We start from the raw sequence: 72,089 nt of genomic DNA on the forward strand, positions 1-72,089 counted from the left end.
TAATCTGAAGATTGTTTGAAAGAAATTTTTGAAGATATCTGAGAGATATGCATCTCAAAAGAATTAGGTCTGTTGTATGTGATAAATATCCATGATTGAACTCAATTTTCATTAAACAAACACCAACGTGATCATCCATATTATAAATGAAAGTGTCTTGTTTTCAACTGTTTGATCGATACTTAAAACTTCAAATACCTGTGTTTTGTTTTAATAAAATTAAAAACGTTGCCTACGAAACTAAGTAAGAGATTTTCCAAAACGTTTGTTTATTCAACGTATATGACTTTTCCTACGGCATAATCACGTTGACACAGTAGTTCTCGCAAGATCACCGAAGTTAAGCAATGTTGAGCCTGGCTAATACCAGATGCGTGACCATTTGGGAATTATCAACGCTGTATTTGCTCTCCGCTTATCTCGCCATCGTTTCCAATCGTCCTTAACCTCCACTTGCCACTTATATTCAACCATGTCGATTCAGAGAAAGATATGGTGGGAGACTGCACAACTCTTGCCACAAAAATTTCACGCGAAGGCACCCTTACAGTGGGTATCCACACTCTGTCAAAACTAGAGCAAACCATATAATTTTCGAAAGATGAGATTAAAGCAAGGGTACCTAAAGGGGGTGATCCTTGAAACTTTATTATTCCTGATATTCTGTTATGACCTTGTTTTAGGGGTCACAAGGAAAACAGAACATGCTAATAGAGTAACAAAATTTATTGACAGTTAAAAAAAGTGAGGGTTGTTTGGTAAACCGACAAACAGCATTGCTTAGTCCACCGGATAGCAACTCCTGCCATACGGCTTTGTTTTCTGATATTTATTATGTATGGATCAGTTCATTTGTAAGTAACACAGGTAGTCTGCAATGACATATACAAACTTTCCATAGGTTTACTAATCGTCTTGTTATTGTCTGGTTGAAGAATACATAAGGAATGTTGATAGGTCTACCAATCGATTGATATGGTGTTTAAAATTGATATACTAGGACCTCTATCCAGTCATGGTCGTGGGAACAAGAACATGCTACCCCGTGAAATTAATCAACGGATCCATTGGAAATTCGGTTCAAATCGCTGAGCTCGACATAAACATTCTCAAGGTAAAGATACAACCGAGAAGGGCGGAGGTTACATCAACTGAAATACCGTGAAAAGTGACACTAAAAGTGAGATCAGGAGTCCGAAGAATCCCAATTATACGAATAACTATTTCGGTATATCACAAGTGCATTTTGTTAGATGAAAAAAATGTCGAAATCGATTGTTAGTTAATTAATTTTGTCGGCACACCTAAATTTGACGCACTTGGAAGCGAGAGATACGGGTCTGCCGAAACTACATAGTTAGTTGTCTACTCAAAATCAGTGTACATTTAGGTTTCGCGGACTTGCACAACCACACACAAATACAAACCCACATATACATATTTCTTTCTTTAAAACATTGTTTTAACTTCTGGGTCAAGTTTTCATATGATACGATGTAAAGACGTTCGTGCGAAAAATCTTGTTTCGGGCGTTTGTGAAAACGATAGGATCGCGTGGTCGAGATAAGCACTGATTTGTCGCATTTGTTCAATCCCGACTTACAAAGATCCTTTAATAAAAACATTTTATTGAACAGGATTCTACGGCAAAACCAACCTGGACATGATGAGGTGTGACTACATCGCTGATTGCTTTTATGAAATCATGCACGATTACATGAGGTACTACCACTGGAAGAACGGACGTTTCAGGGTAAGTAAAACCTTTTCTATTGTTACCAACAGGTCACTCGGCGTTGCTCGGTCGTTCGATACACTTAAATATGATATTTTAATTCATAATGATTACATATTAATTACTATAGAGACAAGATATATAAATATATATATATATATATATACATACATATATATTTGTATATATATGTATGTATATATATATACACATATAAATATATACATATAAATATATATATATATATATATTCTTCAGAATTGAGAGTATCACCAGGACCGCTGCGAGGAAGGCAGGTTCTCTCTACCGTGCTAGAAAGCTACTAACGCCCGAAAGTATCCTATACCTCTATAAGGCCACCATTCGCCCATGTATGAAGTATTGTTGTCATATTTGGGCTGGTGCATCTGCCACTTGTCACTCGCTCCCAGATAAGGTTCAAAAGAGAGTCTCCAATCTAATAGGTCCTGAACTGTCATCAAAACTTCAGCCTCTGCCCCATCGACGAATTGTTGCATCTCTCTGCCTGTTCTAAAAGTACTTTAACGGTGAATGCTCTGACGAACTGAAAGCACTTTTGCCCCACTCGACGTAAATACCCCCGACAAACCCGACAAGACGCTAAATCCCACCCCTTCACAGTAGAGACCCCTAGATGTAAGAGAGCCTTCTACTCCAGTAGTTTCTTCTCCAGAACATCTAGGCTTTGGAATTCCCTTCAATTTCCCTGCTTCCCCGACTGTACTGACATCAGATGTTCAAGTGCAACGTGAACCGACATCTTGCTGCCCAACTCCCTGCACAGTACCCCTGATGCTTATCTCCCTGATAGTACGCCCCTACCATAAAGTGCCAATTTGCTTTGTCTGGGGTGAAAATGTAATTAAAAAATCAGCTGGTCTGGAAACCTGTGATTATTGGCAGTAATATTCTATAATACTATCCCATCTAAATAAAAATTGCTCGATATACAAGAGAGAGAAAATGAATCAAATTTTAGTCATTCTGTAATTATGACGTGAATGGTTAAATTTCAAATCAAACTTCTTATTCTATGATATTTAAATACTTAAAAATAAACTTTTAATTGTGATTTTCCATGTATCACTGACTATAGCAAATAAGGTGCAAACGATTATAATTATTTGCTAATATTTTCTCCTCTGAAGAGATGGTAGGCATCGAAATCCTATAGGATGAGAAGTTATAATATTTCAAATGTATTCTTTGTCTTACATAGAATAATAAAATTATTTTGATTTGAAATTTAACCATTACACGTCATAATTTTTTTAATTTATTAAATGACTAAAATTTTATGTATATATATATATATATATATATATATATATATATATATATATATATATATACTTGCAAAAGTACCCGTCGTTGACTGGGTTCAAAAACAGCCTACAGAAAATGGACTCTGATTTATGAAAGTATGATAGGTTTTGAAAAGGAAGGGTTGTAGAAAGATAGCTTCGAATTTTAGGTATCAAAACCAAAGCAAAATATGATGAAAGTAAAAATAAAATAGATAAACCCCATAATTTATTATACCATACCTGTTCACACTGAAACACTTATCACAATATTCTGTGGATCTATATTAAAAACCCATGTTAAACTTTGTGACATATTTCCATTCTATGGAGGTCAGGCGCGAACGAACACCCCATAATTTTATTATACCATATTTCTTCAAACTGAAACATAATTATCAAAGTATACTTACGCAGATAGAGATGAAAAGTATTCATTAAAGTGTGTGCCTATTTTCATTCTATAAAGGCCAGGCGCGAACGCAGACCCCACAATCTTATTATACCATCCCTATTTAAGTTAAAAAATACTTATCAAAATAGTATTATGAACATCCGTGTCAAAAACACTTGTAAACGTCTTTTTTTAAATTTTTATATTTTTTATTTCCATACTTTGTGGACCAGGAGCGTACGCAGACTCCACAATTTTAATGAATCATTATTACGCCCGATCAAACATATCCATTTCTGTGTCTCGATACATCTTCTATCATTATATGTGATCAGTTTTCTATAATAGTCAACCATATAGGAGCGTATTCGTGACCAGACACACACAAACGTTTCGCGGAGTTTCAAAGAATGCCACTCTAGATATTGTTCTCATCAGAAGACAGTAAGAAATTGGCATATTATTATTGTACCTATTCACAATGCCTCCCCACGGGCAGAGTTATACACCAGGGTCGTTGTAGACATTTTCTGGTTGATACATTAGATGAAACAATGATTTATTTGCCGTTTGCTTGCTATACTTATAATTTTTAATCAGCTAATCTTCTGCCACAGCTAAGCATTTTAAATTTGGCCCTCTCCCCTTTAAATGTTAGCATCCGCTGATCTGTTTTTTTTTCAATACGCATTGATATATTCTTGTTGTCTGGGTTGCTTCTGTTTTCTAGATTGACACCTAAAAGTCGGGCAACTCTAATTTTAACTGACCCAACTTTCACTTATATAAATGACTAATTCAGACATTGAATTAGTCATTTATCATCTAGTCTACGATGGATGCGGATGTTTGTTGGTTTTCTTTTCATTTGCTTATTTTCCTTGATTGAATATTGACTTTTGCTTCTATGCGAACGCAGCACGTCTTACAAGAGTAATTTCTCTTATGAACGTTAAGCTGCATTTTACTATACCTTTCCAACTGGATTCGTTCGAACTTGGACTTTAAATCCATTTTTGATTTTTTGACAAAAATCATAGTTACGTCGCCCGGGGGGTCAAAAGGGCTTGAAATGGCAAAAAATAGCACTATCTCAGACATAGAACCTTTTCCGACCGTTAGATTTTGCTGAAAATTACCCAAAAGCAAAATCACATGATATACATCTGGAAAGGTAATAGTTGACCCCGTGAAAATTCTGGTGCTTGAGTCCTAGGGTCTCTTAAGGGTGGAAAACACAGCTTTCCGGGTTATTTTTATTTTTCTCTTAAAATTTAAGGCATAAGTTGGGGGTCCATATGGTTTGTTTATTTGCTCGTTTGTTTTAAAGTTATTTTTTCCGATGGCTCGTGTAAATGATTAACATATATTTTTATCGATTCTTAACTGCCAGTCGTCACAAGCGTACGTTTATGTTTTTGAAAATATCTGCACTGATTACATAGCTTTTACGATAATTGTCCTCCCTAACTAAAATCAACATTTACAAATTTATAAAAAAATCAGAATCAGACTCGGTAAGTGTATCAGATTCGAGAATTAAAAACGGAATCGCTAATTGTAAAGCATCTTAAAAATGTCTCTTTAATTAGAACGAGAATAAGCCGGCTGTAGCCTGCATGCGGTCAGAAGAAAGAGAAACGCGTGGTAGATTAGATGACGTGTGAGAGAGCTAAAGAGTTTTTGGTTGTGTCGAAACGAGTGAGAAACGGGAATAAACTGTAAAAAATATGCCGACCCGGATTTTTATTTATATTTTTAAATATGCTTAAAGTAATAATTACTTTACACTTGACTGACGATTATCAAGGCCTACATGTGACTTAAGGATAAGGGTTAATGAGCTTAAGCTGTTCATTGGGAAAATCATGTAGAATTTACTGGACAAGGTGACGGTTTGATGGGTATTAATGTTTTTCTCTTTTAGTTCAACAGTGGCAGCAACAGTGGAATGAGCAGTCCGACCAAGGGGGCCCCGATCAACGGCAGCGGGGTCAAGGGCAGCGGTGAAATGATGAATGCAAACTTCGATGTGAGTAATTCATGATTTTTTTCTGTCGCATTTTCTTTGTTGACTCACACACACACACACACACACACACACACATACAGAATTACACACAAACTAATATAGTGGAGCAAGAAACTGCAAAACTCAACAAAATGTGTCGAAGCAATGTTCGCTTGTAATGACTACTATTCCGTAAAAAAAACTTGCAAAGGCAAATTTGAAAATTACTCACAATATATAAACATATATACATATATATATATATATATGTGTGTGTGTGTGTGTGTGTGTGTGTGTGTGTGTGTGTGTGTGTGTGTGTGTGTGTGTGTGTGTCGCTTATTTCGGCTTGGTTTCCAGTCATCTTATATATATATATATATATATATATATATATATATATATATATATATTCTTGGCCTGAAAACGTAATCTCCCCAATAATCGGTGATTACAGAAACGTGTACGCACATATGTAGTCAGCAATGTTTGTATAAATAAATTAAATATACCTGGTCTGTTAACTAATTGAGAAGTTTTTGGTAAACCCGTGTTGTTTCAGTGGATGTACTTTAGGAAACTATACTCTACTGGCATAATAAATATATATATATATATATATATATATATATATATATATACAGCATTATTTCCAGTCGTCCTGAACCTTCATTTGCCATTGGTATTCAATAATATGATTGGAGATTGCGCAACTCTTGCAACACACACACAAAAATTCACACGAATGCACCCTCATAGTGGGTATCCATGATTTGTGAAGAATAAAGGAAGCCTTTATATATATATATATATATATATATATATATATATATATATATATATTTCATTTACTCACATAAATTAATATACGAAAGTATAAATTTTAGTATTCACTTTAATTGTGCTCAATACGTAGGTAGAGCTAGTTATAGTAAGTTATAAAATATATATGACGATTAAGCTACACTTTTAGCTCGCGTTTCATCCACTCTAGGATCTTCAAGCTTATTCGCGAATTTTGTGGTTGTCTGTCGTTTTTATATACGCACCATCTATTGAGAGTAAGCCAATCAGCTTGCTAGTATCTACCGCACCCTTCCTATCAGCCAATGAAGATGCACTTACCAGGAAAATGCCTATTTGACCTCTGGTTGACCTTTTCCTTTGTGTGTGTGCTCTATTTAGCCTGGATATCTTGTTTCTTGACCTATTTTAAATTTAGGTTAGTTTTTTTATATTAGTTTATATATATATGTATATATAAAGATATATATATATATGTATATATATACATACATACATATATGTGTGATAGTTTATGTATATTCATGTTTATTTAATTTATTTATTTGTTTATTTTCTATTGTTTTTGTTAGTTTTAAATTATTTTGTATCGCTATCCTAGAGTAAATTTTATTCTGTGAACACAATTGTTCGCTATTTCTCTTCTACAGTTTTATGAAGGCATAATCTACCTGGACCGTCTAGGTTTCTACATGTGGTAGCTTGTCTTATTTTCCATTCGACTACCGACGAGTGTCCGCTTTCCTTGAGTTCCCAGTATTTATTTGTTAGCGTTCTTTTTATACGGTGTTTTCTTTTTATTGTTTAATGTATTTTTGTGGTCATAATATCGAGTTTTGAAATCTAAGGAAGTCATACCAACGTAATATTTTTTTGCTATTCGGGTTTTCTTTCGCAAATATAGTGGCCATGTGCGGTTTCTACAGTTGCATTTATCTTGTTCGTTATTAGTATTTTTATTTTTGTTTCTAGTATGGTTGTTGTTGTCCGAGATTAGTTTATTATTATTATTATTATTATTATTATTATTATTATTATTATTATTATTATTATTATTATTATTATTATTATTTCTGCTAGTGTTAGTTTTATTTTTGTCATGGTGTCTACTTTTTTATTGTTTATTTTGCTGTTGTTTACATTGTTTTTATTTAATATTTTGTTATTAGGTGTTTTAATTATCATCTCTAAGTTTTCGCCGTAGCTGTAGGATTACTTTAAGGTATTTTTATTGAACATTTTGTGTAAGGGGCTGGTTGCGAGAAAGTGTATTTCAATAAGATCTAGAAATCTCTAGCCAAGTTTTGTTTTTATCATTTGATTGTATGGCGCCGTATACCAGATTATATTTCTTTTTCTTCTATTTTTAATTTTATTATAGTTATTGGTATTTTGTTGCTTATATTTTTGTATCCACTATTTTTAGGGCTGTTTTATAAATATTTGTTGACCTGTTTCATGCATTTTCATCGCTTGAGTTATTGTTTAGTCTACTTACGATCGAGTTAGGAATCTGTTTTATAATTGATGGTGGATTATTGGACTTAGGATTTACGTATATTGAAGTAGCGTTATCTTTTAAGTAGGGTCCATATGTGTTTTTATCTAAATTTAACGTGACGTCCAGGAAGTTGGTTATTTTTATGTTAGCTGATATGTCTATTTTAGGCTTAATTTTTTCATTTCCTTGTGTATGATTTTCTTAAAGTTATCTCCCTTGACTTTGATGGAGTCTTTTTTTATAGCTAGTCCATCATCTCTATGTAGGCCGATATCCGTAGTATATGCTTGTGAGGGTATATAGAATGAATAATTCCACGATCTGATGCCTCTGCAGAATCCTGGGCACCCATCGATAAATCAAGGGAATTTTTCATTTTAGTTTTTATCCATTTGTTATTGTTATTTATTAGAACTGATTTTCTACATTTTTTAGAGATGTTGATTTCTTCCGAGGATATATCAGTTTATGCCTCAGCAAATTCTAGGGCAATGTTAAAAGTTCTTCAAATATCGGGGGATAGAAGCCTATGATGTCGAACTGTATAAACCTATAATTACCTTTGCTTTCTATATTTTTAAACCAGGTGATTGCATCGGCAGTATTTGGCCACTGGTTTAATTCTAGGTCTTTTTTTATTTGTTTGTTTACTCTAGAAAGTATTGCTTTGCTAATTCTACCTATTTCTGGTTTAGTTGGGTTTATCAAACGGGTGCTGGGATTATTATTGAAGTCACATTTGTGGTCTTTAAGCAGAATGTATGCCTATAAGTTACATTGCAGAAGTTACAGTATAATGTTAACAGACATCTTGTTGCTCAACTTCCAACGTAGTATCCCTGCAACTTATGTCCCTGATAGTAGCCCTTACATCAAAGTGGCACTTTTCTTAGTTATGGGTGAAAATGGAATAAAAAAAACTGCATCCAGACTAATTAACCTTACTGAGTTTTCCTCCCATGTATTTTCCCAATAGTCTATACTATTTCTTAATGTCTTTGATATTTAGAGAAACAGTGACTCTTTTTTTTCTTAATTTATTTGTATAATAATTAAGATCAAGTAATATGTTAAAGGCTTTTGAGCTATTTTTGGTTGGTTGATTGGTAGTTTTAGTTTTACGGCATATCAACTCTTTTCAGGTTATTTAATTCCTAATCCAATTATTTTGAAGAAATTTGTTTTAATAGAATATATTTTTCACGTCGGTTTCTATTTAACCAATAGTTTGGACCCTAACAAGTACTACCCCTCCGGGTCAGAGTGGACATGGGAGCAATGGCAATTAAAGGTTGCCTCCACACTCCCCAAAGCCCGCAAACTGGGGTTTCACCATCGGATATAGTTTAATGTCATATCCGAGACCGAGCTATTTTTTTAATATTTCGTGAAATATCTCTTCCTCAAATTGAGTAATAACGTACGCCCTACAGATATTTATTCCGGATTGAAATTGAAGTAGCAATTGTGGTCTCTTTGTCTTTAGACTACTTGGATTATTTGGACTATTCTCAAAAATTTCGACCGGGTTAGAAATACCTTGATGAACTCGAGTATCTCCAGGTCACACTCGTTAATCCTTTATTTAATTCACTGGGGTAGCATACTCCTGTTTCGTCATTCATGATTAGATAAAAGTATTTTGTAATTCGCAATTGTATTGCTAGTACCGCTTGCTTTGAATATATATTTTTTAACCTCAGAAGAGTATTAATTCGTACTGTTTTTTTACTTAGTATTTTATCCGTTGCGTCACGTATACATTAGTAGAATCCTTTTTAGGGGCTTATCCTTGTTTTTAACTGTAAATGGTACATCTGTAATGTTATTATTACTTTTTTTATAACATGTCATCCCAAACAAGGCACATATACGATATATGCAAATGAAAACTCGGTCGAATTTGAGCATATGTCGCCTTTTTGTGTCCTATCTGTCGGGTTTCGAGTTTTGAGCGTCACACACATCACCTTTGTCACAAAAACTAAATGGACGAACAGACATGCTTATAATCGGAGATATTTTTAAAAGTGTAATAAAATCCATTTTGTGTTTTATCCGCATCTCTGGTAGACATAATCTAATCGCATGTTATTAATTCCACGTTAAATAAATTTGTTTTGATTTCTCCAGTCCTCTAGCATATGAAAATACATAAGACATAAATTCAAACTTATTTTAGCATCTCTTTTCTTTTGCAGACATACATGCAGTGGAGGTACCTAAACACTTGTGGAAGGGTCCTTCCTTTTCTAGAGAAGACCCTGAATACACGTTGTGGTGGAAACCAATTCTTCATGGGAGAACAGGTCAGTCAAACATTTTGATACCCTATCATCACTGGATCAATCGATAGACATCTGTTAGATATTTGACACGTGACCCTCGTAAAAAAAGACATTCGATGGATTGCACACGCGCAAATTAATTCCATTTGAGGAATGCGAAGATTTCAACCATTGTCTATTGGAATGCATTATTTAACCAGAAATATACGTGAAAGGCTTAGAACAATAGACAATGGGAAATATTAAAAAATTACAGGGTAAGACAATGTTTACATAAAACAATAAAACATAAATCGAACAGTCGATCACAAAGCGAGGGCAAGCTGACATATTTTGTTCATTGCCAGACATCCGCACCATACCTTGCCACGCGCCTTCACTGATGTCAACACCCATCAAAACTAAATCGAAAACTGTTTTCAGTGTAAAATAAACAAAATATTTTCATAGATCAGCTGTGTTGTGCTTAGTTCGCTGCCAAGTGTATATATCGTAGACTAGTGACAAAAGTCGATTTGGCAATTTTATAGACTGGAAAACCACATTGAACGACCGGCCGCTGCGAATATATGCCATATCACCTTTACTGTTATAAGCAGAAATAGAGGAAAATAGCTTTAAAATAGTAGGGTTCTCCCTTCTTGGCAGAGAGAATAAACTAAAATTGCGAACTCACATTATTTACGAATAGAGTTCCTGTAAAGTATAATTTGTTTTGTATTGCAAATAGTTCCATGCTCATACGAACCGTGCTTGCTAAATACCATATCAAATTTAGATTGATAATAATCAACTCCAAAAATGAACTTATTTTCAAGTAAAAAAATTAAATCAACTTCAAAATAAGAAATAACCGATTTCAAACTTAAAATTAATTTAATACAAATAAATTAAATATAATTTTTTTTCTTCACTTTTAAGGAATACAAAATTATATAACCGTTCCAAAGTGATTTATTTAAAATTTACTATCATACAAGTTAATTGGAGCTGTTGCTTCTACAGATTATTTTGTAGAGTTTATATATATATATATATATATATATATATACATACACACACATATATATATATATATATATATATATATATATATATATATATATATATATATATATTAGGACAGCCCCTTCAAGAAGCTTATTTTTTATCGTTGAGCACTTTCAGTTGAATTTAGCTCTGATACATAGATCATCGTATAAGGATTAGACGACGGTTCTGATGTAAAGATCATTTAAAATTTAAATGTTAAAATCAACTTTATTTCTCGCGGTTAATGATAGCCGAGTGGATACGGTCTTTGCTAATCAGGCCAGATCCGGCTCGTGTTGCCGGGGTCGAATCTATCTACTGGCGTTAATCGTAACACCCTGCACTGAAGACTCCCGAAAGGATGAAGCACTAGTCTCTGTAATTATTTAATTATGATAGTAAAAAATAATTATATATATATATATCCTTTTGTAGAGTGTATATATATATCACTACTTAATTTACTCACATAAAATTAATATATGAAAGTATAGATTTATGCGTAAACTTTAAGTATTTACTTCAAAAGTGCTCAATACGTAGGTAGAGCTAGTTAGTAATTTATAAAATATATATGGCGATTAAGCTACACTGAATATTCGGCGTTTCATTCACTCTAGGACTCCTCAGGCTTAGCTTAAGCTTATACATATATATATATATATATATATATATATATATATATATATATATATATATATATATATGTGTGTATATATATATATATATAATGAAAACGACCAGTCAATTTCTTTGTTCATATGGTAAGTTCATTAAAATTAGATTTATCACTTTACTAAAAAAATATCTACATTTGAAGTTGATTTATTTTTCTCTTGAAAATAGGTCCAATTTTTAGTTTAATATTATCATTTTGAACTTGAAATATTGTAGAAAAAATTACATCATTCTTACAAACATACAACTGTTATGGCCCGACAAATTTAACCCAGTTTAGTGGGTTCATCGCTACAGTTACTGATGATGTGTTCTGTTTTGTCTGGAAATTTCTCAAAGACAGTAGCTTGTTTTTGCTGGTAACCACCTGTAGAGTGTGTTGATTGTCCTTTCTAACGTTTTATTTTCTTTGCTTTAGGGACAACTAGGTTTTCTCTTCGAGATCCGTTCTATGGAAGAGCTTTGTCGGGTTTCGGATAGATTCATTTAAATAGTCGTTTCATTTGCAATTAATGTATTGCTCAATATGTTAACTATAAACATAAAAGGCAAATGCGGCGCGTGAACTTTTGTATGTCCAAGAAAGTCTTTTTTCGCCGGGCTTCCGGAGGGATAGTTACTATCGCTTAGAAGGTTTTATACACCCCTAGGTAATAATACCTACGATTTGTGAATGCGCATCGCGTCTTGATTTATTTAATTCGACTTTTACAAAATTATACTTATTTCGGCTTCTCACGTGTTGATTCAGTTTTTTCGTATAAAACCGAAACTGATGTGAAACTGATGAGCAGTTCTCGGCGATGGACGTTTGGTCAATGTCGGTTTTCACCGTCATATCAGACAACTGCTTTCATTTGGACACTCCTCTAATAAAGGGGGAGCTGGTTTCCCCCAACATGTTGGAGAAACAAACCCAGACAAATTTGGGTAAAAAAACAAACCCAAAAGAACTACCCACAGTAAAAATTAAGTGCGGAATTAAATTCGCCATGCACCTGCCATTTGTGTGTTTATAAACGTTAAGTGCGTTTCATTACATAATTGCGGACTACGCTGTAGCTCAAAATGACGCAGAAACAGAAGAGTTTTTAGAAGATTTATTTTAATTTTAAAACATCTTGTATCGAATGTTGTATTTACTTGATTTAAAAATAAAATGACTTTTGAATACGGGTCTCTTTTATTTCAAGATTTTAAGTAATCCAACATGGCTTCAGGATAGTTAATCTTTAACTAAATAATTGGCTATTATTTTCATTTTAAATGTTTACAATTAGACATTGAATTTGTACAGTATTTTCGTACGTCCATGCTGATCTTTTTTATTCACTTCCATGACAAATTTGTTTTTACTTCGTAAAATTTGTGTAAAAGGTTAGAAGAACAACAACAGTAAATATATTTGCGTATACCTTCTAGCTAGTCAAAAGTTTGGAATTTTGTTCATCTTCAAAAGATTATCATCAATCATGACCAACAGAAACATAAAAATAACCAGCAAATTCAGAATACTCCGAACGTGTGTATGATCTGTTCTATTATACGGTCGGGGGTGCTGTACAATCTCCAACAGCACGAGGAAAAGATTAGATGCAACTGAAACTTGATTCTTGAAGAGAATTTTAAAGATATAATGGAGAAAAAAGAAATAAAAACAGGAGTCATTAGAAATAGTAAACACAGAAAAGTTTCTAATAAGAATTGTATGAAAATGTATGAAGATTCATATGGTTATGTTTACAAAAAAATGAGAAAAAAAAACAGATTAGTTTAACAGGAAAGATCGTGGGTAGAAGAAGCAGAGGTCGACAACGAGAAACATCGACAGTCTGAATATCTGAGCAACAATAAAAATGATGAGCAACATTGAATTCATTAATCCCTGAAGAGATAAAGTTTGATGGAGAGCCGTAGCTGTCAATGCCTCCAACAGGTAGGACATTACCTGATGATTTGTTTTGAAAAAATTCGAAAACTCTTATATTCGTCCACAGTTTCCCCAGAACAAAAACGATGAGAGACAAACTTATCTAATGCAACAAAATGATTCGGCGTAAAAGCGACGACGAGAACTTGTTTCATCTGCTTGAAATCCTCTCTCGAATCACGGCTTAATCATCGGTATATTGACAGAGTCGCGCCTCTCAGTCTAAGTGATAAAAAACGCGCGACGCTGTTTACACCGCGCACTCCAGAAACCACTCTAACTATTGCAACCAGTGTGTGATCGTGCGAAACGCCATAAAATTCAGGAATCAGCCGAATATCAAACTCTTTGCCTATTGTTATTATTATTATTATTATTATTATTACTATTATTATTATTATGTTATTATATTTATATATTATTATTATCATCACCATTATTATTATTATTATTATTATTATTAATGTTATTATTATTATTATTATTATTATTATTATTATTATTATTATTATTATTATTATTATTGGAATCCAAGCAATTGGAACATAATCGTCCGGATTTGGTCGTCATTGACCAAGTTTCAAAAAACTGGCAGATTTTAGACTCTTCAGTACACTGGAGAAGGAATATGAGAGAGAAGGAGAACGAGAAGTGCAGTAATTATGCTCCATTTGTCTTGGAGATAAGGCGTATACACGGGGTTAATCCCGGTCGTAGTTGGTACACTAGGAGTTGCATCAAGTCCTCTGGAATTGCCATTTGAAAAAAAAAAACTACTAATCCCCGATGTTTCAGGCGACCTTCAGACCTCTGCTATTGTAGGCACCACCAGCATCCTTAGAAAACCCCTTGATCTTCGAAGCTCCTTGTTGGGAGCCGAGATTAAGAGAAATCGTCTGGAAAAGAATCCCATCCCTTTCCAGAGAGACGTTGACATACGAAATCAGAATTATTATTATTATTATTATTATTATTATTATTATTATTATTATTATTATTATTATTATTATTATTATTATATACTATTCTATTAAATATATATTATATTGTATTTAACAATAAAGAGTGACATCGCCACTACAAGATTAGTGATCTTGTCTTCTCTTCTACACTCACTCACGATAAACACCCGTTTTGTTGAAACCAATATCAGTAATTCCCCGCTCTTTATCCGTTCCTAAACCTAAACGTAGATTCCATGAACAAAGCTTCTTTCTTAGAACTGCACGCCTGTAAAACTCTCTTCTGTTTACCTGCTTTCTATCTGATTACAATATGGCCGTCTGCAAGTCCAATGTAACCAAGTTCTCGATGGGCCATTCCCCTTACACTTTTGAGCACTGTACACTCTTTAACCCTTATCCTCGAGTGGCCTCTGGGTCTTGATAAGTGCGATTCACAAGATTCAAAAGTCACAAGTGTTTTTATAATATTGGTACTTACGCAATAGTTGATTTTCAGTATTTTTGGTTTGTATATGCGCTGCAATGTCTGCGATAACAATTTTAAATATTGTTCTTTTTCATCTTTTTAACAGATGATGTGGTGTGATATGATGTGTTACTGCTGCCTGGAAGGTCCTTACGTGGAGAACCAGTCCATGTTCAGCAAGTACCCGAAGTTGATTGCCCTCAGAAACCGTGTGGCCGCCCACCCGAAGATCGCCGCTTACCTGAAGGGACGCTGCGACACCAAATGGTAAAAAAAACGTACGAAAACAAAGAATCAGAAAATCCAACGACCCCGAAATATGATAAACAATGTTTGATTAATGAATGAATTACATATTTGTAACATGTACTGATTATTAAATAAAAAAAACACTAAATAAAATATCTGAAGCAACATCTTTTTGTCTACATTGGTGTGGCAATATTTGCTCTGATACGCAACTCTAAGTGATAAATCTATCCATATGTCTCTATATAAGTGATTGGTTTGGTTGTTTTTGTTTTACGGCATATCAACCCATTTTCAGGTTATTTAATGCCGAATCCAGTCATTTTGAAGAAAAAATTTTAATAGAATACGTTTGGAGTTTTTTTTTTTTTTTGCTTGTTTTTTTTTTTCAAGTCGGTTTCTATTTAACCCATAGTTGGGACCCTAACAGGTACTACCACCGCGGGTCAGAATGAACCTGGAAGCAATGGCAATTAAGGGATCGCTCCATATTCCCTAAAGCCCAAAAGCTGGGGCCTCAACATCGGATATAGTTAAAGGTCATACCTAGAACCTCTATATAAGTGAAAATGTGTGTGAGGGTACTTCTCAACCTATATGCCCAACGGATTTTTTGATCAACAGACTGGAAATTTGATATATAGGGTGATCAGACATGTAGAAAACTTTTTAGCCAGTTTTCGTCCGGAAAATGGGGCGTTAACGGGTTAAAATTTAAATATTTGTATGTAGGAGTCATCGGATTTTCATCTGTTTGCTAACTGTTTCACGAATGCGCATGCGCCAAGAGCTCACATTCCAGATTCCTTATGTTAAGAATAAACCGTTTATAAACATCACTGTAAACCATGTGTCACGCTTGTCTAATGGTTATCGTACTTGACTCATTGAGTTTATGTTTTGGTTTCGATCTCAACTCGAGTGTTTTTATTTTTATTTTACTTCCAACACGCTTGAGATAAAAGCATAATACGCGCATGCACAAGTCTCACCTCTCACCCCCACGTTTTATTACTTGATTTTTCTTAAAATGAATTTAACGATATGTTTAATACCCACGGTATTTCTTTTCATAATAAAAAAAAAAATAATTCTGCATTAATTAAAATAATATATTCATGCGTATTTTACGACCGGGCAACACCAGATTGCTTGCTAGTATATCTATAAAAGTGATAATGTACGCCTAAAGATACTTCTAAACCTATATGTAACGAAGCCGGGCGACACCGGATAACCTTGCTTCCTAGGTTGAGGGTGAGTGGGATGGAGCTGGGCGAGAGGTCTCAGTCCCATCTCGTGAGAAACCAACAAATTGTCATCGGTTGACAAGTAAATTATTTGGAGTTCAAAAGGGCCAGATTAAAGATAAGCCAGATGTCGGGTTGGCGAGGTAAACGCAAGGAGGTCTGGGAAGGGTCGACGAGTAAAGTCGACGATCCGAGTGTAAATGATAACATGATTCACTTAAACCAACAAGTTGGAGGTGATGAGAGAGAGAAAGAACAAACCCGAAAACAATTGAAATAGTCATTCTAATTTTAAGGGAACAAATTGGTTAATTGCCTAGAGAGATAACTAATTCTCGGAATTGAATCGAGAGGGGGTCGGTTGGGAAGGAGAGAGAGAGAGAGAGAAAGAATTATGATTACCCATCGAATAGAGAGATTGGGTCGACTGCAGAAGGAAGGGGAGGATGACGTTTAATAAAACTACTGCGGAGATAGACAAAAGAAGAGAATCGGACAGTCTGTCGAACAGAGGAGTCGGGAAGCCACGCGTTCCGCCAGCCTCTTCTAATTGAGACGAAGAGAACTAACAAGACCGCCACTTAGAGTTTTTGTTTAAATACACTGTGGGGGTTGCATTCCAAGCCTGACGAAAGTATAAGGGACGAGCCGAGCCTTGATGTATACCGAATCACTAAATGAACAGCCTAAACTATCCTCATCGTTGTTGATTGTTTCCATTTATACTTGTGAAGACTGCCCTTCGATTTCAGCATAACCAACTTGACTTTCCAGCCGTCGCAGACAGAGAGAGAGACGGCCACCGACGAGAAGACGATCACGACAGAAATTACCAAGAATTCCCGATTGGGCGTTACAACACTAGACGGCCAGATACCAACGTCCAATTCGGAGAGACTCAGTAGAGAGAGGGAGAGAGACGGATGCTTGTGCGGGGTCCGAGGCTCGAAGGAGCGAAAATATAGCCAACCGTCCTTAGGGTTAGTGCGCGTCGTTTTTCACCGTGCGCGCGCGACCCCTGCGAGGGAGAAAGGGTTATATATATATACTTAACGAATTTTCTTATCTACAGACTTGAAAGTTAGTATATAGGGTATTCAGAAATGTGAAAAAACATTGTAATCCATTTTTATCGGGAAAATGAGGGCTGCTAGTCCATTATTCCAGGCAGTAGGGCTCCGTGCCCAACATTTTTATAAACGGTAAACTACACAGACTGACGACCTAGATTGATTGGGTGCTGTACTAACGTTAGTTAATCTATATAATCTATTATCTCACCTGGAATTGGCTAGGAGTCGTATTTCTTTGAACTTAGTTTGAAATTTTGAATACATTACAATCAATCAGAATTTTACTTTTGAAACATCTGTTCTCATCGAATAATGAAAATTAATGCTGGTTAGTTGTTTTTGTTTTACAGCATATCAACCCTTTTCAGGTTATTTAATGCCGAATCCAGTGATTCTGAAGAAAAACATTTTAATGCAATATAGTTGGGGGGTTTTTCTAAGTCAGTTTCTATTCAACCAATAGTTGGGACCCTAACAGGTACTACCACTCCGGGTCAGAGTGAACCTGGGAGAAATAGCAATTAAGGAGTGCCTCCACACTCCCCAAAGCCCGCAAGCTGGAGCCTCACCATCGGATATAGTTTAAGATCATATCCAGGACCTCTTTATATTTGACTTCACCAAATTCGGCAAATATTTGATACTCCAACGACCCAATCAAAATCAAAATCTAATATTTGCTACTTTAATATCCAAATCCAAATTCAATGGTGCAGTTCCAACGTCCAACTCCGACTCAAATACTTTATACTTCAACATTTGTATTAAATCCAATATTCGCTACTCCAAGATCAATATTTTTGTCCAATACTTTCTACTCCAACACCCAACTCAAATGAAACACTTGCCAATCAAAAGTCAAACTCCAAACCCAATATTTACTCCTCTAACGGCCAACTCTAACTCCAATACGTGTTACTCCAACATCTAAATCCAATACTTGCTACTGTAACATCCAACTCTAATTCCAACACTCCCAAATCCAATCTTTGCTACTCAAACGTCCAACTTCAACTCAAATACGTTCTACTCCAAGTTCCAAATCAAATATTTTATCCAAATCCAAATCCAATATTTTATACTCAAACGTCCAACTCCTACTCCAATACTTGCTACTCCAACGTTCAAATTTAATCCAATACTTGCTAATCCAACATCAAACTCAAAAATAAACAAGTCTCTGAAAACCCTGATATTTTTTATTAGCCCCCAAAATCATTTCATTTGCATAACAGTTGACAAACTCATTAAAAAAGTATTAACTGCCATTTTTTTGTTCATCTTTTGTCTGCGTTGGACTTTGCAATTTGCAAAAAACAGGTTTGTAGTAATTTTTAATCGCAGTGACCAATTATGATTGGAGGTTGCCGTTAATTTAAATTACCATTGTTGTCCAAATTGGTCTTATCCATTCATTAACAACTAATCTGACTGGAGCTTCTCAATAGGCTAAAATTTAGGTCAGCAATTAAAAAAATATTTTAAGAAAATAAACGCCATATTGGCAACCTATTACATCGAAGTAAAAACAAAAGTGTATAGCCATTTTTAAATGAATTTTCACCCCAGACAAGGCACGGTGCCATTTTGATGTAGGGCTACTATCAGGGACATGATTGTGGAGAAACTATCTCGGGAGTTGAGCAGCAATATGCATTTTTACATTACACTTGAACTTCTGCATGTCAATACAGATAGGGAAGCAGGAACTCGGCAGGGAATTCCAAACCTAGCAATTCTGGGAAAGAAACTGTTAGAGTAGAAGGTTTTCGGTACATGGTTAGGGTTAGGGTTAGGGTTAGTAGGAGTAGTATTTGTTGCTTGTCGTTTTTATTGGGGATATTTACCTCGAGGGGGTACAAGGGCTTGTAGTTCGTTGGAGTATATACCATTAACTGTAAAACAGAGAGACGGATGCAACATTTCGAAGACTAGCTGACAGTTCGAGACCTATTAGGTGGACGACTCTCTTTTAAACCCTGTCCAGGTGTGAAAGCTCAGTAATAGATAGTGGGGAATGCCCTTTTCTCTACCCTGCAACCTCTCTCCCACAGAAGAGACGTTGCTAGCCTATCTTTGTTTTATCGTTATTTCCATGGAAGGTGCTCGTCTGAACTCCAATCTCTGGCCCCCCCTCGCCAATCTTTCACGAAAAACACCCGTCTATCTGAATCCACTGTGAAAAATTTCCCCCACTCTATATCTGTTCCTAAATCAAAACGCGGATTCCATGAACAAAGCTTCTTTCTTAGAACTGCACGTCTGTTGAACTCTGTTCCGTCTGCCTGCTTCCCTCCGGACTGCAACTTGGATGTCTTCAAGTCCAATGTTAAGAAATTCCTAATGAACCGCCCCCTTAATTAACCACTTCATCAAATCTCCACACTAACGTAATGTACTTGCAATAACCCTTATCCCTGAGTGGCTTCCGGGCCTTGATAAGTGGTGATCACTGTGTAAAAAAAAAAGATGCACCAACCAAAATGTGATAATAATCCTCCATACATAGGCGAGTGGTGGCCTTGTTGAGGTAGAGGATATTTGCAGACGTAAGTAACCTTCTAGAACAGTAGAGAGAGCCCCTTTTTTTCGCTGAGGCTACTATTTCGGATCAGTTACTACAGGGTATGTTCATGTTTGATTTACTTCTGCAGATAAGCACAATAATGGAGGCAAGAAAGAGGGAGGGAATTACAAACTTTACCAGTCCAAGAAAAGAAACTATTAGAGTGAAAAGTCATCTTTGGGCCTCAATAGTTAAGGGGAGGGATTTTGCTTCTTGTCCAGTTAGCAAATTCCATGAAATTACTCGAGATGCAACATTGCGGTTATAAGACAGAGGTTGTGGCATGGTTGATAATAGTGAAGAAACTATTAGCTTTAAGACAAAACCGACTTTTTACCGACGCTGATTTACGTAAACAACTTTTTTAAAATCTGATGAAACTTAAGCATCGTTTTACACAGGATAAAAAACGAAGGCAAACAATAGTAAATATTCACAGGCAACCCGGCACTGCCCGGTCGTAACATACGGTTCAATATGATGTTGTTCGAATGTTTAGAGGTGTGTGTTGAGCAAAAATAAAAAAAAAAACGTGGTAGTAGATAGTCAGGATCGAACCTGTACCGCAAAGGAGGGAAATAATGTAAAAAAAAAACGCCTGACGTCTTTCCTCTTGCGTTCATCGCTAAACCAGTTTAAATTAAGGCTAGTCAATCGAAAAGAAAAGATGACTTTCGAAAATATCGATGTAAAACCTGACCCCCTCCTTATAGAAATGTGCCCAGTTGAGAGCGAAGGAATTAATGTTTTTAGCCAATTTTTCGATATCTATCGAATGTTTTAGGCAGATATACAAATATACATACATACATACATACATGCATACATACATTTAAACAGAGAGGTGAGATTTATATTATAGATTATATTGGGCCCAATATATAGTGGTCGTAGATATGACCTTAAACTATGTCGGATGGTGATGCCCCAGCTTGTGGGCTTTGGGGAGTGTGGAGCCACCCTTTACTTGCCATTGCTCCCAGATCTACGCTGACCCTAGTGGTAGTACCTGTTAGGCTCCTAACTATTGGTTGAATAGAAACCGACTTGAAAAAAAAAACAGCTATACGGTGACCCTACTAGTAGTACCTGTTAGGGTTCAATAGAAACCGACTTAAAAAGCAACAAATATATTATATAAAAAAATTCTTCAAAATCACTGGATTCGGCATTAACCTGAAAAGGGCTGATATGTTGTAAAATAAAAACAAACAAACAAACCAATATATAGCAATGATTTAAAACGAAATGACTCGTGCACCTGAATCGAAACAAAACGTTTTACGCACGATTTACTTTTTTTTCCTTTTACGTTAATGACTGCTCAAATTCGATATGTTGCAGCGTAATTTGCAATTGTATTTCGAGTGCCGCCAGCAAGAGATTTGAACTTTCAACTTCAAAGAGTGTGTAGCAACTGAAATTTATTAAGTAGTTTTTCAACTATGCCACGGGTAGCCATGCGAATGAGACACATACAATAACTTAAAATGATCTAAGGCGAAGTGTATTTTTATGTCCGTCTGTGTCACCCATTTCAATTAAATTAAGTTTAAGAAGTAAAAAACTCGATAATATAACATTAGTCCCTCTCTCCAGAATAAATCCTCTCTAAATAAAGCCTTGAATAATCCTCTGCAGACGTCACCCTGTATAATCTGTCTGCATTAAAAGCAGGAAAAACAGTGAGGATGAGAAGTAGGAAAAGCGGTCATTAATAAGAGGAAAAATTAATTTACATTTTTATATCTAGAACGGACAAGTAAGTCCCCCGCAGACTATTAAAAATAACGTTTGAAAAGATTGAATGAATTAAACACGAAAGGCGCGAAAAAGTAGAGAGCGCATAAAGAACATTTTATAATTTACAATCGTCGTATTAGTCAATACCTCGTCCTTGTCATTCGACAGTTAGTACATTTTCATGTTTTCAAAAAATTAAGTTAACACACACACGCACACACATATATATATACACACACAGACACACACACACACACACACACACATATATATATATACATATATATATACTTGAAAGTACTTCTTTTAAACTCCTCGGCCTAACGTTTACAGGGAATATGAACTGGAGTAGATACATTGAGAGCATTGCCAAGGCCGCTGCAAGGAAGGTTGGCTCCCTCTACCGTGCTAGAAAACTACTCACGCCTGACAGTATCCTGTACTTCTATAAGGCCACGATTCGCCCATGTATGGAGTACTGTTGTCACATCTGGGCTGGTGCATCTGCTGCTTGTCTCTAGCTCCTGGACAGGGTTCAAAAGAGAGTCGCCAACCTGATAGGTCCTGAACTGCCATCTAGGCTTCAGGCTCTGTCCTATCGACGAGATTTGCATCCCTCTGCCAGTTCTACAAATACTTTAATGGTGAATGCTCTGACGAACTGAAAACACTTGTACCTCCTCGACGTAACTACTCCCGACAAACCCGGCAAGCTACTAAGTCTCATCCCTTTACAGTGGATATCCCTAGGTGCAAGAAGGCTTTTTACACCAATAGCTTTTTCCCCAGAACTGCAGGTCTTTGGAACTCCCTTCCGGGATTTTGCTTTCCAAACTGTACTGATATGTAGAAGTTCAAGTGTAATGTGAACAAACATCTTTCTACTCATCTCCCTGTATAACGCCCCTGCTAATTAAGTCCCTGATAGTAGCCCCCTGCTTTAAAGTGGCATTGTGCCTTGTTTGGGGTAAAAATTGAATAATATATATATATATATATATATATATATATATATATATATATATATATATATATATATATAATAGAAAACGCGAGCATGAAAAGTAATATGGTTTAGATTTAAACATGGAAAAGTAAAAGTACTAGTTGTTAAAACTGAGAAAGGAAAGCCGATATTTTAGGAAAAATATAATTCATTTATAATTTTTTATAGGTTTTGCAGAGTAAAGAACTTTTTTAATTCGATTTTTATGTAATCGATTTTTATTTAACAATGCAATATTTTAAATTCTAAACTTACATTTTTTTTACAAAATTTCTGGGTTTTTTTTTCTTCTTTTTCAGTTTTAACAACTAATCTTTTTACTTTTCTGTTTAAATCTTAACCATATTACTTTTAATGTTCGCATTTTTCTATGTAATCCATAACTTTTCCATGCTTAGCTTTGTAAATAAAATTTTCACTCCCTGTTTCACCTGTTACTTGTGTAATATTAGCAACAGTACAGCTTAGGAACAAATCAGGAAAGCGGTAAATTATTAGCGAAAGAATTATTATATCCTATTACGGCATCATTTCCGCCTTTCCCAGTCGATTTCAGGTAGAATAACACATTTGGATTCTATGGTAAAAGCAGCCAATAAAAATCAACCGTCTTTCCGTTCCTTACAGATTCTGAGAATTTTTTAACACAGTAATTTTATTATAACTTTTGTTTTATTGACTAAAAATTGATTTTTTTCTCAAAATACATCTGAACAGATGACCTTTAATTTGTAAAAATTGCTTGAAATTTAGTCGCAAAATGAGTTCTAAATAAATAGTTTTAAATAAGTAAAATTCACATTTAACACGGAAGTGTTCGAATTATGCACACACACATACACAAACACACACACACATATATATATATATATATATATATTATAATTCGAACACTTCCATGTTAAGTGTGAATGTATTTATATATATACGTGTGTGTGTGATTTCTATGAATTAATATACGAAAGTATCATTTTATGTTTAACTTTTCAGTATTTACTTATATATATATATATATACAACTATATATATAACTATATATATAACTATATGTATATATATATATATATATATATATATATATATATATATATATATATATATATATACTAGATTACTCGTGACCCACTCGGTCAGTATGTTATATAAACTATGGAATTCATGTATGAGTGTGACACTTGTGACGTAAAGAAAATAGTTTTTTTTGACATAACAGAAACTTTTCTATGAAAATATATTAAAATGAAAAATCACGGACGGGTCATTAAAACAGGAAAAATCCTCCCTATTCGTGTAACGTTACCTATTTTTCCGACTAATCGCTCAAAAATCAAAAATTAAACATGATTCTTCTACGAATCGAACGCCGACGAAAGTCCTTTAGCAGCAAAAACGCATATGAACCTTCCGATGAGAAACATAAGAATGAAAAACCCATATTGGAATCCTTCAACAAAGTTATAGAAACTTAAGATCTAAAAAATAAATTAATAAAGCCTGAAGCAAAAAAAATAAATAAAACCTAAATAAATGAAATAAAACAAAACCAATACTGAACCAGATTAGTAAATGTTTCAACAAATTCACCGTTATCAAAACTATTTTGTATCTATAAATGTAAATAAAAAGAAAAAAGAAGGAAGGAAGGAAAAGGGGCGGATAGAGAGTAGTAGTAGTAATAGCAGTAGAAGTAGTAGTAGTAGTAGTAGTAGTAGTAGTCGCTTTACTACAGTTTTTCTTAAGTTTGTAAACGGGTTAAAGTTGTGTAGTTGTAAGAAACTAGCACCAGTATAGTTTTAATAAAAATAGTTGCAAAACGCCACCACTCTTCCCATGTTAAAAATTATTTCGAAATAATAGCGTTAATATTTCAGTGCGCAGGGCAAAATCTGCAAAAGAGGCGATTTGTGTTTATTTGTCTACGTTGTTATGAGTTAATGTTTATGCGCGCATGCGCAACCGGATGTTGTAAACCGGAAAGTGGGTTACATCATTCGTTACAAGGTCATTTGTGTTTTAAAATTATATGTATATATATATATTTATATGTATATATATATATATTTCCAATAGACCAACTAAGAACCCCAAAAGAACATAACAAAGAACAAATTTTAGCATACGTCTCTACATACAACACAAACAACCCAGAACTATTCACACAGATAACAAAAAACCTTATCCTCCTCAATCAGAACGACAAACTAAACAACATACTTAAAACAACAAAAATAATAAAAAGCAAACGCCAACCCAAAAATTTAAAACACATCGTAACTTCCTCAAATCTCGTCCCACACACTACGAAAGGGGTTACAAAATGCAACAAACCGCGATGTGGAGTATGTGACATAATAATAGAAGGTAACACATACACATTCAAAAACCCAGCACAAACATTCAAAATAAAAAAGGATCTAAATTGTACCTCCAGAAATGTAGTATATGCACTAAGATGCACAGCATGCAACAAATTCTACATAGGCGCCACGAAAAACTTCAGCAATAGAGTGGCCTTACATAAGAGCAACATCAAAATTGCAGAAAACAGACACTTCTATGTTTCAAAACACGTACACACATGCAGTGGAAACAGCTTCAAAATAATGCCAATCTTCCAAACAGACAATTATTTTTATTTACTTACACAGGAAAAAAAAACGTCATCACAAGATTCACTCCTAAACTGAACAGAGCCTAATATCAACAGACAAAAACATGAAATACAAGGCACACTCGCATACACATCCATATACATATACACACCCACACATAAATCAGAACCGACACATTAAAACACACACACGTGCGCGCATACAACCACACACAGACATAACACCTCTATCTCTAATATAACACACTGAACAATACCAACCCTTCTTAACCTGGAAACCAACAACACTAGGAAACACCTAGAACCATAGTATAATATCTGTTCCAACACCTCGCTCCCTCCTCAGTCAGTGGAGGAGAACCCCCTCATGACTGAGACAACTATCATCCCTTCTATCATCTCCCTCCCATACCTATACCCCTCCAATTGCCTCCCTCTGGGGAAAAAAATCTTCCCCAAACTAGGAACTGTCCATACCCACATGGGTTGACAAATAAATAGAAACATTAAAAAATACCCTATACATATTTTCAAATACACCCCTCTTTCTAAGCAAACATAATATAAGGAATACCCGAAAAGACTGAAACGAAAAATCACAATACTAAAATCCAAGAATCCAGAAAATAAATATCAAAATAGAATGAAAGCACCCCTACCCATATTTCAGAAGAGCTGCCCCTCTCCTCACACATACACATTAGTAACGACCTTGGATCACAGTCACCTTCCTAGGGAAGCAAATACCCTCATAATACAATAAAACAGTACACACATTCTCAAACCAATAAAAGAAAACACACACACAGACACACCCTACCCTAAAGGAAAAGGAAAAAAATACAAGCAGAAAGAGAGAGAGAAACATAACACAAGAGTGACTACAGCCGAGGTCAGCGGCCTCGACAAGCCCAATAAAAGAGTAATAAAAATTGAACATGCCAAAACGCGTAATAACGATTTCAATGATTTAAAAACATTATTACAATGATCCAAACATAATTCTCAATGAAAAACCAACACACGGAATAATAAAATAATGTTTAAAAATACATATTGTTGGTGACTATCCCCTTATTTAAATATATATATATATATATATATATATATATATATATATATGAATAAAATAAAGCAAGATATAAACGATGCTTTAGACGATAAAAACGATGCTTTTGTTCATTTATTATTATATTACCTATGATTGGGGCTATATTATAAAATCCTTTTCTTTGTTTGATGGTGTTAATGTTTGAAATTAAAGCAGATTCAATAAGTCTCCGTTTTGCTCTATCTGGGATGGATTTTAAGATTTTTGCACGTCCAAAAACATTGATTTTGATCCTGGTTGATAAAAAAAATGCATATATGTATATAACCCGACCCCCCTCCACACACTAGATATAAATTCTCTTTTCATCATGAAATTTTTTCTCTCCAGTACAGAAAGAGAACTAAACTTCTCCTCTCTCGCATGTGATATGACCGTCTTCCTGTACATTCTCGCCTAGAAATCCTGATGATGTCCCCTGAAATAGGGACGAAACGTTGATTTTATTTTTGTTTTTACTCTTTTAGGTTTTTCCTTTTTAGTCACATATATATATATATATATATATATATATACATATATATATATATATACATATATATATGTCTGTTTTTAGTTTAGTTTAGTTTCGTTTCGTATATGCAAACATGTCATGTAATAGATTATAATTATTGATGTTATTTTTATAAGTATGACTATATCAATTATAATTAATAAATTTACTAATTATTAAATAGAATATTTCGATAGAATATTAAAAAATTAATAAGGAATGTTAGTACAAATTGTTGCGTCTTGTGACTTTATTTTTGAACTTCAAAATAGGGTAAGGTAAACATATTAATGGTATTTGCAGCTTCTCTTCCAATTTTCGGGTTTGAATCATGTAAATTAACACTTTATTTACTTTTGGTAGATTGATTGTTGATACTTCTTCTGATGAGTTAAGGGCAAAATAGATTCACTGATTGATATAATAATTTAGTGGTTGATTTTGCGTGACTAAACAAATAATGTCAACCGAATTAAAGGAACAAATAATAAAATGGTCAACATCATAAATTTTGGAATATAATTTTTTGTAATTTTTTCACAATATATTTATATATATATGTATCTATATGTATATATATATATATATATATATATATATATATATATATATATATACTAGCAAAAGTACCAGTCGTTGACTGGGTCAAAAAAGGCTACAGAAAATGGACTCTGATTTAATCAAGTATGATAGATTATGAAAAGGAAGGGTTGTATAAAGATAGCTTCGAATTTGGGGGTATCTAAACCAAACAAAATATGATGAAAGTAAAAATAAAATAGATAAACTCAATTTATTATATCATACCTGTTCATACTGAAACACTTATCACAATATTCTGTGGAACTATATTAAAAAACCTTGTTAACATTTGTGACATATTTCCATTCTATGGAGGTCAGGTGCGAACGAACACACCATAATTTTATTATACCATATTTCTTCAAACTGAAACATAATTATAAAAGTATACTTACGCAGATAAATATGAAAAATATTTATTAAAGTGTGTGCCTATTTTCATTGTATAGAGGGCAGGCGCGAACGCAGACCCCACAATTTTATTATACCATCCCTATTTAAGTTAAAATATACTTATCAAAGTATTCTTATGTACATCTATATCAAAAACACTTGTAAATGTTTTTTTTTAATTTTTTAATTTTTTTTTCCATACTTTGTGGACAAGGCGCGTATGCAGACCCCGCAATTTTAATGAACCACCGTTCTGCCAGATCAAATATACACATACCTGTGTCTCAATACATCTTCTATCATTATATATAATCAGTTTTTTAAAAAAGTCAACCATATAGGAGCCTATTCGTGGCCACACACACACACACACACACATTTATATTATATGTATATATATATATATATATATATATATATATATATATATTCCATAATTATTTACCAACATTGTTTCAGGCAAACTAATTTTCCCTTATCTCTCTATCTCTCTATCTATCAAAAATCTATCGATCTATCAATATATAAAGCGTGTCAGCACACGTGTTTCGCCGTATATGACTCAACAGGGTGGATGATACATATATATATATGACGTGAACACCCTCGACAAACCCGACAGGCTGCTAAATCCCACCCCCACACTGTAGAGATCCCTAGATGTAAAAGATCTTTTTACTCCAATAGTTTCTTCCCCAGAACCGCAAGACTCTGGAATTCCATTCCAGGTCCCTGCTTCCCCAACAGTACTGACGTGCAGAAGTTCAAGTGTAACGTGAACCGACACCTTGCTGCCCAAATCCCTACATAGTACCCCAGTAGTTGTTGCCCCTGATAGTAGCTCCCTACACCAAAGTGGCAATTTGCCTTGTTTGGGGTGAAAATGTAATAATATATATATATATATATATATATATATATATATATATATATATATATTTCCGTTGAAATATATTTTCCTGTAATATATACCAATCCTTATCTAAGAAGCTCAATGTAATTACAGAGCAATATAGTGAATAAATGACAAAATACTATATTCCAAAAGAAATTTGTATTGATAAAATAACTAAGTGATTGATTTGGCGCTACAAAATAGATACTGTCAATAATTGTTAATGCCAATTGAATTAAAGGAATAAATTATAAGATGATCAACATCATGAATTTTGGAATATACTATTTTGTCATTTATAAACACACACACACACACACACACACACATATATATATATATATATGTATATATATATATATATATATGATTTTCAGAATGTGAGAGATTGCATCTGTGCAGGGTTTCACGATTAACGCCAGTCGTTATATATATATATATATATATATATATATATATATATATATATATATATTATCATTATTATTATTATTATTATTATTATTATTATTATTATTTACCATAATAATTATTAAAGACCTACATAAACTTATGTTTCATCCATCTTGAATCATCTGTGCAGAGTTTCACGATTAACGCCAGTCGTTTTATATATATATTTCTTATCGTTGAGCACTTTCAGTTGTAATAAAGTCGGTCAACTTAGCTCATACGCGCATATCATCATATAAGGATTAGATCACTCTGACTGATGTTAAAAGCATTTAATAAGAACAAATTATTCAATTGTATCTCTCGCGATTTACGGTAGCCTACTGGTTCGGTTCCTTGCTAATGAAGCCAGACATTACTTCTCTTGCCGGCATTCGTAACCTTCGACTGGCGTTAATCGTTACGCCCTGCACTGATGATTTCCGGGAGGATGAAACACTAGTGTCTGTAGGTATTTAATAATTATTATAGAAAATAAAAATAATAATAATAATAATAATAATAATAATAATATATATATATATATTATTATTATTATTATTATTATTATTATTATTATTATTATTATTATTATTATTATTATTATTTAAATTAAAACAAACACTTGCCCGATTCGGATACATACACAGCTATGCGGATTACCAGTATATAGCTTGGGAATTGTTACTAAACGGATGTAAAGAACGTATAATATGGATTTTACCAAGCAAGTTGGATCAACAAAAACATTCATATCCTTTTTTGTACAAATCCTCCGGCTACAGGACTTCTTATAAATGTATTATTTTCACTTTGACTTTCCATGTCTCATTGACTTTAGCAAATAGGGTGCATACCTTTATAACTATTTGCTAATATTTTCTCTCCTCTGATGAGATGGTAGACACCGAAACCCTATCGGTTAAGGAGATTAATTTTCTAAAACATTCTTTGTCTTGCTTAGAATCATAAAAAGTCTTTGGTATGAAACTGAACCACTTCATTTCATTTCAATGAGAGTTTTTTTAAATTCATTGAATTACAGTTTAATTTATATATATATATATATATATATATATATATATATATATATATATATATATTATTCAAAATGGTGTAATGGAAAAATATAAAGGTAATAGCAGCTTCTCTTCCAATTTTCGGATTTTTACCATGTCAACCCACATTTTAATTCCTTTTGACTGATTGATCGTTGCTATTTCTTCTGATGAGTTAAGGGCATAATAGATTCACTGATTGATATAATAGTTAAGTGATTGATTTTGCGTTACGAAACATATAGTGTCAAGAATTGTATAAGTCAACTGAATTAAAGGAATAAATTATAAGATGGTCAACATCATGAATTTTTGAATATAACTTTTTGTCATTTATTCTCTACATTTATCTGTAATTACATTGAGCTTCTTATATAAGGATTGATATATAATAAGAAAATATATTTCTACAGAAATATATATATATATATATATATATATATATATATATATATATATATATTATGTGTTAAATAAACTTTCCAGCTGGTTTAATTTGTATGTCAAATCAAATCTTAGCCAAATGGTGTCCTTATTATTGAAATGTGTAGAGTATATGTTGGCAGTGTTGAACAAAAATAACTGCATTGAGAAACGTCATAACTTTAATCAAGACAAAACGTTGCACATTTTTTCCTTTGTCTGAAACGGAGCTGCATTTGGCCGACTTTATTGGACTTGTACAGTTGCCATGTTCAGTGCAACCAAAATTGGCACGCGTTGCACCGCAGGTTGGTCCAACAAGTCGCATAAGTAAACACCAATCTTATAAAGGCATGAGATCACGGAGTCTTGCAAGCAGATCCGACTTCGAGTGAGACCGACACAGTTGAAAACTTGTAATTTCTTCGATTTTCTTTTCGAAACCTTATTGCAATTAACGATGCCGAACTACACCCTGTACTACTTCAATGGCCGCGGTCGTGCCGAGATCCTTCGTATGATGTTTGCCGCTGCCGGCGTCAAATACATGGACAAGAGGTTCGAGTTCAATGAATGGGACAAATACAGGAACGGTAAGAAATTTTGATACATATAGACATACAGATGCGCTATCTTTCTGTGCCTTATTTCTGTAGATAACTCTCTCTCTCTCTTTCTTTCTTTCTCTCACTCTCACTCACTCTCTCTCTCTCTCTCTCTCTGTCTCTCTCTCTCTCTCTCCATCATGCAAACACAAACGTATATATAAACTAGCAGGGAGACACCACCTCCATATAAAACATACTTAATTAGGAATAATACATTGAGGACATGGCCAAGGCTGCTGCAAGTAAGGTGGGATCTCTTTTACCTGTTAGAAAAAATACTTATATAACAGATTATCATTTATTTGTACGAAGCTATAATGCGATCATGCAGTGATTATTTTTTAAAAGTATTATCTTTATTGGTGCATTTACAACTAGTCTCTTCCTCTTAGACAGGATTCTCAAATAGTTTTCAAATCTGATAGTTGCTATCGTATGAGCCCTAACCTCTGTCCCATCGCCGCAATGTTACATTTCTGCGCATGTTATACAAGTAATTTATTAGAAGGTGATCTGATGAACCTATAGCACTTGTGCTCCCCACCAATGTATTTTATCTCGTCTAAACCGACAAGCAGCAAATCCCATCCTTTTACTGCCTGATGTCAGAAGGTTTCAACCTTAAGTATTGCTTTCCTCGGACTGCGAAGCTTTGGAATTCCCTTCTGTTACCTGTTACTCTGAGTGTAATAAGCTGCTAATGATAAAATGTACTGTGAATGGACATCTCTTGTTCTACTTCCCACAGTTTCATTCGGTGTGAAACAAAAAAAAAGAAAGAAAAGTAATATATCTATAATATAAAGCTGAACGCCTCTGTGTGTGTGTGTGTGTGTGTGTGTGTGTGTGTGTGTGTGTGTGTGTGTGTGGTCAATAATAGGCTCCTATATGGTTGACTATTATAGAAAACTGATCACATATAATGATAGATGTATCGAGGATCAGGAATGGGTATGATTTATTTGGCATAATGATGATTAATTTAAATTTTGGGGTCTGCGTACGCGCCTGGTCCACAAAGTATGTAAATAAAAAAATTTAAAAAAAAACGTTTACAAGTGTTTTTGATATAGATGTACATAAGAATACTTTGATAAGTATATTTTAACTTAAATAGGGATGGTATAATAAAATTGTGGAGTCTGTGTTTGCGCCTGCCCTCCATAGAATGAAAATAGGCACACACTTTAATAAATATTTTCATATATATCTGCGTAAGTATACTTTTATAATTATGTTTCAGTTTGAAGAAATATGGTATCATAAAATTATGGTGTGTTCGTTCGCACCTGACCTCCATAGAATGGAAATATGTCACAAAGTTTAATAAGTTTTTTTTTAATATAGATCCACGGAATATTGTTATAAGTGTTTCAGTGTGAACAGGTATGATATAATAAATTATGGGGTTTATCTATTTTATTTTTACTTTCATCATATTTTGCTTTTGTTTTGATACCCCCAAAATCGAAGCTATCTCTTTACAACCCTTTTTTTTATAACCTATCATACTTTCACAAATCAGAGTTCATTTTCTGTAGGCTGTTTTTGAACTCAGTCAACGACGGGTACTTTTCCTAGTATATATATATATATATATATATATATATATATATATATATATATATATATATATGTAAACAGTACTGTATGTGGATGACTATAATGCTCCTTATCTTGAGTTGAGCATATTGAGAAGTGATACACGAATTATCATTAGCGTATAAGCGATGCTCTTTGTGATTTCAAAAGATCGTTAAACTCATTCCTCCTCCAGCAGCCGCCAATAGTTAGTGGTTAGGAGCCTTGACTGTCGTACAGCCGGTCGTATTTCAATCCTGGGTGAGGCGGTTTCCTGTCTGGCCACACTGATTAGCTGCGAAACAGTACTGTATGTGGATGCCTATATATTTTTTTTTCATGGGGATCACCATTTATCAAGGCTCGTAAGCCACTCGGGGATAAGGGTTATTTTGTGTACAATAATCAATGGGATAATATCGTAGTAATAGTTGCTATTGGAGATTTGATAAAGCGTCTTACTTAAGGTGGTGATTAATCAGGAATTTGTTTATGTTGGACTTGAAGACGTCCAAGTTGTAGTCAGGTGGGAAACAGGCAAACGGAAGAGAATTCCACAAGCGTGCACTTCTAAGAAAAAAAGCTTTGTTCATGGAATCTACGTTTTGATTTAGGCACAGATAAACAGTGGGGGAAATTACTGATAGTGGTTTTAGCTAGACAGGTGTTTATCATGAAGGATTAGCGAGGGGGTACCAGAGATTGGAGTTCGGGCGAGCACTTGCCATGGAAATAACGATACAACAAAGACAGGCTCACAACATCTCTTCTGTAGCAGAGAGGTTGCAGGGAAGAGAAGAGAGCATCCCCCACTAAGCTACAAAGTTTATTTTGGAATTTGTCAAGGCAGAATAGGCTTTTTTTTGAAGCTCCAGCCCAGATGTGGCAGCAGTAGTTTATCTTTGGACGTACTAGGCTTTTATACAGATAGAAAATTGCATCAGTAGTGAGATATCTTCTGGAGCGGTAGAAGGATCTTACCATTTTCCCAGCGGCACGGACAGCAGACTTTATATACATGTTCCATTTCAAATCAGGAGTAAAGGTCAAACCAAGGAGCTTGTCAAAACATGAAGCCTCCCTAAGACGAGAGCCATCCATTTCAGTTGATGCTAGATGAGGAACAGAGCGTTGATGATGTAAAGTAAGGAGCTTGGTTTTAGATGCATTAAAAGTAACCAGCCATCTCTTCACCCACTGAACGACGCGCGCAAGATCAGAGGAGAGGGAATCAGAGAGAGCTTTGTCATTTACAGCTTTTGATGTGTTGCCGTAGATAGTCGTGTCATCAGCATAGATGTCAACGAATGAATTAAGTATGTGTTTTTGGAGATCATTGATGAAGATCAGGAAGAGAGTTGGGTCCAGGATTGACCCCTGGGGGACTCCAGCATTGATACTGTGGACCTCTGATTTCTGCCCATCAACCACTACTCTTATGAACCTATCAGCGAGAAATGACTTAATTATTGAGAAAACATTTCCAGTTATACCGTTGCTGGAAATCTTGTGAAGTAGGCCCTTATGCCAAACCTTATCGAAGGCTTTGATATGTCAAGAGTAATTGCCCTAGAAAGGAAGGCTTTGTTGAGAGATTCAACAATCATATGGGATATAACTGTTAGCACATCAGCTGGAGATCTAGCAGAACGGAAAACATATTGCATGTTACTAAGGAGGTTATCTGTGCTGAGGTGGTTGACTACTTTTCTATTTAATATGGATTCCAGTAACCTACTCATAACACACAAGAGACTTATTGGTCTGTACTCAGAGGGAGATGACTTATCACCTGAGTTCTTAAATACAGGGCATACTGACAAGGTTTTCCAGGGTGTTGGAAAGCACTTGTCCTTAAGGCAACGCTTAAACAGTTTTGTAAGTATGGGGGCAAGTTCTGGTCGAAGCTTTTTCGACACTATAATTGGAATGCCGTCTGGGCCAGTTGCTTTACTGGAATCAAGGTTCGGCGACCTCGTGCACAGATATTTGTATGTTGGATAAGGTGTTGTCTGTTGTAGGAGGAAATACGGGAAGTTGATGCCCTTCGTCGCAGAGGGTAGAGTTAGCTGCAAAGTTCTTGGCGAATAGTTTGGCCTTGTCTGATGCTGATGAGATGACCTCAGGTTCATTAATGATGGTTGGGATGGAACGCAAGCTTCTGTTCAGAATCCTGTTTGCTATTTGACAAAACTGGTGGGAACCAAGCCGCTGATCTGCTACTTTGGATTTGACGGACTGAGCCTATAACTGTCTTACATTTTTTATTACTCTTTTACAGTGGTTGCTGACAGTCCTGAAGGCAGCTTTAGTCTCAGTACATCTATTACGTTGGTAGCTATGGAAAAAATGATTTCTGTGCGCAATGGCAGCGGCACATTCTGGGGAGAAACATGGCTGGCTGTTAGGTATTTGTCGGAATATTTTGGATGGTATGAATCGGTCTATGCCCACAATTAACCATTCGGTAAGATCTTATACTATAGAGGATACATCCTTTTTAAACATGGAATGCAGAGGTAGATCAGATATGAATGTACGGGAGCTATCCCAGTCAGCCATAGAGTATCGATATACAGTACGATGGAGAGGTACATCTGAAGACTTATTGAATTTCATTTTTATCTTAACTGATACAACTGAGTGATCGGAGGATCCCAGGGGAGGTAGAACGGAACATGAACATAGCTCAGGGGAAGTTGTGAGAAAAAGGTCTAGAAGGCTTGCATACTGACCAGTAGTATCGGGCACACGGGTGGGTTGGTGAACAATCTGAGTGAGGTCATAAGCAATGGCAAAATCATGACAGAGTCTCCCCTCATCATCTGTCTTATTTGAGTGGGTCAGCCATTCCACATTATGGACATTGAAGTCGCCGAAAATGTGAATGGTAGCCGAAGGATGAGCAGACATGATGAGGTCAATTTTCTCAGATATACTCTTAAGGACAGTGTGGGGACGATAGAAAGCAAATATGAATGCGGTGGTGTAAGCAAGTGAAACCCGCAAGCACATATAAGTAAATTAGGGTCTTCTCTGGAAATATCTCTACCACACGGGAAGCCATCTTTAATGTAGGCACATAATCCATGCCCATGGCGATCTTGGGGATCAGATTTAGATGCTAAGTTAGAGTATCCTTTATTATATATATATATATATATTGTTTTCACCAAATCAAGGGAACAAAGATTGGATTGATAGCCACAAGTAGTGTATTTTAATTGTTCGTTATAAATGTTTCGCGACGATTCAGACAATTTCAAACCTTATGTCGTTTGAAATATTCACAAGAACGGCCTCTCATTGAATTACTCCCATTGCATTATACTTTCGTGTCGTCCTAACAAAGCACATGTGTGTGGAAAAAGGGTTTGGAAAGATAATAAAATGCGTTGTTTAGGAAGAAACATGAACAAATGCATTAAATTTAGATTTTAAAAATATCGAGTCATATTTTTTTATTTTTTCCTGTTTTTTTTTTTTTGTTTTCTTTGCGACGGTACCAGACAGCGCATGGGGTCCGAGAGATTTTAAATGTAACGACACAATTAAAAAGTAACAGCCACGTAATGTTACACGCGTAAACATTTGTTGAGATAGACTTAAACATATTGTGAATTTATGATCAGTGAAATATTTTCTTTTTTATTCAGATATGCCAGGCATGTGCGTGCCTGTGCTGGAGATGGATGGTGGCATGAGAATGCCCGAGACAATGGCTATTGCTAGGTATTTGGCCCGCGAATATGGTAAGTATTATTTATTATGAGAATACCAGAATTTAATTATAAATATATATATATATATATATATATATATATATATATATATATATATATAGTAAGTTATATGCACATGTTGGAAAATTCAACAAAAATGGGTCGATATGTCCTCGGCTATTACTGGCTGGCAGTGCCTCGTTATAGGCATCTTCACATCGTCGGCATTAATGATATGCTGAAATCGAACGCTTGTACAAAAATAGCGAACAAATGCATTTTTATAAATATATATATATATATATAATTTATTTAAGATTTAACAATGAGGAGCATATTTTTATAAAGACCAGTTGAAACTAGACGCAAGCCTCAACTGTTTAAAAAATAAAAATTTATTTAATTCTGTCTTTCTCCATTGAAAGAGGGAAAAGGGAAGTGAAAGAAAGAAATAGAGAAAGAGAGCGTAATAGAGAGAGAAAGGGGGGCATTCATACATAACGTTTAAACATTGTTTTGTTTTTGTATCCATGAGTTCTTCCGGGTTTGACCTTTCAAATTCTAAGGTCTTATATCGTTTCGCCTTGGTTCAATATTATAAACAAACTGTCATTCTTGGCTTGAGTCATAGCAAAACATTTTCAAAATCACAAACACCTGCTTACACATGTGCACCTCACAAGTACAGGCTAGTTAGGCACAAGGTCGTAGAAACCCTCTCCCAGCTCTCTTAAAAGGAGCACTTTTCATTGTGCCACAATTGGTCTTTTGTTTCTAAACACCTTTTCCTCTCTCCTTTGTGGCCCACTGATAGTAAACCATTGCTATCAAGATGGTCATATACATTTGAACTGAGTATCCTTGTCAGTGTCTTCCAAATAAAGTTCATGCAAGCAATTGGTCTATAATTTTAAATATCGAACCCTTTAGCAGGGTTTTTCATTATTAAAATAGTCCTTTCCATTGCAAGCTATTCTGGCACAATCTGGCACAATTTGACACAATCATCCAATCTGCAAGGCTCTTATTGTTATATGTGAAAGATGGCATTCCAGGTATGAACTTGATTTGTTTTCTCAAATTTTTGACAGAAATGTGGATATCCTTTGTTTGTGTCCTCCCAGTCATTCACTTACGCTAGCGACCCAGTCAGCATCAACTTTATGGGAAGTCCTTCTTGATCATGTACCTTACCAAGACTTTGTAGCCTTTTGAGAGTTAGGAGCCAATGTTTTAGTCTTACTTACTTTCAGATTAAAAAAAAAAAACATGGCTAATTGGTTTTGAATAACTTGTTTTCGTTAAACTGCTGAATTCTGTTATTATACCTCCTAATCCTTGGAGCTTTTGCCATAATCTGCTGCTTTTATTCTTCCTTGAAAACAGCATGTAGTGATCCCTGGAAGCTGAGTGACAACAAGTCTTCCCAGATTTATAGTACTCTCCACGTCTTTCGATAACATTTTCTGATTAATTTGCATTATGGTAACAGCCGCTTGCCATTGATTTTTGAATCAGTGGGATTTGAGTGACAATAAGCTTCCCCAAGCTCCCAGTCTTATTTGCACTTATCCAGCCGAGGTCTATTTAGTGCTCTCTCTCCTCGGTCTTTCCTTCCTCCTTGACTCTACTTGGCTATTCGGTGCAGGGGGTGCAGGAATGTGGTAGTAGGGGATGGGGCGGATAGGTTAGAGAAATTATAGATATGCGGCTCCAATGTTCTTTGTTCCACGTAGCGTTTTATGTTTTATCTCTTCGGCGGGTTTTTTTCTGGCACGCGCTTGTGGCTCATGTGTGTTAGTCTCCCCATTCAAGAATTTTCCTTAATATTTTAGCTATTTTTATTATTGTTGTTCGTTGATTATTATTATTATTATTATTATTATTATTATTATTATTATTATTATTATTATTATTATTATTATCCATCCTGAATACGCAGTATGAAAAAAAAAACTTCATATTATTATATATGTCACGGTATTTTTAAATAGGGTTCTATGGGAAAACCAACATTGACATGATCTTTGACTTACTTGTAGTTTAATCAAATACTTTTGTATGCAAAATCCGATCCCGCATTTTGGTAATTCCTACTCCCTGAGGAGAAGGAAAGAATTTCTTCGAAACTCCGCAGATTACGGACTATCCACTTCTCAAGTGTTTCCTTTTCAGATTAAATATGTTTTTAACTCTTTTTCAAAGTGTTTTTATCATGTTTTATTAACTGTTTGCTCTTATATATATACATATATAGTAATTTATAAAATATATATACATATATATATATTAATTTATAATATATATATATAGTAATTTATAAAATATATATGGCGATTAAGCTACACTGAATATTCGGCGTTTCATCCACTCTAGGATTCGTCAGGCTTATGCGCGAATTCTGTGGTTGTTTCTCGTTTTTATATGGTCCTCTTCTGTTGAGGATTTTAGTTAGCCAATCAGCTTTCTAGTATCCACCGCGCCCCTTCCTATCAGCCAATGGGAATCCATTTTATCGAACAAAGGATCTGTTTTAGAACTAGGAAACGCCGAATATTCAGTGTAGCTTAATCGCCATATATATTTTATTGTATTGAGCATTTGAAGTAAATACTTAAAGTTTACGCATAAATCTATACTTTCGTATATTAATTTTATGTGAGTAAATGAAGTAGTTATATATATATATATATATATATATATATATATACGTTTTATTTTTTTTATTACCGTATGTTTCTGTTAAGTTACATTATTGTTTCGGCTACACGGCCGTTTTTTTTTTTTGGCTGTCATGTACATTCCTCAGACTTTTACAGAAATGTTAGTTCATCGAACATTTCTGTGAAAGTCTGAGGAAGCTACATGACGGCCAAAAATCGGCCGTGTAGCCGAAACAATAATGTAACTTAACAGAAAAATACGGTGATAAAAAATAAAACACATATTTGCTCTACAACAGTATTGAGCACTTTGTTCAGGTTTTTATTAATTACCATTTCTACTAAATATATATAATTTGTTTCTCTTTCTTTTCTCAACATATATTATCCTTAACAACAACGTCTACAAAACGTAAATACCGCATTAAATGTATTCCCCCTCCTCTTCTCCCCCCAGGTATATTTCGAAACCCCCTTCCTACCCTTCCCCCCTAACATCCGCATCCCTCTCAAATTATATAATTATATGATTTAATTTATGCAGAAATCAATAACGCCTCCAAAAGATCGCCCTAAAATCCGGCGTCCTCATAAAAAATACGTTGCATGGTGACAATATTTACCAACTGCTATGGTTGCTACTGATTACCTACTCCCCTCCCCTCTTACACAACAACAGATACCATGACGCAAAATAAAACCTCTACTCCCACTACTCCCCCTAAGTACTTTTCAAACTTTAAACGTCTCCTTTTCTTCCTTTTTCAAACGTATCTAATAGACGCTCTTTAACGTTTTTTCACAACTGAAATTCAACTATAAAACCTCCTCACACTACCACACGACCTCCCTCTCTATTTAATACCCCGCCCCCAAATAACTTTCTATCCATTTCTGTAAGTTTAAACTTCAGTCCACCTATAAGTTCCGATGAAATTGGTACTCTACCTCATCTCCTGGGGTGAAAATCCAATGGAAACAGTAATGTAAGTTTATTATGGGCTCAATAAAAAATTTAAAAAATTATATATATATATATATATATATATATATATATATATATAGAGAGAGAGAGAGAGAGAGAGAGAGAGAGAAAGATAGGATAAATGAGAAACCAGACAGAGAGACAGACAGAGACACAGACAGGCAGAGACACGGCTTTTTTTAGATTAGGAATTAATACTGGTTTGTATTTTGTTTTTATTTATCATGTAGAACTTGCGTGGCTTTTTAATTTTGGAGATCACGTATGCCAGGGTGCGGCGTTGTGATCTCATTTTTTTCCTTCTGGATTAATTGTTTCAAGCATCGTTTTTTTTTTCACATTGCTTGGCCTTCGGGCCGGGATCAAAGTGTAGTATGACCCCCTCCTCTAAATTTCACTCATCTTGGAGAGAAAGAAATACAAACTAACCCCCATTCCTTACCCACAAAATTTTCTTTTCTTTTCTCCATTCACCCCCATCTAGAGGGTATCCCCACTTAGAGACTGACCCGCAGAAGCCAGGTTCCTTTTACAAACCTAGTGGAACGGGCAGTCTATCAACTAGACGGGGTTGGGAGGGTTACTAACCAACCCCCCTTCCCCCCACCCTCGACACAAATGAATTATTGTACCATTTTTATTGTTATCTTGTTTTGTTTTTACACGTCAATAAAAAATGTTTTTAAAAAATTGGGAGTTAAGTAGGATGTCCCCCAGTATGAAAGGGTGAATGTGGTATTATGGTGAAAGATACTAGCTGGGAGAAACTTTTGATTTTGTTTAGTTCTGGAGTGACAAGGATGACCAACGACACCCACAACCCCCCCTTTTGAGTTGGCCATGTGCCTAAGTTTTTTGTTCATTTTCAATGTATTTTTAACATGAATAAAGGATTTAATATCTCAAAGTGTAGTATCTGTTCCAGCAAATACTGCAAGCAAAGACCATATGTGGGGGCAACAGCACATATAAGACCTTGGTCAATGAAGGGGCAACTCTTCATACCAATTGTCACTATCCAGCTCCCCTACTCCCCGGGGAGTTGGTCCCCATTTCCCCTTCACTCATCACTTAAAAAATCGGCTTTGTGCCTAATTTGCTCAGTGGGGGAGCAAATAAATACCTCAAAGTGTAGTATCTGTTCTGCAGATGCGGCACCTAAGATAATTTGTACCAGTTAATACTTGGACAATTATTATTTTTCGTAACCGGAGTGCCCCCTTTTTGCCTACTTTTAGGGGAGCTGGTTTTTACCCCACATTAAAAATGGCCTGGAGTCTAATTGACATTAGCGGTGATTAGAATGCAATATTCATTTATTACAAAACATATATTTCTTATTTAAAAGATTGTATTCTTAATAGGTTTCTACGGCAAGACCAACATGGACATGATGAGGTGTGACTACATCGCTGATTGCTTCTATGAAATCATGCACGATTACATGAGGTACTACCACTGGAAGAACGGACGCTTCAGGGTGAGTATAATATTTTTAATGAGATTATGATTCATGTATTTAATGGATGCTTGTTTTGTCCGGTGTGTATAACTTCATTATACACATCTTGTCTAAGATAGCGGGTTAACATTGTCGTCTCATTAATTCCCATATACGAAATATTAGCCTTCTTTTAAGTAGATGTTTTATTTTTTTAAGTACACAATAACAGTTGGGTTATAAAGATAAGAGAAATATATATTAGAAAGTTGCCCACTGTATACGAAAAACAGAATAAATAGTGTGAGAGACGCTTGCGGCCATGTATATATATTTGTATATATACCCTAAGAGCAGCATGGACATGGTGAGGTGTGACTACATCGCTGATTGCTTCTATGAAACCATGCACGATTACATGAGGTACTACCACTGGAAGAACGGTCGCTCCAGGGTGAGTTGGTCATTTAAAATCTACTAATATTTTGCATTTCATAATTTGAAATTAACACTGTATGGAAATATGATAGTAAAACATTATAACATGGTCTGTGTGTGACGATAACCATTCTTCCTACCTTATTGTTTTCATTATTTAATGTTTTAGTGGGTTTTTTTAAAGAAATAAAGTTGAACAATGTATGTGATTTATAGAATAGAAACAAAACGTAACCTATAAGTTTTAATAGTATTTTAAAAAAAAATAAAAATGTTTATTAAATATTATTTCCAAGGCGGAACTGTAGAACTTTGCCTATCTTTTATTTCTTTCATATTTTTGTGAATTGTTTCACCGAGATATTATCGAATAGACACTAATCGATTTGATAATCCAAAAAAATTGTTTTTAAGTCAAAAACATAACCTATAAGTTTTAATAGCATTTAAAAAAAAATAAAAATGTTTATTAAATATTATTTCCAAGGCGGAACTGTAGAACTTTGCCTATCTTTTTTTCCTTTCATATTTTTGTGAATTGTTTCACCGGGATATTATCTATAGATACCTATAGACATAGGTATAGATATCTATAGACACTAATCTATTCGATAATCCAAAAAATTGTTTTTAAGTCAAAATGCTGCATCTTGTCTCTGATTGGTTGAAATTTATTTCGACCAATCAGAGTCAAGATACTGCAGCATGCCCAAAGATATACTGACTGAACTTAAAACAAATTTTTTAATGGAGCTCATAAGGAATATCCGCCGTACTTACTTTTCTGATGAGGAGATTATGTTCCAAGACTAAACCTTTGCCAATTATTATCAATAATGATTGTTAATTTTAATAAAATAAATATCGTTTCCGAAACGATCGTACACTCAAGTTGAGTTAATAATTACAATTATTAATCTGTTTACTCAATTTTATTATAGCTCTAGGATGCATATACCTATTGAGCTTAATTTATATCAACAATACTATGGGCATTGTTGTTTTAAAAGTATTAATACATTTATTAATACATTAAAATAAACTCTGCTCTTTTGACTCCAGATCTAATTCCCTTTACAACGAGATAAACAACTTATGATGCAAGAAATTTTCAAATCAAGGGTAATAAAAAAAAACTAAATAAAAAGAATGACCTAATACCGCCCTACTGATGATAACCTTGCATATATATATATATATATATATATATATATATATATATATATACATGCATATATATATATATGTATATATATGTGTATATATATATATATATATATATATATATATATATATATATTGTGTGTGGTGAGGAAACGGCTAAGCAAATGATGCACAATGTGGCTTCATGGCTGGGTTGTGTCAATATCAAAAACTAGCTATTTGCATGCATAAAGAATAATTATATATATATATATATATATATATATATATATAGTGGAAATGGTATTTAATAAAAACTGAAGAAAGTGCTCAATACTGTTGTAGAGCAAATATGCGTTTTATTTTTTATTACCGTATCTTTCTGTTAAGTTTCATTATTGTTTCCGCTACCGGCCGTTTTTTGGCCGTCTGTCTGAGGAAGCTACAGACAGCCAAAAAAAACGGTACGGTAGCGGAAACAATAATGTAACTTAACAGAAAGATACGGTAATAAAAAATAAAACGTATATATATATATATATATATATATATATATATGTATATATTTACGTTATTCCCTGTATTTTCCTTACACGCACATATACAAACACATATATATGAACATACACAAACACACACGCATGCATATATATTTTTAATTGACAATAACAATAGAAAACAAATAAATAAAATAAAAATAATAAAATCTAATAAAATAAACATACATATACATAGTTATATATATATATATATATATATATATATATTAATTTCATTTATACAAACATTAATGGCTACATATGTGCATACATATTTCTGTAATCATCCACGTTGGGGGATTACGTCTTCAGGCCAAGAATCACCTTCAAAAGTGACATTTCCACCAAATACATTTGGTTATTAGGATGGGTGGGGTGGAAACTATCGAGCTGATTGGCTAACTAAAATTCATTAGCATGTCCGTATATAAAACCACGAGGTAACCACAACTTTTTTGCATAAGCCTGACGAATTCCCACGAGAATGAAACGCGAAATATTCTGTGTAGCTTAATTGCCGTATACATGTTTTTAAACTTATTATATATATATATGTATATATATATATATATATATATATATATATATATATATATATGTAATTTTTTTTTCTCAGTTCAACATGACTGTCAGTGGAATAAATAGTCCAACCAATGGCAGCGGACCCAAAGGAAGCAGCGACATGATGAACACCAACTTCGATGTAAGAACATTATCTTTTTTCTCTTTCTTTATCATTTATATATTGACATTACAAAGGGAGTTCGATATTTACAAAAATAAAGTTTATCTTTGTGTTCACTATAGAAGGAATTGTGGAGAATCTACATCTTAAAACTAAAAGAGAATCTATATGTAACATTTTCCAACGATAACAAGTGCTCCCCGTTTCGATCTCTAATAACAAGTCTCAACTCCAAACTTCAAAATATCATATTTCTATGAAATTTAAATTAAACGTATAAAATACTCCGCGTAAAATAATAGAGGTTGTTGCGCGTTTTATGCAGTACTATCCAAGAATAAACCTGAAACTCTCACCTTCCAAAGTCGTTTCAGTGACGTGACAACCTTGCGATAAATCAAGCAAAATGTGAAATGGCTACGAAGTACTGGCCAATTTGCCTCAAGTTTGACACCTTTTAAAGTCAGGAAGGAAAGTATTTCTTCGAAACTCCACGGATTAAGGACTATCCATTTATCTAGTGTTTCCTTTTCAGATTAAATATTTTTTAAACTCGTTTTCAAAGTGTTTTTTAACATGTTTTATTAACTGTTTGCTCGTATATATATATATATATATATATATATATATATATATATAGATATATATATACATATATATATATATATATATATATTATTTTATGTATGTACATACAAATTTATGTAAATATTTCCTTTGATAGAGATGTAGCGTTACGAATCTACACTAGGATGAAACATGGAAAATTCAGTGTAGCTTAATTGTCATACATATTTTCAAAATTTACGTTATATATATATATATATATATATATATCTTTTTCAGACCTATATGCAATGGAGATATATGAACACGTGTGGACGGGTCCTCCCTTTCCTCGAGAAAACTCTGAACATGCGTTGTGGTGGAAACCAATTCTTCATGGGAGAACAGGTGCGTACATGAAATATTCGCATGCAAAGAAGGAAACAATAATTATTTCTAATCAGCGCATGAATTTATTTTCAGTCATATAATCGTATTTAAATATATCCCATTCAATATATTGACACGATTTGTTCTTAATTTTATAGACTATATAGATGTTATAGACTACCCCTGACCCGTTTTCTCAGTATGTTATAATAGCTATGGAATTAATGTATGAGCGTGACACTTTTAACGTAAAGAAAATAGATTTTTTGTGACAAAACAGAAACATTTCTATGAAAGTATATTAAACTGATAAAAGAATATAGATAGATTAGTATGAGTCGGGTTAAAGTAGATTTACTTGTAAGAAAATTGCGTTAAAATATCTTAAACGTAATACAGTAATGAACGATGTAAAAAATGCAGTATTAACAATTGTTTATTTGGTTAATTTAATCGCGAAAAAAAGCAATTGTGATGTCTGAAAACGTACACAACAAAGCAATATGTTTTATTGTCGCATTGATTATTTGTTTATGTACACATGCGCAACCGGAAGTCCTTAACAGAATGTTGGATTACAACACCCGTTACAAGGTCATTTGTGTTTTATAATTATATAGATTTAATATTTGATTAGACTATATAGATTTTATAGACTACCCCTGACCCATTTTCTCAGTATGTTATAATGGCTATGGAATTAATGTATGAGCATGACACTTTTAACGTAAAGAAAATAGTTTTTTGTGACAAGTATATAAAACTGATAAAAGAATATAGATTGATTAGTATGAGTCGTTCTATTTTTAATTGTTTCATTTTGAAAAAAAAACTTACAGCCATTAAATTATAAGTGGTTTGCCATACTTATAGGTAAATGTGCACTGAACAGATACCATATTAGTTAAAGTTAAATTCAAATTTTGATATATTTTCAATTTAAATGCGAAAAAAAAACATTGGGACGCTGAAAACGTACACAGTAAATCAATACGTTTGATTGTCGCGTTGATTATTTATTGGTAACGTTAATTAAAAAAATAACATATGTTCGGGTTATTTATCTATATTGGTAGTGTAGAAGAAAATGTATGATTGTTTTTTTTTTAAGAAAGGTTTATTAAAAATGGAGAATAAATTTTAAATAAATGAAGGCAGTGGATATATCGCCGTTGTCAAATGTTCTTATGGTTTAAAACGGGTTAAAGTAGATTTACTTGTAAGAAAATTGCGTTAAAATATCTTAAACGTAATACGGACTTAAACGTAATACAGTAATGAACGATGTAAAAAATGCAGAAAGTATTAACAATTGTTTACTTGGTTAATTTAATCGCGAAAAACAGCAATTGTGATGTCTGAAAACGTACACAGCAAAGCAATATGTTTTATTGTCGCGTTGATTATTTGTTTATGTACATATGCGCAACTGGAAGTCCTAAACAGGATGTGGGATTACAACACCCGTTACAAGGTCATTTGTGTTTTATAATTATATAGATTTAATATTTGATTTGGTATTACGGCATACGCGTCGTTTTTCGACTTTTTAATTCCTGAATCGAGTCGTTTTTGTAAAAGCTGCACACATGTTCTTCATATTTTAATATTTATTCATAGTATTTCATTGTATCATGTGAATAGTTTACTTTACGCAGGATTAACCTTTTCAAAGGATTGAATGACAATACGTGTATTAAAAAGACAGGTTGAATTGAGAACAAACAGAGGTAGTTTAAAGGGATTGAAAAGCCATAAGAAAGATTAGAGATGGTTATTTAATCTATTCAAGATGGATGTTATTACAGAGTAAGTAGCATTATGTGTCAGCATTCTTATAGCAGTAAGAAATGGCGGAAGCTTTTCTCATTTCTAAATAAAAACATTCTATTAACAAGAGACTCGAATTTAATTCGTTAATCATTGTATAGCTCTCTCACAACTACCACATTACTTATTACATCGTATAAGTGATATGGACTTTGTTACACCTTTAAAATCCTTTACTAATTTAACTTGAAATTAAACGTCCATGATGCATACCTATTTAATCTTACTATCTTTTATACCCACTTCTATCTATTACCTTTTATATTTTTCTTATATATCCGTTGTTTTAATTCTCCTTACCACTATTAAATAGCCCCCTAAGCTGTTTTAATTTTAATGACTTCTTTACTATTCTTTTTTTCTGCTTATTACCACTGCTAAATCTTTTAATCAATTTTTAATTTGATTTTTCTAGCATTTTGAAACTCCTACTTTCTAATACTAATTTCTATCCTTATTGAATTACTATTATAAATAATATTTTTTATCATTGTTAATAATCTATAGACTGAATATTTGTTTTGGTTTTACTGCATGTGAGTCTTTTTCGCTTGGATCACTCGTGTTTGTAAAAGTTTTATACGTCATTTTCTTTATATTTTCATGCATCACTTTCTTTATATTTTTATATTTATCCATAGAGTATGATATGTTTATCAGTCGTTTATCTTACGCCAACTTAACCCTTTTCAAAAGATTATATGACATAAACGTGTATTATAGACAGAGACAGGTTGAATTGAAAATTAGCAGAGGTTGTTTAAGGGCCTGGAAAGCCATGAGAAAGATTAGGGATGGTTATTTAATGTAGTCAAGATGGGTGCTGTTCCGGAGAAGTTAGCATTATGTGTCAGCATTCTTATCGCAGTGAGAAACATCGGGAATGTAAGTATCTTGGAAGCGTTTCCTATCTCTAAACAAAGAGCTTCTATTAACTAATGATTCGAATGGTATTCGTCGTTCATCTCACAAATACTTAGTAAAAGTAATGTGGTCTTTATTAAACCTTGGCTGTCTTTTTAAAAGTCTCTACCATAATAATTTGCAATTTAACTTCCATGACGCATCCCTATTTCCATTCTCTTTAAATCTTACTCCCATTTATATCCCCCTTCTACCGATTACTCTTTTTATTTTTCTTATATATCCGTTGTTTTAATTTTTTTCCCACTATTAAATAGCCTCCTAAGCTTTTCTTGATTTTTTTTCTGCTTATTCCACTGCTAAATCTTTTAATCAATTTTTAATTTGATTTTTCTAGCATTTTGAAACTGATATTTTCTAATTTTAATTTCTAACCTTATCGAATTACTATTATAAATAATATTTTTATTATCATTGTTAATAATTTATAGATTGAATATTTGTTTTGGTTTTACGGCATGTGCGTCTTTTACGAGTTTTATCCACTCGTTTTTGTAAAAGTTTTATACATCACTTTCTTTATATTTTAATATTTATTCATAGTGTATCACGTGTTTGTCAGTCGGTTATTTTTCGCCATCTCAACCCTTTTTATTGAGAAAAGGAAAGATGTTGCATGAGGGACTGAACAGGAGTTTTCACCGGCTGGAGTTACGCCCCCTTACCGGTGTACTCATGTTTGGCAGATGTAAATAAAGACGCCATTTTTATAGAAGCTTATCTGTCGTTATGTCTTATTCAATCTATTGACATCCTCGATAATGAAAGTTTTATTCATCATTTTCTTTATATTTTCATACATCACTTTCTTTATATTTTTATATTTATTCATAGTGTATGATGTGTTTGTCAGTCGTTTATCTTACGCCAACTTAACCCTTTTCAAAAGATTATATGGCATAAACGTGTATTATAGGCAGAGACAGGTTGAATTGAAAATTAGCAGAGGTTGTTTAAGGGTCTGGAAAGCCATGAGAAAGATTAGAGATGGTTATTTAATGTAGTCAAGATGGGTGCTGTTCCGGAGAAGTTAGCATTATGTGTCAGCATTCTTATTGTGGTAATAATCTATACTTTATTTATACTTTTACTTATTAGATAGGCTTAAAATTCAATTTTAATTCCTTATTTATTACTTTATATTTTTACTTTTTATTCTTTATTATATCATTCTACATTTTGACTTATACAAAAGATTCCTCTCTCCAAAGAATAACAAGTGTATTCAAAATCAACTCTAATTTTCTCATTGTTTATATGGTCCCGAGCAACGTCGGGTAACCCAGCTAGTGAAAAATAAAGTTTGCATGATACGACATTGTATTTTTGCTCTAAAACATTTTAAAAGACCTGCGATGAAGCGATGGACAGTGGAAATTTCATGATAAATGAAAAAAACGTCATAACTTCGTGAATATCGTATGAATTTGAATAATTTTTTAGCAATAACAAACCTGAAAGCAGTCGTTTGATGATATAATTTGCATAGTAAACATCCAAGTTCAAAACAATTTAAGAAACATTCTCAAAACACTAAGTTCCTTGTAGAAACATGTGCCTTTAACAGACAGGTGCGTGTACTTCGTCATATGCTAACGAATAAACGACATGTTTCTTATCATAAAATTGTCAATATTTATACTTAATAATTGATTATAATAAAAATGAAAAAATTACTCACATTATGTTTGTGTGGAAGCTGAAACATCCCAATTAAAAACAATTTAAGAAATATTCTCAATTCCTTTAAAAAACATATATTTTCTGTCTTTCTAATAGATGATGTGGTGTGACATGATGTGTTACTGCTGTCTGGAAGGTCCTTATATGGAGAACCAGCCCATGTTCAGCAAGTACCCGAAGCTAATAGCCCTTAGAAACCGCGTGGCTGCCTTACCCAAGATCGCCGCTTACCTAAAAGCACGTTGCAACACCAAATGGTAAAAAAGCACGACAAGGAAGAACCAGAATATCCAACGACCTCGAACCTAAAATGATCAAATTGACTGTGAAAAAGAAATTTAATTATTGCACGAATTTCAAATTTATAAATAATGAATTCATCGTGAAATAAAATTTTGCATTCATGGAATAAAATATATCAAAATATATCCGATAAAGTTATTCATTTTCTGTACGCAAATTCGTATTAATCATTTATTCTTATATATATATATATATATGTATATATATATATATATATATATATATATATATATATATATATATATATATGTACATATCAGGGGCGGAGATGGGACTAGTGCTACTCGTGCCCGGCACGACCAATAATTCGGTTAATGTTATTCAAAATGGATTAAAAATCATCCATTAATTTCAAGCAAACATACTTAGTCTGATCTCAATTAAATTACATATCTATTCAAGTTTCGATAACAAAGTAGCAAAAAATTCATAAATATATCTGGGAATAATACAAGGATGCTGTTTTTAACGGGTTGTCTTTGTCCGGCCACCGCCAGATTCATTGAAAACTCCATAACAGCGGCTATGACGTTGAACGTCCGTAATTCGTGCCAAGCCAAACCTTTACTCGTAATAATCATAATGTTAGAGAAATCCAGATTTTTCTGTAATCACCCGCAAAGTGAAGCCCACTTATAGTGCCTAAAATATTTAGCACGATCGAGCCTGCTGATGTCTGTTTTAGGAAGAGGATGAGGGACCGAGAGAGAGAGGGGGGGGGGAAAGAGAGATCTCTAGACACATACATACGCATAAACACATGAAGAACGATTACTACTACTGTTGCAATATGTAGTAGCACGAATAGTTCTGTGTAAACATAACCACGTGTGTATATCAGATTGTAAATAAATATCAGTGATGAAGTTATTGTTTCATTAATTAATAAAGAACAGGTTTTGGATAAGAATGAATTTGTTTTTTTGAGGAATTTTTTTTCGTGAATTTTGAATCATAGAAATCTACGAAAAATACGGGTTTTAAGTCATTTTATATTAATACTAAGAAACCCGTCAATCCAATAAACCTTCGTAGAATTCCGTAGTGATACGTAAATACTTTGTAATTTTTTTTCATAAAAACCCTGTCTGTAACTTTTCTTGCTGCATCCATCATTTCACAGCTATTTAAACCCAACTTTATTCATCAATATTACCTTTTATGAAAGGGAAAAATATCTTATCTACTGTATCAACAAGACCACAAATTATATAGTATCTTGATTGTTCACAAAAAAACGAAAACAAACACCATGCAAGGTACGTTAGTCAATCTGTGATATGCAGTGGAGAATTACGCAATAGCAACTATGATTACTTATTTGGGTCCACGGACCACGGATTGGGAACTAAAGTTGACAAAGGGCAGGGGGGGCACGACAAGCAATAATAGGCTAGAGTCGCCACTGATACATATCGTGACACCCTGCACTGAAGAATCCCGAAAGGATGAAACACTAGTGTCTGTAGGTATTTAATTATTATAGTAAAAAAAATAATTATGACAGCCCTTTAAGAAATTCGTTTCTTATCGTTGAGCACTTTCCGTTGAATTAAAAGTCGGTCAATTTAGCTCTTATGCGTAGATCATCGTATAACGATTTGATCACTGTCTGTCTGACGTAATGAACATTTAAATTAAAATGTTTAAAATTCAACGCTATTTCAAACGGTTAAAAGTAGCCGAATGGATACGGCCTCCGCTAATCGAGCCAGAGATGTCTCGTGTCGCGGGGTTCGAATCGTTGGACTGGTAGTAATCGTGACACCCTGCACTGAAGAATCCCGAAAGGATGAAACACTAGTGTCTGTAGGTATTTAATTATTATAGTAAAAAAATAATTATATATATATATATATATAAAGTTTATATTTACTTTGAAATTTATGTTTAATGTTAAAACATAATAGAAGGCAAAAACTCCAAAACAAAAGTTGCTTTTGTTACGACGAAATAAACTGCGAATTATTTTTTTTAATTTTTAGTCACGTGCAAGCGACTCTATAAGTCGCTCTGTCGTTCCGTCGGTCGGTCGATCTGTTGGTCTGTCCGTAACACTTTTGTGCTTGACCTTTTTGGTTGAGATCAAAGGTTTGTTGTTATTAGATTTTGTTCTTCGCCTTGTAAGGTTTTCTTGGCCTTTTGTAGATACTGCAAGCAAAGACCATATGTGGGGGCAACGCCACATATAAGACCTTGGTCAATGTAGGCGCAATCCTTCATACCAATTGTCACTATCCAGCTCCCCTACTTCCCGGGGAGTTCGTCCCCATTACTACTTCACTCCTCACATTAAAAATCGGCCTTGTGCCTTATTTGCTCGGTGGGTGATCAAGTAATACTCTTTCTTGGCCTTTTCGCCGAGATCAAAGTGTAGTATCTGTTCCGGCAGATGTTGCACTTAAGATAATTTGTACCAGTCAATGGAGGGGAAGCCCTCTATACTGGGACAATTATTATTTTTGGTAACCAGAGTGCCCCCTTTTTGCCTACTTTTAGGGGAGCTGGTTTTTACCTCACATTAAAAACGGCCTTGTGCCTAATTTGCTCAGTTGGGGAGCAAATAAACACCATCTGTTCCGGCAGATACTGCAAGCTATGACTAGCTAGGACTAGCTATGACTAGCAAAGACCAGATGTGGGGGCAACCCCACATGTCTGACCTTTAACCAGCTCCCATTTCCCACCTCTCTCGGGAGCTGGTCCCCTTTTCCCCTTCCCCCTCCCTTCACTCCTCACATTAAAAATCGGCCTTGTGCCTAATTTGCTCAGTGGGGGAGCAAATAAATACCATCTGTTCTGACAGTTACTGCAAGCAAAGACCAGATGTGGGGGCAACCCCACATACCTGACCTTTAACCAGCTCCCATTCCCCACCTCTTGGGAGCTGGTTCCCTTTTCCCCTTCCTCCTCCCCGTCATTCCTCACATTAAAAATTGGCCTTGTGCCTAATTTGCTCGATGGGGGAGCAAATAAAAACCATCTGTTCTGGCAGATACTGCAAGTAAATATCATATGTGGGGGCGACCCGACATATAAGACCTTGGTCAATGTATGGGCAACCCTTTATATAAATTGTCACTATTCAGCTCCCCTACTCTCCGAGGAGTTCGTCCCCATTTCCCCTTCACTCATCACATTGCCTAATTTGCTCAGTAGGGGAGCAAATAAATACCAACCCTTCATACCAATTGTTACTATCCAGCTCCCCTACTCCTCGAGGAGTTGGTCCTCATTTCCCCTTCACTCCTCACATTAAAAATCGGCGTTATTCCTAATTTGCTCGATGGGGGAGCAAATAAATACCCTTTTCTTCGCCTTTTCGCCAAGATCAAACTGTAGTATCTCTTCTTACTTCATGCTGTACATATTGTTAAATAAAGTGGGGGATCACTTTTCTGTATTAATTTAATGTAAAATGATCACCCATTTTACAACCAGTCAGTCTCAAAACCATTCAAGTTATTCTCCAGATCATTTAAGTTGTTTTTGAAGGATTGCAGTTATTTTTAAGCATTCAAGTCATTCTTAAGGTCATTCAAGTCATTCTAAGTCATTTATTTTTTATTTATTTGAGTCATTTCAACCGATCGGTCAATTTAGTCGTGTCAAACCTACATTCACGCATTCATTCATTATAACTAATTTACGCCTATTGGCTATCGGCCTTGTTTTTCTTTACATGGGGTCACCATTTATCAAGGCCCGGAAGCAATTCGGGGATAAGGGTTATTGCGTGTTCATTAATCAATGGGATAGTATTGTTAATATTGGAGATTTGATAAAGTGTCTTAATTAACGGGGCGGTTCATCAGAAAGTTTTCATGTTGGACTTGAAGACATTGAAGTTGTAACGTGGGAAACAGGCAAACGTAAGCGATCTCCCAAGCTTTGTTCATAGAATCTACGTTTTGATTTAGGCGCATATAAAGAATGGAGAAAATTAATGGCAGCGGTTTCAGCTAGACGGGTGTTTATCATGAAAGATTGGCGATGGTGGACCAGAGATTGGGGCTCAGACGAGCACTTGCAATGAAAATAATGATAAAACAAAGACAGGCTCGCAACCTCTCTTCTGTGGGAGAGAGGTTGCAGGGAAGAGAAAAGGGCATCCACCACTAAGCCACGAAACCTATTTTTTACTCTGTCAAGGCAGGATAGGCTTTTTTTAGCAGCTCCTGCCCAGATGTGGCAGCAGTACTCCATCCTTGGACGTACTTGGCTTTTATACAGATAGAGAATTGGATCAGTAGTGAGATATCTTCTAGAGCGGTAGAAGGATCCCACCATTTTTCCAGCAACCTTGGAAACAGACCTGATATACGTGCTTCATTTCTGATCAGGAGCTAAGGGCATACTCAGAAGCTTATCAAAGCATCAAGTCTCCCCAAGACGAGAGCCATCCATTTCGATTGATGCCAGATGGGGATCAGAGCGTTGATGATGTAGAGATAGGTGCTTGGTTTTAGATGCCTTAAAAGTGATCAGCCACCTCTACACCCACTGTACCATGCGCTCAAGATCTGAGGAGAGAGAATCAGAGAGAACTTTGTCATTTACGGCATTTGATGTGTTTCCATAGATGGTAGTGTCATCAGCATAGATGTCAACGAATGAGTTTAGTATGTGTTTTGGGAAATCATTGATGTAGATCAAGAAGAAAGTTGGGCCCAGGATGAACCCCTGAGGGACTCCAGCATTAATACTGTGGGCCTCTGATTTTTGCCCATCAACCATTACTCTTATAAGCCTATCAGAGAGAAATGATTTAATGATAGAGAAACCATTTCCAGTTATGCTATATCTGGAAATTTGTGAAGTAGGCCCTTATGACAAACCTTATCGAAGGCCTTTGATATGTCAAGTGCAATTGCCCTAGATAGGAAGCCTTTATTGATAGATTCACTAATCTTATGAGATATAACTGTTAGCACATCTGCTGTAGATCATGCAGAACGAAAACCATATTGCATGCCACTAAGAAGGTTATTTCTTCTGATGTGGTTGATTACTTCTCTATTTAATATGGATTCCAGCTACTTATCCATGACACATAAGAGACTTATTGGTCTGTACTTGGAGGGAGATGACTTATCACCTGAATTCTTAAATACAGAGCATACTGATGAGGTTTTCCAGAGTGTTGGAAAGCACTTCTCCTTAAGGCAACACTTAAACAGTTTTGTAAGTATGGGGGCAAGTTCTGGTTGAAAATTTTTCACCACTATAATTGGAATGCCGTCAGGGACAGTTGTTTTATTGGAATCTAGGATCTTGATTAGCTTGCGAACCTCACGCACAGATATTTGTATGTTGCATAGCGTGTTGTCTGTTATAGGGGGAAATACTGGGAGTTGATGGCCTTCGTCGCATAGGGTAGAATTAACTGCAAAGTTCTTGGCAAATAGTTTGGCCTTGTCTGATGCTAACGAGATGACCTCAGGTCTTTTGATGATGGTTAGCATTGAATTATTTTTCGTTAACAATAGACTTAGCGATAATCACCGAACTTTGTTTTTACTTTTATATGAACGAAGAATCCTAGGTTTTATAAATTATTTATCTAACTAGGTTATAATTAAATTTTTTTTCTTTTGTTTCATATTAGCAACTTTGAATGTATGCTAGTCGATGACTTTTATGATCTTTATAATATGTAAAAATAGAATGACATCATAGAAAAATAAATCTTAACGGAGAAAATTATTCATATTAATATGTTTTAATAAAAAAGGATGCTAGAGCACAAACAAATATTTTAAAATAGGTTTGACCTGTAGAGCCTGACGTAGTCTTATGTAGAGGTCACTTTAATTGACATGGACATTTACGGTTTGATTAGTCAATTTTAAAATTTGTTTGACCTCTGGAGTCTGACGTAGCGGTTACTTAAGGTGAAGTGGGCTTTAAGAGAGAACTTGAAAAACACGTATCATATTTTAGTCAAAAGTTGAGAATGAAACCAATTCAGTTGCTAAGGCAGGGAAGACGGTCCATTAACGATGATGACTCCCAGTGAGGTGGACTTTATGAAGAGCTTATAAAAGGTAAGTATGATTTGATTAGTCATTTGAATTTGATTAGAATCGTGAGTAAAAGAGAGAGTAACGGCGGTCGGAGTTGAGAGACTGAGAAAAACGGTCCACTGACTGTTGATGGCTTCCAGCAGAGGGGATCAGAATGCGATGGTCTAGAACCAGCGTTGGAACTTTTCAACGGGGGGAAATAAACTTGCTGAAAAGACAAACAGATATTTGTTGATTCGTTGGGATTAATCTTCCTTGCAGCTATTCTCGAGGATTCGTCAAACAAGATCGATAACTGATCAGGTATGTTTTTTTTTTCCGAATGGCCCGTTGTTATAACTCTAGAGAACTGTTATTTGTCACTTTCTGTTGTAAATATTACATGTCCGTTGTTAAACTTTATCTGTTTATATGCCTACAATGGCGTAAGTACTATATGTACACTGTCGTAAGTGGTATTTCTACACTCTCGTAAGTTTAACACGTATCAATTCAACGAACATTAGATACAATATATAGGACGAGCACACGTATATATGCACATGTCATAATGATGATTGTGACACGTATACACAAACATACACACATTGATAAGGAGAACATGTTATATCGCTAGACTCTGCACGAGTGTAGACACATGTATATATATATAGAACAAGAGACATATATGTATATACATGATATATACACTCTCCAAGTTATACAGAATCCCCAACAATACTACACTTAGTGTATCCATCGCATTTATTATTATTTATTTATTTATTATTTATTCTAACCATGGTAAGTTATTTCTAATTAAAATAGTATAAAAATCATAGAAATTAAAAATCATTTTCTGGGGAGGGGTTTGTATCAATGTCAACGGGAAAGTCGAAGATCATATTTTTACCCCGCAAAAGGACGAAGAAAAAGACGAACATGACGTGAGATTTTAGCTTTAGGTTATTTGAAGCCGTGCTCAGATTGCTACATTACTTAATGGTCTTGATTACATTAGATACATCCACTAGTAGACATAAAGTGGGTGTAAATGCGTGTTTGGCTGAGTAATAGATTGGACGTCACGACCAGGCAAGAATGAGGAATAATTGTTTTGGTTGAAATTGATTTATTGAGTAAATGAGGAAATGTAAATGTGCATTAAGATTTCGATTGCTGACGAAAGAAATTATCAACTCAAAAGCATAAACATGCTATTGCTTGGAATATGCAATCATATGTGTCCCTTGAAACGTTTGAGTCAGGTAAGTCGGTCTACCATAACAAGTTGACTACTCGTTTTAAAGCAGGAATCAGTTAAGCATCAGCTGATTGGTAGATGTCGAAATCATATAAATTGTAGTGCACACCTGTATTTTAATCATATAGTCCGTAAGATAAGTTGACTTCAGTTGGAGGATTCGAGATAAGTTTCGCTGAAGATGAGCAGATAACTAATCTTCAAGATATTGAAGATTCGTGAAAACGTTTTAAAAAAATAGCATTTAAGAAGCTTAAGACGAAAACCGTTGCACTAATTCGATAAAAGTGACAAGACATAAAGTTAAAACCCGATTCATAAAACAAAAAAGAAATAAAGAAACGAGGGGGAGCGAAAGTAACAGTCTTTTATTAGGTGTTTTTCTTTCTTGCTATCTATTGTTGATTCTTCTACCGAACCACAGTGACATCGTTTTTTTTATTATTACATTTTCACCCCAAACAACATACAGTGCCAATTTGATATAGAAGTCTACTATCAGAGACATAAGTTGCAGGGATACTATGAAAGAAGTTAAGCAGCAAGATATCTATTCACATTATATTTGAACTTCTGCATGTCAGCACAGTTGGGGAAGCAGGAACCCGGAAAGGACTTACAAACTATAGGAGTTCTGGGGAAAAACTATTTGAGTAGAAGGTTTTCTTACATCTAATGAGTTCTACTGTGTAGGGGTGTGGCTTTGCTGCTTGTCAAATTTGTCTGGGTTATTTCTTCAAGAGAGTAGAAGGGTTTGTATTTTTGTTAGAGAATGGAAAGAGAGAGAGAGAGAGATGGGAAGAGTGTGAATTATAGTGTAGACACGTTGATCGGAAGTCAAGATCAGCTGATTGGATTGCGTGTGAGTCATGTGATTAGGTTAGCTGAATCGAGGAGATTTGGTTGGGACTTGGACAAGAGCAGACGTCTTGGCCGTTGTTTCCTCCCCTTCGCTGGGGGTGGGGACGTGGTAGAAATAAGACCTAGGAGAAAAAAACAACACAGGCCAAATTCACTTTCCATTCTTCTGCGAACGATCTGGAAGGTGAATAAAAAACTATAGAACCAATTTCTTGTCTTGGAGTGAAATAAATCTTCGTCCCCAAAAAACAGGTACCGTTCTCCCTCCCAGACGAGAATTTCCAGATGGACCAACGAAATGGCAGGAGGTATGTAGAAGATACAAGACATGTCACACACATATTCACACTTAACAGAGTGTAATAGAAAGACCACTAGACGATCACACATACAACGACATTAACTCTGATAAGATAATCAAACACTCAATCTTTATAAATAGAGGATACAACAAACGCTCATTTTATGATACGACAACGTAACATTTTGTAGGAACATCCACTATTAAAATTCTTGTAAAACAGGCAAAGGGATACAACACTTTATCGATGAGGCAGAGGTTGAAGCTAAAATCACAGTTCAGGACTCATCAGGTTGGCGACTCTCAGTGCGATAAGAATGCTGACACATAAGGTCTTTCTAGCAGTTCCAGCCAAGATATGGCAACAGTACTCTACCCTTTAATATATCTTTGCACAGAATTGCATAAACAGTGAGATATCTTGTGGAGTGGTAGAGCGATCCTACATTTTTTCCAGCAGCCTTGGCAACATATTTGGTGTACGTGTTCTATCACAAATCAGAAGCTTATTAAAACATGGCGCCTCTCCAAGACGAGAGCCATTCTATTTCAATTGATACCAGAGAGGGATCAGACCGTTGTTAAGGATAGAATTACGGTTTTAGATGTATTAAAATAAACCACATACCTCTTTGTCCATTGCATCATGTGTTCAAGATCAGAGAGAGAATCACAGAAAACTTGGTTGTTTACGGCTTTTGAAGTATTTCCATAGATAGTAGTATAATGACACTATCGTTCCCAGGACGTTCCTCAACCAAGCAACAAACCACGGGAACAATAGTGTCATAGTGTCATGCAGTGGCAACGGAGTTGTTACATTTTTTTGTCGCCACTTATCGAACCAAATCCGTTGCCAATGCCTTCTCCATCAATGACGCAGCCTAATTGAAGTTAAGATTTTCTGAGAAAACCTTATTCAGCCCGTCAATTAAAATTACTCCCATTCCGCAGCACTCATCTATTCTTTCTACGGATCTTAAAGCAACGTAGGCGTGTAAAAAACCGAGAAAGACCAGTCGAACCATGCGGTGATCACGAGACCATCGGCCATCTTGGTGTCGCGAAGATATTGTACAACGGTGTCGTTAACATAATTGTTTACGAATGATCTTAGAATGTGATTTGGGAGATCATTAATGCAGATCAGGAATAGAGTTGGGCCAGAATGGACTTATGAGGGGCTCCAGCATTAATACTAGAGTTTCTTTTTTCTGGAGCGGTAGAACTATCCCACCATTTTTCCAGCTGCCTTGGGAACAGATTTGATGTACGTGTTCCATCTCATATCATGAGTAAACGACTGATCCAGAAGCTTGTCAAAACATGGAGCCTCCACAAATGCCATTCATTTAAATTGTATGCCACTGCTCTTATGAACCTTTCAAAAGTAAATGTTCAAGGACCTTGTGATACTATGAAGGTGACCCATGAGTCACTAAGTGCTGAAGTGGAACAATAGATAATAGTGTCCTATAAATGTACAATGAAATAGGAAGTAGTAAACAATGAATCTGTAGGCATTTTTAGATCGAGCCTTCTTGATTTGACAATGACAATAGAAGCCTACAGATGTGACAATGACAACATAAGAGTAAAGATTACAAGGAAAGGGGAGCTTCCAGGTAGCCGGGATAGGGGCGACTTTAAATACCAACGCAGCGAAGTCAGTTGACAACTAGATGCTGTTCGCGCTGGATGGGAGCTGATAACGACAACGGGTTGACAGTTTTTAGAGTTGACTGCGAAACAGAGATAGCGCCGGATTGTCACTGACAGACTAACGTAACATCGATAGAACGGGAAGAAGACAAGCACCCACGTCCTGTCAAATATATGTGTTCTTCGTGATTGTTTTATTTTAATATTTCTACTTTGTGAACCCTCGTGTTTTCCTATCGAGAGTCGCCAGCGAGAAAATGACGATCCGGCCATAAGAAACACAGTGAAGGAAAAATACCACGACACACACGACGTTGCGGGTCGGCGGATTGTCGGGGGGCACACACATCCGGTCACAACTTTAAAAAGTTTGACATTGTCAGTTTTCTTGTAGCACTTCTGTGTTATGCTTATACCACTTCTCATTGTGGTCTAATTAATAGTATTTGTATATATGTAGGACTTGAGTGACTTATTCGCTCCTCCATTTTTATGTTTATATTGAGCTAGCATAGGGCATTCTGATATAATATGCGCAAATGATTCTTCTTTTTCTTCACACAATCTGCCCATCGGTGACTCAAATTTCCAGAAGACTCGGAATGTGGGCCCTAGCATTGGCTATTGGTCTACCAAATTTTAGATCAATCAGATTTGATTAGTTTATAGGGTTTCACAAATTTCTAGAATTGTTTAAGAAAAAGAAAGAACAAACAGTTAAATATCATGTTCCGCTGTTCTCACCTTGCAGAAAACAATGAACACAATTAAATCTTCCACGGGTGAATATGTCTGCCGATGTTATATATACGTGATGCATATGTCAGCAGTCGGACTGACGTATAACCACACTATTTATTTACCAGTAAACACCGAGTTGTGTATCTCTTTTGTGGTCAGAAATGTCACCAAAGGCAAAATAATTTGCTCTTCTGTAATTAAACACGTCAAAAATTAGTAAAAAAACTTTTTTTTTTATGCAGACAAAAAGAATGAAGAAGAAATGAGTAGCTTTTTCTATTTATATTTAGCATAAGATGCTTCTGGTTTGATACAAAAAGCCTGATTTTTCAAAGACTTACTAGTTTTGAGATTTGCGAGCCTGTCTCTGCTTAAGGTTATTTTCATGGCAAGTGCTCTTCTGAGCTCCAATCTATGTTACCCCATCGCCAAACTTTCACGAGAAATACTCGTCTAGCTGGAAACATTATCAATAATTTCCCCCTACTCTTTATCTGTGCATAAACCTAAACGTAGATTCCATGAACAAAGTTTCTTTCTTAGAACTGCACATCTGCGCACTTATAGAAGTCTCTTCCATTTGTTTGCTTTCGGGCTGACTATAATATGGTCGTCTTCAAGTCCAATGTAACCAAGTTCTTGTTTCCCTTAAGTAATCCAATTTTCCAAATTTCTTCTACTAACAATTACTACGACATTGTCCCATTGACCACTGTACACTTATTAACTATTATCATTGAGTGACATCTGGGCCTTGATAAGTGGTGACTTCTTTGTAAAATAAATTGCATGTCAGAGCAACAAGTGTTGTCGAATTGTGTTTTGGTGTTGAGTTTTGAAAGCAGAGTTTTAGGATTTGGAGTAATGAGTTTTTGGCAAAAGCGTGTCGAATTTAACTCTTGATCGTTTTAACCACACTTGTCTAGAATATTGTGCAAAGAAAAATTCTATTTAAGCTGAAGATTGACTTAGCAGAACTCTGTTTCGCTGGCCTGCCTTCCAGCTGACTACAGTATTGTCGTCTTCAAGTCCATCCACCTTATTAATCCATTTCTACCGTTTTTACAACTAACAATTAATACGTTGTTAATCCAGTGACCACTGTACACTCATTAACACGTATCCTCGAGTGGCAATCCTGCCTTGATGAGTTGTGGCTATTATGTGATTTTTTTAACTTAGGGACGTTGGGAAATTTCACGTGGTCCTGTAACATGACCGTTACGCTCAAACCTTGTTCGTTACTTTCAAGCTCTCTTGGACCCCCACACATCCAGCACCCATCGAAAAGAAAACAAAGATAATACTCAGCTTTTTTTTTTCTTTTCAACTCAAGTCGAATATTAGAGTGCTTCCTTCTCCTCGTCTCGACATCAGCTTAAAGAGTATCTTGATGCCACTATGAAGTCACGTCCCTCTCACGCAGACAGCCATTCACATTTTCGGCAACTGCTGCTAATATCCCTGCAAGCACGCTATTTTGCAGCTCGTGCTGATATTTTCCCGCCCGCTCATACGCGTACTGTTACAGTGCGTCCCGTAAGTAAACGATGTCTTTCTAGAAAAAAAAATCTTGATAGATTCTATTAATGTCGGGGAAATAAATGCCAACAAAATCGTTATCAGACAACAACAATCAACAAAAACGACAACAGCATTCGACAAGTAAAAATGCAACACTAATCAACAAAAACAACCAACAATTAAAAAAGCAACAAACAGCATCTACAGCAATCAACAATAATCAACAACAACGATCAAAAAAAGTAATTAACAACAACAACAATAAACAATCATCAATCAACAACGATCAACAATCGAGAACAATAACAACAACATCAACAGTCAACAATAAAAAACAACAATCAAAAACACCACCACCATCAACAACCAACAACTAATACAGCAATAATACCAATAACAATAGCAACCACAACAATCAACAACAATTAACAATCAGCAAAAACAATAAACAACAACAACAACAATCAACACACAACAAAAAAATCAACAACCAACAACAGCACCAACAACAACAACCAACAACCACAATCAACAAATACAACAATAACCACACCAATAACAACAACAACAATCAACAGGTTCGTAATGAAACATTTGCTAAAGATGTATTCAGGACGAATATTACTTTTTTATTATTATGGAAATTGCCCCAGACAAGTCGTGAAGCAACTTTATGTAAGCAGCTGACATAAACGAAAAATAATTAAAACAATGATAGGAAATGCCAATTGATCATAGTCTTACACAAACCAAGATTCTAGAAAAGCTAGAAAACAGTCAGCTGGAAGTGTTGTTTTTTTTATGTAAAAGAAAACTGTATGCATCTTCGGATATATAGGCAAGAAATCGTGGCATGAGAGATAAACTATTAAATAATCTCTCCAATTCTCTCTCCTCTGATCTTGAGCACGTAGTACAATGGGGTAAAGAATTGATGGTTACTTTTAATGCATCTAAAACCAAGCTTCTCTCTTTACATCATCAACATTCTGATCCACATCTGACATCAATTGAAATGAATGGCTCTCGTCTTCAGGAGGCCTCAGGTTTTGACAAACTTCTGGGCTTGACCATTACTCCTGATCTTAAATGGAACACGTACATCAAATCTGTTGCCAAGGCCGCTGGAAAAATGGTGGGATCTTTCTATCGATCCGGTAGATATCTCACTGCAGATGCTATTCTCTATCTATATAAGAGCCAGGTACGTCCAAGGATGGAAGACTGTTGCCACATCTGGGCAGGAGCTGCTAGAAAGGACTTGGCCTGCCTTGATATAGTTCAAAATACTTCGTAGCCTCGTAGGAGATGTCCTTTTCTCTTCCTTACAACCTTTATCTCACAGAAGAGATGTTGCGAGTTTGTCTCTGATGTATCGTTATTTTCATGGAAAGTGTTCGAATGAGCTTCAATCTATGGTCCCCCCTCGCCAAACTTTCACAAGAAACACTCGTCTAGCTGTAAACACTATCAATAATTCCCCCCACTCTTTATCTGTGCCTAAACCTAAACGTAGATTCCATGAACAAAGCTTTTTTCTCAGAACTGAACGCCTGTGGAATTGTCTTCCGTTTTCCTGCTTTCCGGCTGACTACAATATGGTTGTGTTTAAGTTTAAAGTAAATAAGTTCTTGATGAGCCGTTCCATATAAGTTATCAACTTTACCAAATTTTCATTACTAATGATTACTATAATGTCCAATTTCTACTGTACACTCTTTAACCCTTATCCTTGAGTGGCCTCTTGGCCTTGATAATGTGGTGATGCCTATGTAAAAAAAAAACAAAAAAAAAACACCCATTTCTAAGTGATTTTCTTTTAGTATTTAAAGCTTCAGTACTCATATCGGCGATATTGAGACTCGACTTGCAAATTAGTATGATGGGACAGGGGTTAGTGCTTGGTTGATAGGGCGGGACTTATTGCATGCATGTTATGCATTAGAACATTTTATTCTAATAAGCTATTTAGTAAAATGAGTGACATTTCTTTAGAGCGTGAAGGTTTAATCCCCAATACAAGCAACACTGAGAATGTAATGCCAATTTCTTGTGACGAAACGACAGATGTAAGAGATTGGTTGATAATGCGAGGCACATTTGATTATATGATGTTTTGCATTAAAAAATAAAATTCTACTATTATTTGGATTGATTGGACTACTATTCTCATCGTGAGAGTCATTTCCCTTCGTTTCAGTCGATATAACCCCCGACCTTCTTCAAGTGAATATTGTCGAACTCGGAAATGTTTCTGTCGAACTCGGGAATTTCGACAGAATTTCAAACGGAACCCTTTATATACTTCATGGGGGGAACATACTCTCATTCCCTAAGCTATGACTGGATAGAAATCCTTATTAATTCGTAATTGCATTTTCTGGTCGCCCACACTAAGAATTGAACCTTCAACAGAATATCACTTTTACAATTGATTTTTTCCAAATACTCTAACCATTCCGTCATTTGTCCGTACGTCCGACAGAAACATTCCCGAGTTCGCCAAGATCTACCGAAGAATACCGGAGGTTACATCGACCTAAACCTTGTAGAAATGACACTCAGGATGAGAACAGGAGTCCGATAATTTCAAATAATACAAATCATCAGATCAATAAGGAAAAATAAAACTAGTTACGCCATGGCATTTCCATCTGCACTATAAACGATTACTAAACTACTGCCTTATATTCATTAACCCTTTATTCTCGAGTGACCTTCGGGCCTTAATAAGTTGTGACGCCCTTTTAAAAAAAAATTTCACCAGAAGATTGGTTGGTTGGTTGTTTTTGTTTTACGGCATATCAACCCTTTTCGGGTTATTTAATGCCGAATCCAAAGATTTTGAAGAAAAATTTTTTAATAAAATATATTTGTTGTTTTCAAGTGAGTTTCTATTTAACCCATAGTTGGAACCCTAACAGGTACTACCACTCTGGGTTAGAGTGGACCTGGGAGCAACGGTAATTAAAGGGTGGCTCAACACTCCCCAAAGCCCACAAGCTAGGGCCTCACCACTGGATATAGTTTAAGGTCATATCCAGTACCCGCATTGAGGGACTTTTACCCTCTGCAGGGGGGCAGTCGATGTATTCTAATGTCCCACCGACAGGGCCAATCACCAGAAGAGGAGTAAGAGACAGGTTTTTATATCTACAAAAAGCTGGCCTGAAGATATCAGCTCAGAAAAGAGAGAATGATGGATTCTAAGCATGCAATATGTAGAAATAGTTGAAATGGGAACATATGTAGGACATTGTAGAAATACATAGGGAAAAGGAAGTAGACAAATTTAAAAATACACATAATAAGCAGTGGAAACACATAGTCTATACTAGCGGCACACACAACGCCGAGTCAAACACAAAATCGAGTACATTCAACATCAAGTACACTCAACATTGTCTTACCATCAACGTTTACCTTGTGAACTCGAAGTATGGGAAATTCCCATATGCACAAAACAAAATCACTGAAAGAGAAAATATATTCTAACTAAGGGCAAGGATAATGAGTAAACGTTGGATAACATGATCGTTAAAACCATTACAAACTTGCCAAGATTCGAAGCTGGAATCGTCTGAGCCGTAGACAGACGCGTTACCCATTGCGCTACAAGTCCTGTGCGTATGCCGAAAGATGTTACCGCGACTGTATACAGAGAGTGGTAAATTCCGTTAACATGTGCCGATAACTGTTTCGATAATTGCACGAAACGGCCAAAAACCCCTTTCGGGTTTTTGTGTGACTCAGCGTTGTTCGGTACGGACTATATATAAATAAGGACAATCTAAGGGAATCACACTTTTCAGGAAACAAAAAAAAACATTTTTTTCAATTCGATGCATCCGTTCAAAAGTTTATACGCACACATGAATAAAAATTTAGAATTTCTTTTAATAGTACAGATACATATAAAAAAAAGATAGACGATGTTCGTTCATTATTGAAGACAGACTTTTGTACAGATATTTAAAATTATCATAGACGTTTGAAAAATAAGTATACTATTGCTATACATCTTATGAGACGTCCTAGTGACATATAACCGAGTGGTCCTAGACGTTGTATCAAAGTTTACAGTTACCCAAAGGTGCGGAGTTCAATCCTGAACGAAGGCAGTGAAAAGTAACATACAAAGCAGACAATCAGCAACTATTGCCCAGAGCCTAGCTGGAGTCCGAACACGGTACCCCCGTAATAATAATAATAATAATAATAAAGGATTGGGTTCTAGACTCCTAACAAACGGTTCCCCAGTTCGATAAAAAAAAAACAGGTAATAAAGGCCGGAGGGCAAAACGGCCGAAACGTTGTGACTATAACAACAAAGATGAGGAAGTCAGTCCGACAATCTCAATAAATAAAAACACCTCATCTCAAACATGCAGACAATTACTGTGACAACTGACTAATTTTTTATGATTTCTAGTTGGAATAGCTACACTAGAAATTGCAATAAATGCTACCAAAGCCTGATTGTCACAACAAGTGAATTTTAAAAAATGCCAGCTGGACGTGGGACCACAGTAGAAGAACGATATGCAATAAAATTCTGTTTTTAACTTGCGAAAAATGTCGCAGAAACGTATGGAATGCTTCCGACTGGTTTTGGACACTCAAGAAAAGAAGAGAAGTCCGATGAAGCCAAATAATGCGAATAACAAGTCAACAGTTGACTTAATTATTTACTAGCGGGACCTTTGGAAATTCAACAGCGGACACTTTCATATGTAATATATTCATGTTGGCATTCTGTAGATGTTCAGTGTAAATAGAGACGCCCCCGATATTATTATAGCTCTTTTGTTAAAACTGCGAAAGTAGTAATCTAAGCTGGCAGGGACGCCCGGCGTAGCCCGGTCCTAAAGTATGCTTAAATATGATATTTTAATTCAGGCAGATTTCGTATATATTATTATAGAGTCAATTTTCTACCGATTTTTATAAAGTTGTGATTTCCAGATTGAAAAAGTATATTCATATGACACGGTGACTTAGCTTGAACCGCAACTGAAACGAAATTTTATGAAAATAATATATATATATATATATATATATATATATATATATATATATATAGTAATTTACAAAATATATATGGCGATTAAGCTACACTGAATATTCTGCGTTTCATCAAACTATAGGATTCGTCAGGCTTATGCGCGAATTCTGTGGTTGCTTCTTGTTTTTATATATGTTGAGGATTTCTAGTTGGCCAATCAGCTTTCTAGTATCCACCGCGCCCCTTCCTATCAGCCAATGGGCATGCATTTTATCAAACAAAGGATCTGTTTTAGAACTAGGTTAGTGGTTTTAGGTAGACGTTCTCCTTTTTTTTTCTTTTTATACATATAAATATACCTATTGGCGGATAGGAAGGGGCGCGGTGGATACTAGAAAGCTGATTGGCCAACTAGAAATCCTCAACATATATAAAAACAAGAAGCAACAACAGAATTCGCGCATAAGCCTGACGAATCCCATAGTTGGATGAAACGCAGAATATTCAGTGTAGCTTAATCGCCATATATATTTTATAAATTACTAACTAGCTCTACCTACGTATTGAGCACTTTTGAAGTAAATACTTAAAGTTGACGCATAAATCTATACTTTCGTATATTAAATTTATGTGAATAAATGAAGTAGTTATATATATATATATATATATATATATATAGTTATATATATATATATATATATAAGAACATATATATATATATATATATATATATATATAAGAACAAATAGTTAATAAAACATGTTTAAAGCACGTTGAAAAAGAGTTAAAAACATATTTAATTTTTAAAAGGAAACACAAAATAAGTGGATAGTCCTTAATGCGCGGAGTTTCGAAGAAATACTTTCTATCTCAACATAGGGTAGGATTTGGCAAAATGGGGGATCGGATTTTGCTTGAAAAAGTATTAAATGAAACTGCAAGTAAATCATAGATCTTAAGAAAAAGTGAAGCAGAGGGAATAGGGTGAAGAAAAAAGTGATTGCACTTTTTTTGTTTTATCTTACTTCAGTCGCTCGTGAAAGGTAAAATATCTAATAATGGTAAAATTCAAAGATGCAGAAATTAATTCTTTAATATTTATAATGTACTTTAGTTTTGCCATCTTGGATCATTTTGGTAAACTTAACTATAATTCTTATTTCATATATATATATATATATATATATATATATATATATATATATATATATATATATATGGAGAGAGAGAGGGAGAGAGAGAAAGAGAGATCGAGAGAAAGAGGAAAAGTGAAGGGTTAATAATTTTACATAGGGGAAACCTAATCAAATCCATTTTTTTTATAAAAGCAACATGAAGACACTATCTCACAAAGGCTCAATAACTAAAGTAAATTCGAAATTGTTAAAAATGGTGTTCCCCTCCCCATACACCTTTTATACTGATGAGGAAACAATATCCAAAAATATTTTAATTATTTCTAGATACTTTGCATTGCCAAAATTAAACAAATAAAATGACGTCATTACTTCCTCACGTGTTCTATATATAGATCTTGCTAACACAACCTATTAAGCATTCCATAACTGTAATACTACATACTCTTATACACTTTATCTATAACAATCTATAATAGACGTAGATTTGTTGTTGATTTTTCAAACGATAATACGGTAAACTTAGCATCTTCGCTCTGAAAATTGAGTTTCTTAAGAAATCGCCCATATTTTTTTATTTTTTATTAAACAAATAATATTCATTATTTATTTATTTATTTTATTTAAAAAAAAACGGCTGACTACAATATGGTTGTCTTCAAGTCTAACGTAAATAAGTTCTTGTTGAGCCGTTCCATATAAGTTATCAAATTTACCAAAATTTTCATTACTAATGATTACTATATTGTCCAATTTCTACTGTACACTCTTTAACCCTTATCCTTGAGTGGCCTCTTGGCCCTGATAATGTTGTGATGCCTACGTAAAAAAAAAATTACCGAACTTCCATTACTATCGATTAATATATTGTCCTTTTGACTACTCTACACTCTTTAACCCTTATCCTTGAGTGGCCTATCGGCCTTGATAAGTGGTGACGCCTATGTAAAAAAAAAAAAAAAGTCTAATTGGCGATTTCTTAAGAAACTCGATGTTCAAGCCCAGGACGCTAAGTTAATCGAATTATTGTTTTAAAAAAATCCACAACTAATCTTCGTAAGTTTATAAGCGAAAAAATAAGATAGCAAAATTATGTATGGCGTCGTAGTGTAATGGATTATGGACCGGACTGCTATACATAAGGTTCGGTGTTCGATTCCTAGAAACAGTCAAGCTACGCTGAAGAGGGATAGGGGCTCGAAACATGGACGTCCGTAGATTACTGTTTTTAAAAATTATTTATATATATATATATACCAGAACTTCTTCATAAGTTTCGGTTTCGGTCTCCATTATAGCCGAAGGGACTCTAGTTATATATATATATATATATATATATATATATATATATATATTCCAGGTTGAAAATATTCAAACGATTAAGACCATTGAATTCCAACAAGGGTCGTTAGTAATGGTAAATTAATAAGAGCAATTTTTATCTTTAAACCATGCTATGCAATAGACATGGTAAAATATTTTCTCCTCTAAAGTGATTAAAAGTTACTGAACTTTTTATAATTTTCAAATTTTTTTCTTGCCTGATGAGATTAATAATGATCGAAACGGTCTGCAAGATATGACTTTATTTACGTAAAAAATATATATATATATATATATAAATATATATATATATATATATATATATATATATAATAGATTCCACGGCCAAACAACATCGCAGCCCACAAAAGCAATGACAGTCAACGAACCGGAAGTCCAAGACTCGAGTTTCGCCCTCATTCGTGCTCATCAGTTAGCCATATCCGAACTCAGGATTCGAAACCCGAGCCTCTTGTATGCGAGGCAAGCACTCTACCAACTGGGCATATATATATATAACTAGAGTTCCTTCAGCTATAATCGAAACCGAAACCAAAACTTATGAAGTAATCTTGGTAAAATTATTCATTACAAACAATGGAAGGTCATAATAATCAAACGACAGAATAAAAAAAAAGATGTAAGCGTGACACGGAAAACAACGCAACGCTATTGTATTAATATATTGAAGAAATTGTATACACATTCAGGTGATCTGCCTTTTAAAGTGAATGGCATGGAACTTTGTGCTTCTTGGTGGTGCTTTCTTCTCTTTGATTACAATGCAACGCAAATTGGATAAACTGCGGAATATAGAAGCATCGTCCTTGGAAGCACCACTCACAGACTTATTGGTCGAGTCCTGCAAATTATTCGCCTAGTGACTCACTATGAGGTATAAAGCGTGCAAGGTTTCGACTGGAGGCAAACAGAGCGGACAGACTTGGAGAAACACAGAGTTCTTGCTTGTCGTTAATTACAACGGATCTGAAAAGAAAAATAAATAGATACAAACGCAAAAAAAACAAAACAAAAAAACACGCACAATGCCGTCCTATACTCTTTATTATTTCAACGGGCGAGGCAGGGCGGAGATTTGTCGTATACTGTTCGCGGCCGCTGAGGTTAAATATTTCGACAAACGATTTGAATTTACCGAATGGGAACGTTACAGGAATGGTAATTATTATTTATTTTTCAATTGTTTTTCTTTTTTTTTTAATGTAGATGACTATGAATATGTTCTTGGCCTTCGGGCCAACATCAAAGTGTAGTATCTGTTCTTACAGATTCTACACTTTAATTTCTTTATCTCTGTCTGTAAGGAGAAATCCTTCACGAGTGAGACAATTTTTATTTTTTTCCTTTATTCACGTTAAAAAAAAAACGATCCTGGTGTCTAACTCCCTCCCGTGGGGAGGTAAAGTAAATAAGAACTGTCAAATGTTCGAAGAAGAGTGTAAAAGAAAAAGAAAAATGTGTCGCCTTTTAATTTTCGTCTGCTTCGATTTTAGCGGATAGTATATTTATTTATTTTTTATTGTTTCCACATTGTAATTATCCATTCATTATACAGGGTGTTTCAAAAGTCTTGGGAACATTACAAATGCGTATATCTCATGAACTATTCCAGGTAGAAAAATGAAACTGGTGTCATTTTAAAGCTTGCTTAATCAAGTTTTTGGTCATACTAATGATTTTCGTCTAATCTTTCCATGTGCAGTAATGGCGTTCTCTAAACAAGACACGGCGTTTTGCATCCTCCAATTTGCAAA

General features: G+C 34.7%; 3 protein-coding genes across 3 annotated transcripts in view; all 3 read left to right on the plus strand.

Moving 5' to 3' along the window:
- LOC145265694 (S-crystallin SL20-1-like) overlaps window positions 1–15,425 on the plus strand; it is a 20,128-nt gene extending 4,703 nt beyond the window's left edge. Inside the window, exons 3-6 of the mRNA XM_080121752.1 lie at window positions 1,638–1,785; window positions 5,382–5,388; window positions 9,969–10,076; window positions 15,233–15,425. Coding sequence (XP_079977878.1) covers window positions 1,638–1,785; window positions 5,382–5,388; window positions 9,969–10,076; window positions 15,233–15,397 — 428 coding nt within the window. The 3' untranslated portion in view covers window positions 15,398–15,425. The remainder of the gene's footprint in view (window positions 1–1,637; window positions 1,786–5,381; window positions 5,389–9,968; window positions 10,077–15,232) is intronic.
- Window positions 15,426–31,377: 15,952 nt separating this feature from the next.
- Window positions 31,378–50,601, plus strand: LOC145265695 (S-crystallin SL20-1-like). The gene is made up of 6 exons (XM_080121753.1): window positions 31,378–31,604; window positions 36,857–36,952; window positions 41,935–42,050; window positions 44,748–44,834; window positions 45,663–45,770; window positions 50,286–50,601. Exons 1-6 carry the CDS (start codon window positions 31,472–31,474, stop codon window positions 50,448–50,450), a joined length of 705 nt encoding a protein of 234 aa, XP_079977879.1. The 5' UTR covers window positions 31,378–31,471; the 3' UTR covers window positions 50,451–50,601.
- Window positions 50,602–71,351: 20,750 nt separating this feature from the next.
- LOC145265287 (S-crystallin SL20-1-like) overlaps window positions 71,352–72,089 on the plus strand; it is a 63,017-nt gene continuing 62,279 nt past the window's right edge. Inside the window, exon 1 of the mRNA XM_080121065.1 lies at window positions 71,352–71,493. Coding sequence (XP_079977191.1) covers window positions 71,361–71,493 — 133 coding nt within the window. The 5' untranslated portion in view covers window positions 71,352–71,360. The remainder of the gene's footprint in view (window positions 71,494–72,089) is intronic.

Source organism: Euprymna scolopes, chromosome 40 (genome assembly GCF_053919585.1).
Source record: "Euprymna scolopes isolate OS-2025 chromosome 40, ASM5391958v1, whole genome shotgun sequence".
Taxonomy (NCBI): Eukaryota; Metazoa; Mollusca; class Cephalopoda; order Sepiida; family Sepiolidae; genus Euprymna; species Euprymna scolopes.

Excerpts from the sequence above, each read along its gene's own strand:
- LOC145265695 (XM_080121753.1), top strand. The coding sequence starts at position 31,472 with ATGCCGAACTACACCCTGTACTACTTCAATGGCCGCGGTCGTGCCGAG. Across the intron at positions 36,953-41,934 it reads GTATTTGGCCCGCGAATATG|GTTTCTACGGCAAGACCAAC; the intron begins GTAAGTATTATT and ends TATTCTTAATAG. Across the intron at positions 44,835-45,662 it reads TGATGAACACCAACTTCGAT|ACCTATATGCAATGGAGATA; the intron begins GTAAGAACATTA and ends TATCTTTTTCAG.